The sequence below is a fragment of the Ranitomeya variabilis genome, chromosome 1, assembly GCF_051348905.1.
Source record: "Ranitomeya variabilis isolate aRanVar5 chromosome 1, aRanVar5.hap1, whole genome shotgun sequence".
Taxonomy (NCBI): domain Eukaryota; kingdom Metazoa; phylum Chordata; class Amphibia; order Anura; family Dendrobatidae; genus Ranitomeya; species Ranitomeya variabilis.
The window spans coordinates 602,235,079-602,307,167 of NC_135232.1; the positions used below are offsets into that span (position 1 = coordinate 602,235,079).

Genomic DNA, 72,089 nt, shown 5'->3' on the forward strand with positions numbered 1-72,089 from the left:
CCTCCATATCTCCTCCTATAACCCCCCGATCCACATATCTGTCCCCAGTGCGTTCAAGTGCACCCCATCTGCTAACCAGTAATCTTTTTTCATGGAATCTAGCCCAGCATGGTGTATTGCCACTCCCTCATTCTGCACAACAATTTTGGATACCTCTTTGTTGACTTTAACACAGGCCTTGTTAATCTTTTTCACTGATCGCACCCCCCGCCAATTTTTCCTAGGTACCATGTCAGACCACACCACTCTCATATCCGGGCACGTCAACCCCAGCTGCCTTACATCCTTTTTGATGTTGATAATCAGTCCCTTTCTCGAGCTAGATCCCAAATCATTACCCCTAAGGCTACTTTCACACTAGCGTTTTTTGCAATCCGTCGCAATGCGTCGTTTGGCAGAAAAAACGCATCCTGCAAAAGTGCTTGCAGGATACGTTTTTTCCCCATAGACTAACATTAAGCGACGTATTGTGACGGATTGACACACGTCGCAACCGTCGTGCGACGGTTACGCAGTGTTGTGGCGGACCGTCGGCACAAAAAAACGCTACATGTAACGTTTTTTGCCACCGACGGTCCGCTTTTTCCGACCGCGCATGCGCGGCCGGAACTCCGCCCCCACCTCCCCGCACCTCACAATGGGGCAGCTGATGCGCTGGAAAAATGCATCCGCTGCCCCCGTTGTGCGGCGTATGCAACGCTAGCATTGGTAACCTCGGCCCGACGCACTGCGACGGGCCGAGCCCGACGCTAGTGTGAAAGTAGCCTTACATGTAAGACTACTATATCTGGGACTCCATAGAGGTACACTGCCCGATAAAACTCGTGAAGCACCCACCCCCATGTCAAACCCCTATACCCCAGCCACCTAATCAATATATATATCAGTGAGATATATATATATATATATATATATATATATATATATACACACTGTATATATGTTTTGTCATTGAGACATATATATATATTCTGTATTTATATTTAATTCAGCGCGATATATGTGAAAAGCCAGTAAATCAATTGCCGGCTTCTCATTTCTCCTTCCCAAACCAGACAGGATATGAGACATGGTTTACCACGACTCAATGTAAGTACAGATCACCCAGCTTTTCTTTCAGCACCCGGGGATTACAGGCACGAGCGAGTGCTTTAGCGCAGCTCCTGCCTGTAAATTGATTTAACCCCTTCAGAAGGATTTACATCGTGGGACCTGACAGATCCTCGGATGGTATGTATATTGTGGGTTTATTATTTTGCCAAGCGAGGGTCTGCAGGTGGATTGAGAGAGCAATAAAATATTAAAACAACCGGTGTGTTTATTTCATTAAAATAATTTTTAATAATGTGTGTGTGTGTTTTAACCCTTTCATACACTTGGATTAATAATGGATAGGTGTCATAATTGACGCCTCTCCATTATTAACCTGGCTTAATGTCACCTTACAATAGCAAGGTGGCATTAACCCTTCATTACCCCATATCCCACCGGTACACGGGAGTGGGAAGAGAGTGGCCAAGTGCCAGAATAGGCGCATCTTCCAGATGTACCTTTTCTGGGGTGGCTGGGAGCAGATGTTTGTAGCCAGGGGGGCCAATAACCATGGACCCTCTCTAGGCTATTAATATCTGCCCTCAGTCACTGGCTTTACCATTCTGGCGGAGAAAATTGCGCGGGAGCCCACGCCAATTTTTTCCGCCATTTAACCCTTTATTTTAGCAGCTACAGCAACCAAATTTTGCACATACACACTACTAACATTAGTAGTGTGGAATATGCAAAAAAAAAGGGGATATGAGATGGTTTACTGTATGTAAACCATGTCTCATATCATGTCGGGTGTTGTGAATTTTGATTCTGGGCTCCCCCGGTGGCTACTGGTGGAATTGAACTGGTGTCTTCATCTTCTCTGTTCACCTGTTCCCATCAAGATGTGGGAGTCGCTATATAACCTTGCTGCTCTGTTAGTTGCTTGCCGGTCAACAATGTTATCAGAAGCCTCTCTGTGCTTGTTCCTGCTCCTAGACAACTACTAGATAAGTTGGACTCTTGTCCATGTTTGTTTTTGCATTTTGGTTCCAGTTCACAGCTGTAGTTTCGTTACTGTGTCTGGAAAGCTCTTGTGAACAGGAATTGCCACTCTGGTGTTATGAGTTAATGCCAGAGTTTTAAAGTAATTTCTGGATGGTGTTTTTGATTAGGGTTTTCAGCTGACCATGAAAGTGTCCTTTCTGTCTTCTGCTATGTAGTAAGTGGACCTCAAATTTGCTAAACCTATTTTCATACTACGTTTGTTATTTCATCTTAATTCACCGCCAATACATGTGGGGGGCCTCTGTCTCCTTTTGGGGTATTTCTCTAGAGGTGAGCTAGGACTAATATTTTCCTCTGCTAGCATTATTTAGTCCTCCGGCTGGTGCTGGGCATCTAGAATCATCGTAGGCATGCTACCCGGCCACTGCTAGTTGTGTGTTAGGTTTAGTTCATGGTCAGCTCAGTTCCCATCTTCCAAGAGCTAGTTCCTATATATGCTTATGCTATGATCTCTTGCCATTGAGATCATGACAGTCGGGTTTGGGAAGGAGAAATGAAAAGCCGGCAATTGAATTACCGGCTTTTCACTAACACCGCTGCGTATTTCTCGCAAGTCACACTGCTGGTCCGTGTGGAATCCGTATTTTTCTCGCCCCCATAGACTTTCATTGGCGTATTTTTTGCGCAATACGCTGACAAACGCAGCACGCTGCGATTTTCTACGGCCGTACAAGACCGTATATTAGGGATGCGTAATATACGGCTGATCGGAGCAGCCCCATTGAGAATAACTGTGCCGTTTGTTTGGCGAGTTTTACGGACGTATTTTCTGCGCTCTTACGTCCGTAAAACTCGCTAGTGTGACTCCAGCCTTACAACGTACTCCTTCCATCAAGGATCTCCCATTATACTTTTCCAAGAAAGTGTCCCACACTGCCAGGTCCGCTTTATTATCTTCCGATAACTGCACATAATGATGAAGTGACTTCACACACGCCGATGCGCTCGCTAACCGCCTTGAGAAGACTCTGCCCATAGGCATGACCCGGCATGCAAAGTTCAAACTCCCTAGCAAGGACTGAACCTCTCGCAGCCTCAGTTTTTTAACCCTCAATGACCTGCCTATTTTCGCTTTTAGGGCCCCCAATTTTTCTTCCGGAAGACAACACTCCCATCAAATTTTATCGATCACAATCCCCAAACAGGAAATACACGACGTTGGCCCAACCCTTTTTTCGGGAGCTAACGAGACCCCAAACTCTTTTGCGACCCACTCCAAACTCCTTACAATAGTATCACACACATCCGATTGTGGAGGCCTACGCACCAAAAATCAACTAAGTAGTGGATCAGCGAGCCCAGCCCCATGATGTCTTTTACTACCCACTCAAGGAAGGTGCTAAAGGCCTTAAACAATGAGCACGACAAAGATCATCCCATAGGTAGGCACCTGACCACAAAGTACTCCCCTCCCAATAGCACCCGAGCAAATGACTATCCGGATGTACCGGCAATAACCAAAAAGCTGACTCCACATCGGTTTTGGCCATCAGCGCCCCTCTCCCACATTTTCTCACCCATTTTACTGCCTCATCAAACGATGCGTATAGTACCGAACATAGCTCAGGATCAATGCCATCATTGATGGACTTACCACGTGGGTATGACAGGTGATGGATCATTCGGTACTTGTTCGGTTCCTTCTTCAGAACGATTCCCAAAAGACAAACCACCAAGCCCGGGACGGCTGGGAACTCAAAAGGACCTGCCATTTGACTCATAAGCACCTCTTTTCTTAATTTTTCTTTCACCACACCGGGGTGCTGGTAGGCCGAACTCTGATTCTTTAATTTCATTTGGAACGCCGAGGAGGGGATAATAAACCCGTCTCTGAAGCCCCTGGATAATAAGTCCGCTTTTTGTCTATCCGGGTACCTATTTAGGTAAGGGAGCATCATGTGTAGTTTGACTGGTGTTTGACCCCTGACCATGACTGTCTCCTCCCGCTCTACCACTGTACTTTCTGGGATGCCTATTGGCCCCATGTGATGCTCCACTACAGGTGGAACACAGGTGTCTGAATTTACATCCTGTGCCAAATCTATATTGTCCCCCGTTGAATTGCCAACAGTCCGTGTTTCTGTGTCCCGCCCCGGCTCTGAAAACTTCCTGCCTGACCTCCTGCACTGTACTCTGCTTGGCCGGCATTACCGGCCCCGCCATGAAAGGAATTCCCATATCTGGTGTTCGGGGCCATAATCTTAAGCCACAGGTATGTCTTTTTGGTCCCATCTAATGGATGAGCGAACGGCCTTACGCTGACGAAATTGTTCGTCATAATGCAACCACGCTTGCCTCCCCCCCATAAGCCTTGTAAGCCTCTTCAACAGAGTCCATGTAATGTAGCAAAACAATTGTGAGCAGTTTTCTCCTGTTATGACCTGGCCCGGGGTCTCTTGAGGGACTCCTCCCCCTGCGCTGCTGTGTCCTCACCGGCATGTCCAGGGACAGCCTTTCAGGGGGCCTTGTCCTGGGGGTAGATCTCCTGGGCCTTTCCCCCCCTAAGGCATGTCCCCGGACAGCCCTGCATTTTTAAATTTTTCGACAGGAATCTGGTTAGACAGCCTGTTTTCCGGGGTCCTTTGTGAAGGACTCCGGAAACAAGATGGTACCGCCCATGTATCACGGCTCTCCTGCTCAGCCAGGGGGCCAACACTCTGTTCCCCAGCAGTTTGTGCAGCGGAACCTGTTGCGCCTGCCGTCGCCCCCCCACCTGGAGAACCCAGTCCCTGACGCTCTGCTGTGGATGACTCCGCCAGCTGCTCGGCAAAGCATGCAGCATCCGCCGGCTGGCGCCTGCCCGCCGACCTCCGCCTCTTACTGCTCGCTATGAGGGAACCCTCTGCCTTCCTCCTTTGGGGCCCTGCTCACTCCGGGACCCCGGCCCTAATCCCCCTGCAACCGCCAGCGGGCCCTGGCTGAGACCACCACCACCACCTCCTCCCCCCAGGATACCTTCCGCTATGCTCACCAGCCATCCTGGAGGGTGAGCGCTGGCAGCTGCCTGAAACCTGGCGATGACATCCATGCTTGTAAGGAGAGGGGGCCTGTGTGGTGGGGAGCGTGCTGGGTGACTTGCTGTCCAGACGTCCTTGGTCAAAGAAGGCTTGCCGTATCCTTTTTGTTTCCCCCGACCCCACCTCTGCCTATGTCACTTCCTCTATGACATCCCCCCCCCCTGCTTTCTCCCAATTTCCCCCATTTTGTCACTCCCTCCCTGCCAGTGTCATGACCGCCTACCTCCCACCCTCTGGATCTCATCCGGTGGCTACTTTATCCTTTTGTTTCCGCTCTAGCTGGGTATCTAATTATCTTTTCAGCTTCTCGTGTCCGCAATCCAGCACCCAACTACTACTTCTAAGATCAGTTCAGAAAATCCAGGTGCTACTGCATTTTCAGCTCTGCTGTGTCATGCTAACAAGTTTGTCTCGCCATCCTTATACTGTCCACATTAGTTACTTTACTATTCCTATGTATGACCACATCTCTGAAAGCAAGGTACCAGCTTGCTTATAAATTTCTGCTATTCCTATGTACTACACCTCTGCAAGAAGGATACCAGTTTGCCTAAGATTTTTTCCTATTCTTGTGAGTAACAAGAATAGGAAAATCACACTATCACACTGTACAGTCACAGATGCCCCTATAACACTGCACAGTCAGACTCCCCTATAGCACTGTACAGTCACAGACTCCCCCATAACACTGTACAGTCACAGACTCCCCTATAAGGCTATGTGCACACGATGCGGATTTGCTGCGGATCCGCAGCTGATTTTTCCGCGCAGAAACGCTGCAGATCCGCACTGTGATGTACAGTATAATGTTATTCAATGGGGGGAAAAAAAAAAAAGTTGTGCACATGGTGCGGAAAAATCAGTGCGGAATTGCTGCGGATTTCAAAGAAATGCATGTCACTTCTTTTGTGCGGATCTGCAGCGTTTCTGCACCCCTCCATGTTAAAATTCCACAGTGGAAAAATACGCACAAAATCCGAATAAAAACCGCGACTGCGGATTCTGCCAGGAGATGCGGATTTTGTGCAGAAAATTCTGCACCTCTTTTCCTACGTGTGCACATAGCCTAACACTGTACAGTCACAGACGCCCCTATAACACTGTACAGTCACAGACGCCCCTATAACACTGTACAGTCACAGACGCCCCTATAACAATGTACAGACACAGACGCCCCTATAACACTGTACAGTCACAGACGCCTCTATAACACTGTACAGACACAGACGCCCCTATAACACTGTACAGTCACAGACGCCCCTATAACACTGTACAGTCACAGACGCCCCTATAACACTGTACAGTCACAGACGCCCCTATAACACTGTACAGTCACAGATGTCCCTATAACACTGTACAGTCACAGACGCCCCTATAACACTGTACAGTCACAGACGCCCCTATAACACTGTACAGTCACAGACGCCCCTATAACACTGTACAGTCACAGACGCCCCTATAACACTGTACAGACACAGACGCCCCTATAACACTGTACAGTCACAGACGCCCACATAACACTGTACAGTCACAGACTCCCCTATAACACTGTACAGTCACAGACTCCCCTATAACACTGTACAGTCACAGATGCCCCTATACCACTGTACAGTCACAGACGCCCCTATAACACTGTACAGACGCCCCTATAACACTGTACAGTCACAGATGCCTCTATAACACTGTACAGTCACAGACGCCCACATAACACTGTACAGTCACAGACTCCCCTATAACACTGTACAGTCACAGACGCCCCTATAACACTGTACAGTCACAGACGCCCCTATAACACTGTACAGTCACAGACGCCCCTATAACACTGTACAGTCACAGACGCCCCTATAACACTGTACAGTCACAGACGCCCCTATAACACTGTACAGTCACAGACGCCCCTATAACACTGTACAGTCACAGACGCCCCTATAACACTGTACAGTCACAGACGCCCCTATAACACTGTACAGTCACAGACGCCCCTATAACACTGTACAGTCACAGACGCCCCTATAACACTGTACAGACACAGACGCCCACATAACACTGTACAGTCACAGACACCCACATAACACTGTACAGTCACAGACTCCCCTATAACACTGTACAGACACAGACGCCCCTATAACACTGTACAGTCACAGACGCCCACATAACACTGTACAGTCACAGACTCCCCTATAACACTGTACAGTCACAGACTCCCCTATAACACTGTACAGTCACAGACGCCCCTATACCACTGTACAGTCACAGACGCCCCTATAACACTGTACAGACACAGACGCCCCTATAACACTGTACAGTCACAGATGCCTCTATAACACTGTACAGTCACAGACGCCCACATAACACTGTACAGTCACAGACTCCCCTATAACACTGTACAGTCACAGACGCCCCTATAACACTGTACAGTCACAGACGCCCCTATAACACTGTACAGTCACAGACGCCCCTATAACACTGTACAGTCACAGACGCCCCTATAACACTGTACAGTCACAGACGCCCCTATAACACTGTACAGTCACAGACGCCCCTATAACACTGTACAGTCACAGACGCCCCTATAACACTGTACAGTCACAGACGCCCCTATAACACTGTACAGTCACAGACGCCCCTATAACACTGTACAGACACAGACGCCCACATAACACTGTACAGTCACAGACTCCCCTATAACACTGTACAGTCACAGACTCCCCTATAACACTGTACAGTCACAGACGCCCCTATACCACTGTACAGTCACAGATGCCCCTATAACACTGTACAGTCACAGACGCCCCTATAACACTGTACAGTCACAGACGCCCCTATAACACTGTACAGACACAGACGCCCACATAACACTGTACAGTCACAGACTCCCCTATAACACTGTACAGTCACAGACGCCCCTATAACACTGTACAGTCACAGACGCCCACATAACATACACAGGGAGATTGGCCTTATGGTCACATGACTACTCCCCCATCACGCAGCAGCTGCTCCCATCTGCCGTCCTCTCACTTTTGCGCAGAGCCACGGCCTCACACCGCACAGCTGTCCCCCGTCACCATAGCGACCACACACTCCCAGAGTCCTCTTGTTCTCCACGTTGACCCGCCCTCGGAGCGCGCTGATTTGCTCTTCTCTAAGTGATCGGCGTTTGAGGAGACCAGTCACCTCACACGTCTGAAGGAAAAAAAAAACAGCAGTGCGAGAACGTCATCAGCCAGCGCCGTAAATCTGCGTTCCAGGAGCGGGCGGCATGCTGTAAGGTACATACGGAGCGCAAGTATTGTATGTAACCCCGTGTAACATCACTACATATGCTGTATTGTGACCATTTTATGAAAGCAGCAAATTGAGACTACAAGTGCCAGCATGCTTGTTGATGCTGTCATGTGTCAGTTCGGAGCAACATTATGTTTACATTGTTTTTATATGCTCTCACCTTTCACCGCTGCGGTCAGTGATGGGTTAATATATATTGTATCGTGTTACCGCCTTCTGGTGGGTTATCAAGCAATTTATCTCAGGTGGACAACCCCGGGCCCCCCATCTCCTCTATATAATACCCCCAGGGACCCCATCTCCTCTATATAATACCCCCAGGGACCCCATCTCCTCTATATAATACCCCCAGGGACCCCATCTCCTCTATATAATACCCCCAGGGACCCCATCTCCTCTATATAATACCCCCAGGGACCCCATCTCCTCTATATAATACCCCCAGGGACCCCATCTCCTCTATATAATACCCCCAGGGACCCCATCTCCTCTATATAATACCCCCAGGGACCCCATCTCTATATAATACCCCCAGGGACCCCATCTCCTCTATATAATACCCCCAGGGACCCCATCTCCTCTATATAATACCCCCAGGGACCCCATCTCTATATAATACCCCCAGGGACCCCATCTCCTCTATATAATACCCCCAGGGACCTGCATCTCCTCTATATAATACCCCCAGGGACCCCATCTCCTCTATATAATACACCCAGGGCCCCCCATCTCTATATAATACCCCCAGGGACCCCATCTCCTCTATATAATACCCCCAGGAACCTGCATCTCCTCTATATAATACCCCCAGGGACCCCATCTCTATATAATACCCCCAGGGACCCCATCTCCTCTATATAATACCCCCAGGGACCCCATCTCCTCTATATAATACCCCCAGGGACCCCATCTCCTCTATATAATACCCCCAGGGACCCCATCTCCTCTATATAATACCCCCAGGGACCCCATCTCCTCTATATAATACCCCCAGGGACCCCATCTCCTCTATATAATACCCCCAGGGACCCCATCTCTATATAATACCCCCAGGGACCCCATCTCCTCTATATAATACACCCAGGGCCCCCCATCTCTATATAATACCCCCAGGGACCCCATCTCCTCTATATAATACCCCCAGGGACCTGCATCTCCTCTATATAATACCCCCAGGGACCCCATCTCCTCTATATAATACCCCCAGGGACCCCATCTCCTCTATATAATACCCCCAGGGACCCCATCTCCTCTATATAATACCCCCAGGGACCCCCATCTCCTCTATATAATACCCCCAGGCCCCCCCATCTCTATATAATACCCCCAGGGACCCCATCTCCTCTCTATAATACCCCCAGGGCCCCCCATCTCCTCTAATAATAACCCTGGGCCCCCCATCTTTTCTATATATTACCCCGAGGCCCCCATTTCCTCTATATAATACCCCGGGACCCCCTATCTCTTCTATATAATACAGTAGGGCCCCTCAAACTGGATTGTTCTGCTATTTCCATAAAGAATGAGACTGAAGTGTTGTCATGTTCCCTCTCCAGCGTGGACGTCCATGTTTTACATCGTTCTCATGTGACAACTGTTCATCTCACAGGTTGGGGCTTTATGTTTTTATCCGAGTGGAGCTGAGAAGATGGCGGGACGGGGGAGAGGCGCGGGACGGGGGCAGATGACATTCAATGTTCAGGTCATCGGCATTGGAAGGGGTGAAACGTTGCCTCCACCCACCCTTCAGCCTCCCCCTTTGTTTCCAGTAAGTAATGGGCTACTCTCCTTCTGTGTTAAATGAAAATTCCTGCACTCTTAAATGAGTGTGAAATCCGGCGTTTTGGGCTCGGCGCTGTGAGGCCCGGCGTGTGGAGCTCGGCACTGTGTGGCCCGGCGTTTTGGGCTTGGCGCTGTGAGGCCCGGCGTTTTGGGCTTGGCGTTGTGAGGCCCGGCGTTTTGGGCTCAGCGCTGTGAGGCCCGGCGTTTTGGGCTCGGCGCTGTGAGGCCCGGCATTTTGGGCTCAGCACTGTGAGGCCCGGCGTTTTGGGCTTGGCGCTGTGAGGCCCGGCGTTTTGGGCTCGGCGCTGTGAGGCCCGGCGTTTTGGGCTTGGCGCTGTGAGGCCTGGCGTTTTGGGCTTGGCGCTGTGAGGCCCGGCGTTTTGGGCTCGGCGCTGTGAGGCCCGGCGTTTTGGGCTCGGCGCTGTGAGGCCCGGCGTTTTGGGCTTGGCGCTGTGAGGCCCGGCGTTTTGGGCTTGGCGCTGTGGGGCCCAGCGTTTTGGGCTTGGTGCTGTGAGACCCGGCGTTTTGGGCTCTGCGCTGTGAGGCCCTTCGTTTTGGGCTCTGCGCTGTGAGGCCCGACGTTTTGGGCTTGGCGCTGTGAGGCCCGGCGTTTTGGGCTTGGCGCTGTGAGGCCCGACGTTTTGGGCTCAGCGCTGTGAGGCCCGGCGTTTTGGGCTCTGCGCTGTGAGGCCCTTCGTTTTGGGCTCTGCGCTGTGAGGCCCGACGTTTTGGGCTTGGCGCTGTGAGGCCCGGCGTTTTGGGCTTGGCGCTGTGAGGCCCGACGTTTTGGGCTTGGCGCTGTGAGGCCCGGCGTTTTGGGCTTGGCGCTGTGAGGCCCGGCGTTTTGGGCTTGGCGCTGTGAGGCCCGGCGTTTTGGGCTTGGCGCTGTGAGGCCTGGTGTTGAGCTTTTCATTTTTTGCCAATGTCTTCTGTGCCAGGCCTTAGACTTCAAGCCGGTGCCCCTGCAGACGGGTGAGGAGGTTGAATACATGTTGGCCTTAAAGCAGGAGCTGAGAGGAGCCATGAAGAGCCTCCCCTATTACATCAAACCTGCAGCACCCAAAAAAGGTACCTTATGTCAGTACACTGACAGCAAGCAGAGATATTGAAAACAGTGGGGAATATTTGCAGTGATAAAAGGGAGTGACCATTTATCCACAATATGTGCCCTAAATGTCTGATAGGTGAGGCCCGGCAGCGCACTGCTGCGCATGTGCTGCTCTGTCCATTCATGTCTATGAGAGTTGTGAAGTTCTAATGACTACTCCGATCTAGTATAAAGCAAAAATTGGGCAGTTACACTAGCAACCAATTAGATTTCTCCTTACATTTGCCAAAGGGCCTTTGATAAATGAGAGATAGGATTTGATTGGTTGCTACACAGGCAACTGTTTTACCATTTCTCTGAGTTCAAACTCTCTGGAGGTTTTTTCCTCTGCCCGCGTAACCAATCAAATTTCTCCTTTCATTTTCTGAAAATCTGATTGCTTGAGAGGGCAAACCAATTAGGTGTCTTTTATTCGGACTCCCATGACAGCACTACGAGAGAGGGGATCCGCCCTTCAGGAACAGGAAACCTACAGAGATACAAAAGGGCGGCACCTCTCCCTATGCATCAGTTGGTTTCCTGTTCCTGAAGGGACAGGATCCTACAGATGAAATCTCCGTAATGGATCCCAGGCCGGCCGTCCGAATCTGGTAGCGGGGGGGGTCTCCTACCTCGGCCGGTGCGGATGTCCCTGGAGACGCCACGGTGGTCCTGGCTGGACTGCACGTCAGTGGCGTGTTGCAGCAGGGAGCAGGGTCCGGAGGAATTCCTGATCTCCATTTGGTGCCGGCGTTGGTAAGTATAACTGCCCCCCTTGGTCCATGCGGCGGTGCAGCGGTGTAGTGGGGTAGCGGTGACAGGAGAGCGGCGCCGACCGGAGCGCTGTCGTACATCTCCGGCGTCCTGCACCGCTCTCAGGAGCGTTTCCGGAGTGCTGTGACGCCGGGGGCGGAGTCGGCAGGCGCTTCCGGGTTACTGGATGGCTGCGCATGCGCAGTCTATCCAAGATGGCGGCGCCCATCGATCCTGGACACCGGTTTCCTCACTGACTACCGCTGACCTCCCAGCTGCGGTCTGGTCAGCAGAAACCAATGGGAGGACGCCAGGCAGCCTGCTGACCGGAACTCAGGGGGATTTAAGCAGGTGTCGGATTTAGAGCCCTGCTTTTGGTCACATTTCCATCATGGAGAGTGATGGTGAGCAGCCTCAGCTACTGGAGGTGCGACAGAAGCCCTTGGAGAAGGAGCATGTCAGGAGTGACCAGTCCAGCCGCAAAAGCTCGTCCAAGCAGGGATCGAGAGCTTCGACTGGGAAAGAACCCCCTCGTGTTCCGGTACCTTTCTTGGCGTATGCTGGTAAGTGATCTACGTGAATGTTCACTCAGTGACGCGGGCCCCCTTATACTTTGTCATTCTAGGGGAAGAAAAGTGCAAAGACGAAACATAAGGAGTGCGCCCTATGTGGAATCCCCTTACCAGATTCTTATCCCAAAAAGTTATGTGCCCCCTGTATACAGCAGACGGTGAGGTCTACAGGTGTGGTAGGGGTTAAGGGACATCAGGTCGGATAGATGGTATCACCTTATTGTCCTCCCCTAGGTAGCGGAAGAATCTGCAACTACGGCTAACTTAAAAGAGATGATCCGTATGGAAGTAAGGGAATCCCTGCGGTCTCTATCCCAGGCGGGAAGTTCAAAACCTAAAACTCCCTTAATCTCTGAGTCTTCAGAGGAAGAAAGAGAGGAAGGTTCCTATGGCTCTATTCCCTCTTCCTCGTCATCGGAAGAGGACTCTGGCCGTTTTTGTCTACCGCTGGACCGAGTTGATAAACTAGTTAAATCGGTCAGGGGTACGATGGGCCTGGAAGAGCCAAAAACTCAACCTTCCAGGCAGGAAATAATGTTCAGCGGATTAGACCATAAGAAGCGCAGATCTTTTCCGGTGATAGATAAAGTTCAAGAGTTAATTCTCCGAGAGTGGAAGAAACCGGAGAAAAAAGGCTCGTTACCACCAGCCTTAAAACGCAGGTATCCCTTTGAGGATGCAGCCGTTGATACCTGGGACAAGGCCCCTAAGCTAGATGCTGCGGTGGCGAAAGCATCCAAAAAAGCCGCATTACCCTTTGAGGATATGGGGTCCCTTAAAGATCCGCTTGATAGGAAGGCAGACACCTTCCTTAAAGGTACCTGGGAGATGGCGGCCGGATCTCTGAGACCAGCGGTGGCCGCAACGTGTACAGGAAGATCCTTAATGGTCTGGCTGAATCAGTTGGAGTCACAACTTAAAGGGAACCTATCACCCCGTTTTTTTCGGTATGAGATAAAAATACTGTTAAATATGGCCTGAGCTGTGCATTACAATAGTGTAGTTTGTGGACCCCGATTCCCCACCTATGCTGCCGAAATACGTTACCAAAGTAGTCATTTTCGCCTGTCAATCAGGCTGGTCAGGTCGGATGGGCGTGGCTTCTTCCCCCAGATATTGCGTAGTTTTCCGTTGGTGGCGTAGTGGTGTGCGCATGTCCAACGTCCCCAATCCTGCACGGGGGGGTGAAAATAGCAGCGATGTCCGTTATTCCATTGGTGGTCGGTGGGCGCGGCCATCTTCCTTTGGCCGCGCGTGCGCAGAAGCGGCGCTCTGCTGGCCGCGGCTTCAGGAAAATGGCCGCCGCGATCTCCATCTGCGCACGCGCGGCATCCCGCGGCCATTTTCCTGAAGCCGCGGCCAGCAGAGCGCCGCTTCTGCGCACGCGCGGCCAAAGGAAGATGGCCGCGCCCACCGACCACCAATGGAATAACGGACATCGCTGCTATTTTCACCCCCCCGTGCAGGATTGGGGACCTTGGACATGCGCACACCACTACGCCACCAACGGAAAACTACGCAATATCTGGGGGAAGAAGCCACGCCCATCCGACCTGACCAGCCTGATTGACAGGCGAAAATGACTACTTTGGTAACGTATTTCGGCAGCATAGGTGGGGAATCGGGGTCCACAAACTACACTATTGTAATGCACAGCTCAGGCCCTATTTAACAGTATTTTTATCTCATACCGAAAAAAACGGGGTGATAGGTTCCCTTTAAGGAAGGTGCGTCCAGGAATACAATCCTGAATGCGCTCCCAGTAATTCAAGATGCTGCGGCCTTCCTGTCGGACGCTTCATTGGATTCTGTCAGAATGGCGGCCAGAGCAGCAGGTCTTTCCAACGCGGCTCGTAGAGCCTTATGGTTAAAATGTTGGTCCGGTGACATCCAATCAAGATCCAAGCTCTGCGCTATCCCATGTAAAGGGGAATATCTCTTCGGACCAACTCTGGATGACTTGCTTGAGAAAGCAGGAGATGATAAGAAGAAGTTCCCTAATCTGGCATCAGCATCTTACCGTCGCCCCTTCAACAGAAGGAGGTTTGGTCGCGGAAGGAAACGCGCGTCCTCACCCTCTAGAGATAATTTCAGATGGGAGGATAGACGCAAGAGAGGTACGGGCTATATGTTCCGCCGTTCCTCAAAAGAACGTAAAAAGTCAGACCAATGACTAGCAATCCCTGTGGGAGGGAGATTGGCAGCCTTCTCTTCCGCATGGTCTGACATCACTAATAGTGACTGGGTCCGAGGCATTATATCAGACGGTCTGAGACTGGAGTTTGACCATTGGCCTCGTGATAAATTTAAATTAACCCCCTTACGTTCCTCCTCTATTGAACAGACAGCTTTGGAAGCTGAAGTCATCAATTTATGTCTTAAAAAAGTGCTGATTGAGATCCCAGATTCAGAAAGAGGAAAAGGGTTCTACTCTCCTCTTTTTCTGATTCAAAAACCAGATAAGTCATTTAGGACCATCATTAATCTTAAATCTCTTAATGAATTCATGGTTAATAAAACCTTCAAAATGGAGTCTATCAGTACTACAATAAAGATGTTGTTCAAACACTGCTTTATGGTAGTTGTAGATCTTAAGGACGCATACTATCATGTACCTATCCATGAGAACTTCCAGAGGTTCCTGAGGGTGGCGGTGTCTATAGAGGGAATTGTTCGTCATTTTCAATATCGAGCCCTTCCCTTCGGCATTTCTGCAGCTCCTAGGGTATTTACTAAGGTAGTCGCTGAGGTTATGGCATATTTGCGAGAATCCGATATCCTCATAATACCTTATCTGGATGATTTCCTTATTGTGGGGAATTCAGCAGATCATTGCCTTCCGCAAGCAAAGACGGCCATAGCCAAACTAGAACATCTGGGCTGGATTATAAATTATGACAAATCCCGTTTACAGCCCCTAAAAATTCAAAGATTCCTTGGACTGTTATTAAATTAAGAGACCCAACAATGCTGTCTGCCGCCTGATAAATTACTCCACATTCAACAACAGGTGTTAAAGGCGATCAATAAACCATCCATGACCCTTAGACAGGCTATGTCACTGTTAGGATCCCTAACTTCGTGCATTCCTGTTGTCCGTTGGGCCCAATTCCATACCAGACCTTTGCAGTTTGAGGTTCTGGACAATGATAGAGCCTTACAGGGATCCTTGCAGGGTCAGGTGACGTTAAGTCCAGTAGTACTTACATCTCTCAGATGGTGGCTAGTAGAAGACAATCTGTCGGCAGGAGTTCCCTGGGTGACCCATGTGACTCGTGTAATAACAACTGACGCCAGCCCTACGGGATGGGGGGCACACATGGGTGACATCGTAGTTCAAGGGCTATGGGACCCTCAAACGTCAGCTTCTTCCAATCAGAGAGAGTTAATGGCTATCGAACTAGCAGTTAAAAAACTCCTCGTGTATCTACAGGGTCACCATGTCAAGATCCTCTCCGACAACCAGGTGGCAGTAGCCTACGTAAACCACCAGGGTGGAACACACTCCGAATCTCTGATGGAGGTAGCGGACCGCCTTCTCCAGACAGCAGAGAGCAATTTACTATCTTTAACTGCTCTACATTTAAGAGGGAAAGAAAACATAAAAGCGGACTTTCTAAGCCGCAACACCTTAAAACAAGGGGAATGGTCCCTGAACAAAGACATCTTCGGTCAGATTGTCCGCATGTGGGGTCATCCAGACGTGGACCTGTTTGCCACCAGGGACAACAGAAAAACAAAAAAATTCTGTTCTCTGAATCCCAGGGAGAATCCGTTGGCAGTGGACGCCTTCCTGATCAAATGGGACTTCCGATTGGCTTATGCGTTTCCCCCGCTGGGCCTATTACCTCTTGTGGTCAGGAAAATAAGGGAGGACCGAGCAAGGGTCATACTGGTCGCCCCTTTCTGGCCCAAGAGAGCTTGGTTCGCGTGGCTCAGGACCATGTCGGTGGAAGACCCCTGGGTACTTCCGGACATTCCCAATTTACTCCATCAAGGTCCGATCACCCATCCGCAGGTGAAGGGGCTCCATTTGACGGCATGGTGTTTGAGAGGTCATTATTAAAAAACAGAGGTTTTTCCCCAAACTTAATTGATACCCTTATGAAGAGTAGAAAAAATATAACAACAAAGATCTACTCTAGAACCTGGAGGAAGTTCTTGGCCTCTTCAGATTTCAGAATTGAAGAAGGGTTACCAATTAACCAAATTTTAGAATTCCTGCAGAAGGGGTTAGAGCTAAACCTATCTACGAGTACGCTAAAAGTACAAGTCTCAGCCCTGGGGGCCCTGTTTTCTTGTAACATTGCTAATAATTATTGGGTATCAAGGTTTATAAAAGCTTCTAGTAGAGCTAGACCTATACACAAGAACAGGTCGGTACCTTGGGATCTCAACCTAGTCCTGTCAGCCTTGACTAGAGAACCGTTTGAGCCCTTACATTCAGCTTCAGTTAAATTATTGTCCCTCAAGACAGCATTCTTGGTAGCGATAACATCTGCTCGTAGAGTAGGGGACATACAAGCGCTCTCTAGACTCTCCCCATATACAGAGTTTCTACAGGACAGAGTAGTCCTAAAACCGGACCCCGCCTATTTGCCAAAAGTCGCCTCACATTTTCACAGATCACAGGAGATAGAACTACTCCATACATTAGATGTTAGGAGATGCCTGTTAGAATATATCACGGTCACTAACGCTTGGAAGAGAGAGGATGCGTTATTTTTATCCTTCCAAGGTCCTAGGAAAGGGCTTAGAGTTTCGAAGTACACACTAGCGAAGTGGATTAGGGAGGCTATCTCTCTGGCTTATACTGCAGGTGGAGGTCCGGCTCCGCAGAATCTGAGGGCGCATTCCACCAGGGCCATGGCTACATCCTGGGCGGAAAGATCTGGAGTATCAATCGACCAGATATGTAAGGCAGCTACGTGGTCATCCTCTTCCACCTTTTTCAAGCACTATCGGTTGGACTTGGGGTGCTCCTCTGATCTCACCTTCGGGTTAAGGGTGCTTCAAGCTATAGTCCCTCCCTAAGGTAGTGTTACATCTCTGTAAATCTCTCGTAGTGCTGTCATGGGAGTCCGAATAAAGCATTAAGCTACTTACAGGTAGCGGCATTTTTCAGAGGCCCATGACAGCACCCTTAGTTCCCTCCCTATTCACGTGGGGGTTGCACTTCCTATAATGTACATAATGAGATATATATAGATCTCACGTGTGGTATTTTTATTGGTTTAGTTTTGTATATAAACTGTATATAATATTTATGTGCTACTAACCGCGGTAGTCCTCTCAGGCTCTAATATACAACTGATGCATAGGGAGAGGTGCCGCCCTTTTGTATCTCTGTAGGTTTCCTGTTCCTGAAGGGCGGATCCCCTCTCTCGTAGTGCTGTCATGGGCCTCCGAAAAATGCCGCTACCCGTAAGTAGCTTAATGCTTTTTCATTTGAAAAAAAGCCTACGAGAAAAGAGAGGTGGAATCTGATTGGTTGCCGTGGGTAACTCCTGAAACTGTGTTTTGTTTTGTTTTTGTCGTTTGTTTTGTTGTTACTTGTGAGGTAAATGTCCTCCAGCCGACCATAAACTGCCGGATTATCAGACTGTCCAGATAACTGGATGGTTGCACATGTAAATTATGTAGATAGTGTGCTGTTTGGTGGCAGTGAGGCCTCCTTCGGTGCCTAGCAGGGGAGATTAATTATCTGGAGTCCATCTGTCACATAGTGAGGTAACTGGCATCGTCCGTGTGCGGCGCTATAAATAAAGCTGCTTTGTGTATGTTTGACACCTGCCCACAGGCTCCGGCACTTGTGATTGGTCAGTCACCGCTTCTCTTGCCTCTCATCTTCTCTCCTCAGATGTGGAGCGGTACTCCGACAAGTATCAGACGTCTGGACCAGTGGACAACGCCATCGACTGGCACCCTGGTAAGGCAGCGCTGAGGATGGGGTCTTCCCGGGGACACCGCCACCTGCAGGCCTCTCTCTGTCTGGGGATGGCGCCACCTGCAGGCCTTTCTGTCTGGGGATGGCGCCACCCGCAGGCCTCTCTTTCTGTCTGGGGATGTCGCCACCTGCAGGCCTCTTTCTCTCTGGGGATGTCGCCACCCGCAGGCCTCTCTCTCTGTTTGGGGATGGCGCCACCCGCAGGCCTCTCTCTCTGGGGATGGCGCCACATGCAGGCCTCTTTCTCTCTGGGGATGTCGCCACCCGCAGGCCTCTCTCTCTGTTTGGGGATGGCGCCACCCGCAGGCCTCTCTCTGGGGATGGCGCCACATGCAGGCCTCTTTCTCTCTGGGGATGTCGCCACCCGCAGGCCTCTCTCTCTGGGGATGGCGCTACCCGCAGGCCTCTCTTTCTGTCTGGGGATGTCGCCACCCGTAGGCCTCTTTTTCTGTCTGGAGATGGCGCCACCCGCAGGCCCCTCTCTCTGTCTGGGGATGGTGCCACACGCAGGCCTCTTTCTCTCTGGGGATGTCGCCACCCGCAGGCCTCTCTCTCTGTTTGGGGATGGCGCCACCCGCAGGCCTCTCTCTCTGGGGATGGCGCCACATGCAGGCCTCTTTTTCTGTCTGGAGATGGCGCCAACTGCAGGCCCCTCTCTCTGTCTGGGGATGGCGCCACCCGCAGACCTCTCTCTCTGGGGATGTCGCCACCCGTAGGCCTCTCTTTCTGTCTGGGGATGGTGCCACCCGCAGGCCCCTCTCTCTGTCTGGGGATGGCGCCACCCGCAGGCCTCTCTCTCTGTCTGGGGATGTCGCCACCCGTAGGCCTCTCTTTCTGTCTGGGGATGGTGCCACCCGCAGGCCCCTTTCTCTGTCTGGGGATGGCTCCACCCGCAGGCCTCTCTCTCTGTCTGGGGATGGTGCCACACGCAGGCCTCTTTCTCTCTGGGGATGGCTCCACCCGCAGGCCTCTCTCTCTGTCTGGGGATGGTGCCACACGCAGGCCTCTTTCTCTCTGGGGATGGCTCCACCCGCAGGCCTCTCTCTCTGTCTGGGGATGTCGCCACCTGCAGGCCTCTCTCTCTGTCTGGGGATGTCGCCACCCGCAGGCCTCTCTCTCTGTCTGGGGATGGCGCCACACGCAGGCCTCTCTGTCTGGGGATGGCGCCACACGCAGGCCTCTCTCTGTCTGGGGATGGCGCCACACGCAGGCCTCTCTCTCTGTCTGGGGATGGCGCCACCCGCAGGCCTCTCTCTGTCTGGGGATGGCGCCACACACAGGCCTCTCTTTCTCTCTGGGGATGTTGCCAACCACAGGCCTCTCTGTTTTGGGATGTTGCCACCCGCAGGCCTCTCTCTACCTGTAGGGCTCTCTTTCTCTCTGGGGATGGTGCCACCTGCAGGCATGCCTTACAAATGATTCCAACCAGCGGTCCTCCATTCATACTACCCATGTGAATAGTGAAGTTCTATCCAGCAGACTCCCATGACTAGCACCATGGAGGGGCCCCATATTTCCTTCCATAGAACTCCCAGGAATACACAAAAGATGTGCCGATTCAGAAATTGGACATCTACTTTTATGTCCATTTCTTTTCTAGACTGGAATCTTCTTCCCCGAGAGCTGAAGATCAAAGTCCGGAAGATCCAGAAGGAGAGTAAGTGATAAACCATCACCCCATCTTAAATACAAGGCCAAGGTCCAAAAGGGCGGCTCCCTGCCATATGGGACAATCCTCCACTTTGGATCCCTTTGCACATCTCCATGCAGAGATTTGCGGAGTCTCTAGGTCTACAAATAGCTTGAAATGGCTGATAACAGAGAGTACTGGCTGGCATTCAGCTGCACAGGAGCTACAGTATCCATTATAACCAATAGAAACTCTAGTGTGAGTTTGTCCCCCTCTGGTGGCACATTCTGGTATGACAGATTTACCGGTGGTCAGGTTATTATTGCTCATAATCGGTCTCCCTTTGTGCTTTTTCCGCAGAGACCACCATCATTCTTCCAAAACATAAGCAGAGGGTTCCGCTGGATAAAGAAGAAATCATTAAAAAGTTGGAGGTAGGCTGATAATCGCTGCCACATACAAAAATTGCTGAACCACAACTGTCTTCCACAGCAGCACAGAGTATGTCAGCAGAGAGATGTGCTGATCCTACCGGAGGCAGTGACCTACTAGTGATTAGTGAGAGCAATGGTATGATAAAGGAGTATATATAGATAGTGGAAGGAGCTGTCTGCCACAGTAGCAAAGAGGATGTCAGGAAGGGAGTGTGTGTGTGTATGTATGTATATATAGAGTTGTGTGAAAAAGTGTTTGCCCCCTTCCTGATTTCCTATTCTTTTGCATGTTTGTCACACTTAAATGTTTTAGGTCACCAACCAAATGTAAATGTTAGACAAAGATAACACAAGTAATCACAAAATGCAGTTTTCTAAATGAAAGTTTTTATTATTAAGGGAAAAAGAAATCCAAACCTATAGGGCCCTGTGTGAAAAAGTGATTACCCCCTAAACCTAATAACTGGTTGGGCCACCCTTAGCAGCAACAACTGCAATCAAGTGTTTGCGATAACTGGCAATGCGTCTTTTGCAACATTCTGGAGCAATTTTGGACACTCATCTTTGCAGAATTGTTGTAATTCAGCCACATTGGAGGGCTTCTTAGCTAGAGATGAGCGAATTTGCTCGGGGCCCCTCTTAGGATATGTGTCCACGTTCAGGATTGCCTCAGGATTTGGTCAGGATTTTATGCAGGTAAAATCCTGACCAAATCTGCACCTGAGGTCACTGGCAGGTCACCTGCGTTGTTCATGCGTTGTTTGCGCATTGTAAGGACATGCTGCATTCTTAAAAGACGCGCCGCATGTCCGTTTCCGCGGGCCTGCCACATGCGTCTTTTAATGCATAGTGGAGACGGGATTTCATGAAATCCCCTCCACTATGCTGTAACATCTGGACGCTGCGTGTTTGATGCTGTGGCTCAACGCAGCGTCAAACACGCAGCGTTTCCTGAACGTGCAAATATACCCTTATTCAGCAAGCTATAGCGCTTTCCGAATAAGCTGCAGAGGAAACCCGGCTTCCTGGATTATGCCGGCCAACCAGCTGATTAACGCTGCAGCTGCATGTGTCACGGCTGTGTGACAGCGACGACACATGCATGGAGAGCACAATAAATAGTGACACATGCAGCTGCGGCACTGATCAGCCGGCACAATCCAGGAAGCCGGGTTCCCTCTGCAGCTTATTCGGCAAGCGCTATAGCTTGCCGAATAAGAGGGAACCCGAGCAAATTCACTCATCTCTACTCTTAGCATGTGATAAACCACAGTTAAAACATAAATAAAGTTGGGGGGGTGGCAATCACTTTTTCACGCAGGGACCTGTAGGTTTGGATTTCTTTTACCCTTAATAATAAAAACCTTCATTTAAAAACTGCATTTTGTGATTACTTGTGCTTTCTTTGTCTAATATTTAAATTTGTGTGGTGATCTGAAAAATATGTGTGACAAACATGCAAAAGAATAGGAAATCAGGAAGGGGGCAAACACTTTTTCACACAACTGTGTGTGTATGTGTGTGTGTACATACATATATATTCCCTGGACGTGAACGGCAGAGAAAAATTGATGAAAGTCTGGATGGTGGATTTGACATTTCAATGAATTAAATTAAAATCTGTGGCATGAGACACAGGAGGTCCCCACTGCTGACACAGAGACATGAGAAAGCTAGACTGCAGTTTGCCAAAATGGACATGAGTAAGCCAAAATCCTTCTGGGAAAGCATCTTGTAGACAAATGAGACTAAGATGGAGCTTTCTGCTAAAGCACATCATTCTACTGTTTACCGAAAACTGAGGCGTATAAAGAAAAGAACACAGAACCTACAGTCAAATATGGTGGAGGTACAAAGATGTTTTGTGGTTGTGTTGCTGCCTCTGGCACTGGGTGCCTAGACCGTGTGCGAGACATCATGAAATGTGAAGATTACCAAAGGATTTTGGGTCACAATATAGTGCCCAGTGTCAGAAAGCTGGGTTTGCGTTCTAGGCTCCTGCAGGACAATGACCCCAAACATACTTCAAGAATCATCCAGAAATGGATGGTAACAAGCGCTAGAGAGATCTGAAGTGACCAGAAATTAGTCTGAATCTAAATCCTATTAAACACATGTGGAGAGATCTTAACCCCTTTGTGACATTAGATGTACTATCCCGTCGAGGTGGGGTGGGCCCATATGACCACCGACTGGATAGTACGTCATATGCGATCGGCTGCGCTCACGGGGGGGGGGGGGGGAGCGCGGCCGATCGCAGCTGGGTGTCAGCTGATTATCACAGCTGGGTGTCAGCTGATTATCACAGCTGACATCTAGCACTATGTGCCAGAAGCGGTCACGGACCGCCCTTGGCACATTAACCCCCGGGACACTGCGATCAAACATGGGGTGCGTGACGCACATGCAGTGTGATCGCTTTGCTCCGAGGGTGTCTTACCTCCTTCTCCCTGCAGGCCCCGGATCCAAAATGGCCGTGGGGCTGCTTCCGGGTCCTGCAGGGAGGTGGCTTGCAAGCGCCTGCTCAGAGCAGGCGCTATTAAGCCAGTAGCACTGCCTGTCAGATCGCTGATCTGACACAGTGCTGTGCAAAGTGTCAGATCAGCAATCTGACACTATATTGTGATGTCCCCCCCTGGGGCAATGTAAAAAAAAAAAAAATTCCTAAATAAAGAAAAAAAAAATATTGTTCCAATAAATACACTTCTTTATCTAAATAAAAAAAATAAAATAAAATAAAAGTACACATATTTAGTATCGCCGCGTCCGTAACGACCCGACCTATAAAACTGTCCCACTAGTTAATCCCTTCAGTGAACACCGTCACAAAAAAAAAAAACGAGGCAAAAAACAACGCTTTTTTACCCTTCACCACGACAGCACCCACTGGAGAGATAGGGATCCACCCCAAGGAACAGGAAACCTACAGAAGAATAAAAGGGGCGGTCCGCCTCTTCTCCTCAGTTTAGGTTTCTTGTTCCTAGGGGACAGGTTCTCTGGATTCTCACAGAAGATCATACCTGGGCCAGGGCATTCGCCTGTTCTTTCTCTGCGGGAACGGCAGGGGATGCGGTCCAGATGCAGCATCGGGGGAGTTTCCGTTAGACGGCTCCCCCTCGTCTGTCGGGCACAGTGATGACTGGATCTGGGAGAGGCCACCCGGTCTCATTGGGGAGCTCTGCGGGACGAGGAGTGCCGGCTGAAAGATGGTTCCGGGACGCCGGCATACGGGGGTCCGGGTGTCCGCCGCACGGTCTCCAGCAGCAGCTGAGACGCCGCTCCATAGTGCTGGCCGAGGTAGGAACGCGGCCGCGAATCGCGCAGATCGGCGCAATCATAGGACTTCCGGGGCATACAGCGCAGCGGTGGTGGAAAGCGCGGTTCGCGCATGCGCAGTGCAACGCGAAAAAATAAAATCCGGATCTCATGCTTTAAAAAGGGGGATGGTTGCGGGCACACAGGCGATGCAACATGTCATCCCCAGGCAAGACGGTGGACCCAGCAGGGGATTCAGCCAGCAGGAGGTCCTCAGACGTCAGCCCTAAGAGTGATGCCGCAGAATCAAGGTCCAGAACGGCGTTTCGGCCACCTGATCCGGTACCAAAGAGCTTCACTGGGTGAGTTTTAAACTCTCTACCTATTAAGCTGACATTCTTTTCTACAATATTCTTCCCCCCCAGGCCAAAAAGAAACAAAAATCCAAACATAAACAGTGTGCGTTATGTGATCAACCTCTCCCAGATTCCTACCCTGAAAATCTCTGCAAGCAGTGTATCAGTGAAACCATGCAGGGTCCATCTATGTCCGTTACGGATATAGGGGCCATAATCAGGGAAGAATTACAAGCCATCACCCAAGCCAACGTACCCCTTAAGAAAACTAGTAAAGAATAAATAGCGTCCATCTCTGAATCCGATGATGATCACATAATCAACTCGGACTCCTCACACGCATCATCCTCATCTTCATCACCATCAGATATTGAAGGTCGGTCTTGTTTTCCCCTTGATGGGGTAGACAACTTAGTAAAATCAATCAGAAACACAATAGATTGTGAGGATACAAAGGATGACCAGACGACTCAAGATATCATATTTGCGGGGTTAGCGGAGAGAAAAAGGAGAGCTTTCCCAGTAATCCCTGCAGTTAAAACATTGATAAGGAGAGAATGGGAAAAACAGGACCAGAGAGGTTTTCTCCCGTCAGCCTCCAAAAGGAAATACCCCTTTAGTGATGATGAACTTATATCATGGACTAAAATCCCTAAAGTGGAAGCAGCGGTCGCCTCCACTTCAAAACAATCCGCCTTACCAGTTGAGGATACAGGCCTACTTTCTGATCCTCTAGACTGGAAAGCTTAATTGTCATTAAAAAGATCATGGGAAGCTTCCACAGGTATATTTAAGCCGGCAATTGCCAGTACATGTACTGCTAGATCCATGCTTGTCTGGATTGATCAGTTAGATCAACAGATTGAACAAAGAGTCTCTAGACAGAAATTGCGGGATGCTATACCATTGATTAGAGGGGCGGCAGCCTTCATGGCTGATGCATCAGCTGACTCTCTACGCCTTGCAGCAAGATTAGCGGGTCTATTAAATAATGCCAGACGAGCCTTGCGGATGAAGAGTTGGAAGGGGGATACACAGTCGAAAACCAAAATCTTTGCTATCCCATGTGAGGGTGAGTTTCTCTTTGGGAAAGCTCTGGATGATATCCTCAAAAAAGCAAAAGAAAGGAAAATGGCCTTCCCTGACACCTCAATTCCTTTCTATAGGAAGACTTTCAGGAGGAGACCATTTGGGAAAAGGAGACAAAATGAAAGACCAACGCGGTGGGCCACAAAAGAAGAAAAACAGAGGGGCACTATGTTTAAAGGACCTACCTTCCGCAGAGACAATAAATGTTAAAACACCGGTCACCCCAGTAGGTGGTAGGCTAAAATTATTCCTCCCTCAATGGTAAAAAATAACATAAAATCCGTGGATTCTAAATATCATCAAAGAAGGAATTACGATAGAATTCCTCCAAATTCGCCACGATTCATTCAGACAACACTACGACAGTGGCTTACTTAAACAAACAAGGGGGTACTCGATCAGACGCTCTAATGTCTTCCGCAGAGAACATCTTGAACCTGGCCGAAAAACATCTGTTGTCTCTCTCTGCCCTCCACATCAAGGGAGAGAACAATCAACAGGCGGACTTCCTAAGTCGACACACTCTACATCAGGGAGAATGTTGCCTAAATCCTCGCATTTTTCACAAGATAAAATTATTATGGGGCCATCCTCAAATAGACCTGTTTGCTACGAGACAAAACAGACAAGTACAGAAATTTGCTCCCGCACAGACCACCCTAACATTCTAGATGCTCTTCAAATACCCTGGCAATTCAATCTAGCATATGCCTTCCCTCCGATAATTCTACTTCCTCAACTCATACGGAAAATCAGAGAGGCGCAGGCCAGGATAATATTAATAGCACCATTTTGGCCCAAGAGACCGTGGTTCTCGTGCCTGCAATCAATGTCAGTGACAGACCCATGGGTCCTTCCCTCAATCCCAGACCTACTCTCAGGGACCTTTCTTCCACCCCCAAGTGGACAGCCTCCACTTGACGGCCTGAAATTTGAAAGGCAGATACTAAATTCTAGAGGTTTTTCAAAAGGTCTAATCGATACACTCCTGCTTAGCAGGAAACCATCTACTACAAAGATCTATGCCAAAATATGGAAAAAATTTCTTCAGTTCCATACAAGTTCCGACCCCGCAGAAATTCCAATAAGACCTATCTTAGAATTCCTACAAAAAGGGAAAGAGTTAGGTCTTTCTGTTAATACACTAAAAGTCCAAGTATCCGCTCTAGGCGCCCTCTATGGCCATAATGTTGCAGGGAATAAATGGGTGTCCCGTTTCATCACGGCCTGTGAACGACTTACTCCTGTCCACATACCTAGAGTATCTCCTTGGGATTTAAACCTAATCCTAGACTCTCTAACAGAACCTCCGTTTGAGCCTACAGATACAGCGTCTCTAAAACACCTATCGTTAAAAACGGCCTTCTTAGTAGCACTAACATCGGCTAGAAGGGTCAGCGACATTCAGGCCCTATCAATAGATCCACCTTTCCGTCTAACATTTCAGGACAGACTAATTTTAAAACCAGACCCCTTATACCTCCCTAAGGTAGCAGCAAAATTCCATAGATCACAAGAGATACATCGTCCCACTTTGTTTAAAGACCCCTCCACTCCTGAAGAACCAAAGTTTCACACTCTAGACGTCAGGAGAGTAGTTTTACAATACATTGAAAGAACTAGTAGTTGGAGGTAGTGTAGGGTTCTGTTCATATCCTTTCAGGGTAAAAAGAAGGGGTATGGAGTCACAAGAGCCACATTTTCCCGGTGGATTAGAGACGCTATCCTGCTGGCCTACTCCATGAAAAATAAGGAACATCCGGACGGCATTAAAGCACATTCCACCAGAGTTATGGCATCTTCCTGGGCCGAAAGGGGAAACGTTCCAATTGAGGACATATGTAAGGCGGCAACGTGGTTGGCTCCTTCTACCTTCTATAACCACTATAGGCTTGATCTTTCATCAATTTCTGACCTACACTTTGGCAGGACTATCCTCAGCATGGTGGTCCCCCCAGGTGTTGGTCTCTGGAAATCTCTCCAGTGGGTGCTGTCGTGGTGAAGGGTAAAAAGCCAGATTACTTACCGGTAATGCTCTTTTAATGAGTCCTCGACAGCACCCAGTCACATCCCTCCCTAATAAGTAATAGATACCAATTGAATTACTTCCTTTGTAGAGTAAATAAGTTTAAATATATATTGTAAATATTTGGCCTAAGGCTATGTGCACACGTTGCGGTTTTTACCGCGGAACCGTAGCGATGAGGGAAGTAAGCGGATCATGTGCAGATGGTACCCGGGGTGGAGGAGAAGAGACTCTCCTCCAGGCTGCATATGCAGCATCAATAGTAGGAGTAAACCCGCAGCGGAAACCGCAAGACAAACCGTGATAAATCTGCAGGGATAACCACAGCAGTTTTGCCCTGCAGATTTATCAAATCCGCTGCGGGAGAACCCGCAGAGGACCCTCCCTACGTGTGCACATAGCCTAATACTGGCGGTCCTCCGGGTACTCTGAAAACTAAATTAAGGAGGAGAGGTGTTGTGAACTCTGTTTTCAGGCTCCCTCTTGTGGTCACAGGTGGTATTGTGTGAGTTTTGTTTTGGGCTCCCCTGGTGGCTTTGTTTGTTATCCTGCGGGTCTGTGGCTGATCAGCTGCCTCGTTATGCACTAGGGAGGTTCCTATTTAGCTCTGCTTTTCCTCCACTTGTTGCCGGCTGTCGATGTATTCAGTGCTATTCTGATTTCCCCTGATTATCTTCGTTTTCAGTCTCTTCTGGAGAAGCTAAGTTTCTGTTTGATTATTTTTTGCTCATCAGTCTGCAATATGATTTCTGTGTATGATGAGTTTAGTTCAGCTTGCTAATATGTGAGTTCTTGCTGCTGTAAGCTCTGGGGTACGGAGTTGCTTCCCCCGCACCGTTAGTTGGTGCGGGGGCTCGAGCAATCTCTGCGTGGATATTTTGCTTAGGGTTTTCTATTGACCGCACAGCTCCCTTCCTATTTTCTGCTATCTAGTGTTAGCGGGCCTCATTTGCTAAATCTATTTCATCTCTGCGTTTGTGCTTTCCCCTTAACTCACCGTTAATATTTGTGGGGGGCTTTTCTATATCTTTGGGGTCATTTCTCTGAGGCAAGTAAGGACTTTACTTTCCCTCTAGGAATAGGTAGTTTCTCAGGCCGTGAAGAGACGTCTAGGATTTTCAGGTAACGTTCCACGGCTGCCTATAGTTGTTTGCGGATAGGATCAGGTTGCGGTCAATCCAGATACCACTTCCCCAGAGCTGGTCGTCGGTTTAGTTACTTAGCTAGTCTACTTGCGATCCTTGCCACTAGGATCATAACAGTACAGCCGGCCCATAAAGTGTTAATTGCATGGCAGAAGCAGGAGAAGAGAAGCCTTGAGGAATTTTTTTTTTTTTTTTGCTGCCGTGTGTCTAGCTGTTGTGTGTCTAGCTTCTCTCCTCCTCTTAATCTTGGTGTGGCTCTGAGTTCAGCTGCTGACATGGATATCCAGAGTTGGGCCTCCAGTGTAGATCATCTTGCTGCAAGGGTACAAAGTATTCAGGATTTTGTTGTTCACAGTCCTATGTCAGAGCCTAGAATACCTATTCCGGAGTTGTTTTCTGGAGATAGATCTAGGTTCCTGAATTTTAAGAACAATTGCAAATTGTTTCTTTCTTTGAAACCTCGTTCCTCTGGTGATTCCGTTCAGCAAGTTAAGATTATTATTTCTTTCTTGCGCGGCGACCCTCAAGATTGGGCCTTTGCATTGGCGCCAGGGGATCCTGCATTGCTCAGTGTGGATGCGTTTTTTCTGGCCCTTGGATTGCTCTATGAGGAACCTAATCTTGAGAACCAGGCTGAAAAAGCTTTGTTGGCCCTCTCTCAGGGGCAAGATGAAGCAGAGGTGTATTGCCAGAAATTTCGTAAATGGTCGGTGCTTACTCAATGGAATGAGTGTGCCCTGGCTGCAAATTTCAGAAAGGGTCTTTCTGAAGCCATTAAGAATGTCATGGTGGGGTTCCCTACGCCTGCAGGTCTGAATGAGTCAATGACTCTGGCCATTCAGATTGATCGGCGTTTGCGGGAGTGCAAACCTGCGCACCATTTGGCGGTGTCTTCTGAACAGACACCTGAGTCTATGCAATGTGATAGAATTCTGACCAGAAGTGAACGGCAAAATTATAGACGGCAAAATGGGTTGTGCTTTTATTGTGGTTTGAAGGACAAGACGAGCACTCTCGCTAATGGTGGTGCAGACTGTACATGGAGGGATGCTCCAGACTGTAGTTATATCACAACAGTCGCACTCAAAAAATTCTCAAAGATTTGTTTAGACTGAAAAAAACGTAGTTTTCTTTATTACAAACACCAAAATAAAGTATCACCGCAGTGTTTCAAGGTAGGTAACGTTTCGACCCGCAGGGTCTTTTTCAAACCTTTAGGCTGTAGGAGCAGAGTGGAGGGCAAAGGTCCCTGGATAGGTGCAGGGGTCCCGTTTGGGGCTAAGGCAGCGGAGGTACTGGTGTCTGCGGTGGTGGTGTGGTGGTGGTGGTCTTTTATTGTGGTGACTCGGCTCATGTTATCTCAGCATGCTCTGAGCGCACAAAAAAGATTGATAAATCTGTCACCATCGGTACTTTACAGCCTAAGTTCATTTTGTCTGTTACCCTGATTTGTTCCCTGTCATCTTACCCGGTTATGGCTTTTGTAGATTCAGGTGCTGCCCTGAGCCTGATGGATTTGTCATTTGCCCGGCGCTGTGGTTTTGTTTTGGAGCCTTTAAAATTCCCTATTCCACTAAGGGGTGTTGATGCTACACCATTGGCTATGAATAAACCTCAGTACTGGACGCAAGTGACCATGTGCATGACTCCTGTTCATCAGGAGGTGATTCGCTTTCTTGTTCTGCATAATTTGCATGATGTTGTCGTGTTGGGTCTACCATGGTTGCAGACTCATAATCCAGTCCTGGATTGGAAAGCAATGTCTGTGTCAAGTTGGGGTTGCCAGGGAATTCATGGCGACGCTCCTGTGGTGTCAATTGCTTCATCCACTCCTTCTGAAGTCCCTGCGTTTTTGTCGGACTACCAGGATGTATTTGATGAGCCCAAACTCAGTTCTGTACCTCCTCATAGGGATTGTGATTGTGCTATAAATTTGATTCCTTGTAGTAAGTTTCCTAAGGGACGACTTTTCAATTTGTCAGTGCCGGAGCATGCTGCTATGCGGAGTTATATAAAGGAGTCTTTGGAGAAAGGACTTATTCGCCCCTCCTCCTCCCCTCTGGGTGCGGGATTCTTTTTTGTGGCTAAGAAGGATGGTTCCCTGAGACCTTGTATTGATTATCGCCTTCTAAATAAAATCACGGTCAAATTTCAGTATCCTTTGCCATTGTTATCTGATCTGTTTGCTCGCATTAGGGGGTCTAGTTGGTTCACCAAGATAGATCTTCGTGGTGCGTATAACCTTGTGCGTATTAAGCAGGGTGATGAATGGAAAACTGCATTTAATACGCCCGAAGGCCATTTCGAGTACTTGGTGATGCCTTTTGGACTTTCTAACGCTCCTTCTGTCTTTCAGTCCTTTATGCACGACATCTTCTGCGAGTATCTGGATAAATTTATGATTGTGTATCTGGATGATATTCTGTTTTTTTCTGATGATTGGGAGTCCCATGTTAAGCAGGTCAGGATGGTGTTTCAGGTCCTGCGTGCCAATGCTTTATTTGTGAAGGGCTCAAAATGTCTTTTTGGAGTCCAGAAGGTTTCTTTTTTGGGTTTCATTTTTTCCCCTTCTACTATTGAGATGAACCCAGTCAAGGTTCAGGCTATTCATGACTGGACTCAGCCTACATCTGTTAAGAGTCTTCAGAAGTTCTTGGGTTTTGCTAATTTTTACCGTCGCTTCATCGCTAATTTTTCTGGTGTTGTTAAGCATTTGACGGATTTGACCAAGAAGGGTTCTGATGTTACTAATTGGTCTCCTGCGGCTGTGGAGGCCTTTCGGGAGCTGAAGCGCCGGTTTTCCTCGGCTCCGGTCTTATGTCAGCCAGATGTCTCTCTTCCTTTCCAGGTCGAGGTTGATGCTTTTGAGATTGGAGCGGGGGCTGTTTTGTCGCAGAGAAGCTCTGATGGCTCTGTGATGAAGCCATGTGCTTTCTTTTCAAGAAAGTTTTCGCCTGCCGAGCGGAATTATGATGTCGGTAATCGGGAGTTGTTGGTTATGAAGTGGGCATTTGAGGAGTGGCGACATTGGCTCGAGGGAGCTAAGCATCGTGTGGTGGTCTTGACTGATCACAAAAATCTGATTTATCTCGAGTCGGCCAAGCGGCTGAATCCTAGACAGGCTCGTTGGTCGTTGTTTTTCTCTCGTTTTGATTTCGTGGTCTCGTACCTGCCTGGTTCGAAGAATGTGAAGGCTGATGCTCTTTCTAGGAGTTTTGTGCCTGACTCTCCTGGAGATTCTGAGCCGGCTGGTATCCTCAAAGAAGGGGTGATTTTGTCTGCCATCTCCCCAGATTTGCGACGAGTGCTGCAGGAGTTTCAGGTGGATAGACCTGACCGTTGTCCACCGGAGAGACTGTTTGTCCCAGATAGATGGACCAACAGAGTTATTTCCGAGGTTCATTCTTCGGTGTTGGCAGGCCATCCTGGAATATTTGGTACCAGAGATTTGGTGGCCAGGTCCTTTTGGTGGCCTTCCTTGTCGCGGGATGTGCGTTCCTTTGTGCAGTCTTGTGGAATTTGTGCTCGGGCTAAGCCTTGCTGTTCTCGTGCCAGTGGTTTGCTGTTACCTTTGCCTGTCCCGAAGAGGCCTTGGACGCACATTTCCATGGATTTTATTTCAGATCTCCCTGTCTCTCAGAGAATTTCTGTCATCTGGGTGGTGTGTGATCGTTTTTCTAAGATGGTCCATTTGGTGCCCTTGCCTAAGTTGCCTTCCTCCTCCGAGTTGGTTCCGCTGTTTTTTCAAAATGTGGTTCGTTTGCACGGGATCCCTGAGAATATTGTTTCCGACAGAGGATCCCAGTTTGTGTCTAGATTTTGGCGGACCTTTTGTGCTAAGATGGGCATTGATTTGTCTTTTTCGTCGGCCTTCCATCCTCAGACGAATGGCCAGACCGAGCGAACTAATCAGACCTTGGAAACCTATTTAAGATGTTTTGTTTCTGCTGATCAAGGACGACTGGGTGGCTTTTTTGCCATTGGCCGAATTTGCCCTTAATAATCGGGTTAGTTCTGCTACTTTGGTTTTGCCTTTTTTTTGTAATTCGGGGTTTCATCCTCGTTTTTCCTCGGGTCAGGTGGAGCCTTCTGACTGTCCTGGAGTGGATCTTGTGGTGGATAGGTTGCATCAGATTTGGGATCATGTGGTGGACAATTTGAAGCTGTCACAAGAGAAGGCTCAGCGCTTTGCCAACCGCCGTCGCTGTGTGGGTCCCCGACTTCGCGTTGGGGACTTGGTGTGGTTGTCTTCTCGCTTTGTTCCTATGAAGGTCTCCTCTCCCAAGTTCAAGCCTCGATTTATCGGTCCTTATAAGATTTTGGAAGTCCTTAACCCTGTGTCATTTCGTTTGGACCTCCCAGCATCGTTTGCTATTCATAATGTGTTCCATCGGTCGTTGTTGCGGAGGTATGTGGTGCCTGTGGTTCCTTCGGTTGAGCCTCCTGCCCCTGTGCTGGTTGAGGGAGAATTGGAATACGTGGTGGAGAAGATCTTGGATTCTCGTATTTCTAGACGGAGGCTTCAGTATTTGGTTAAGTGGAAGGGCTATGGTCAGGAGGATAATTCCTGGGTTGTCGCCTCTGATGTTCATGCGGCTGATTTGGTTCGTGCCTTCCATGTGGCTCACCCTGATCGCCCTGGGGGTTTTTGATGAGGGTTCGGTGACCCCTCCTCAAGGGGGGGGTACTGTTGTGAACTCTGTTTTCGGGCTCCCTCTTGTGGTCACAGGTGGTATTGTGTGAGTTTTGTTTTGGGCTCCCCCTGGTGGCTTTGTTTGTTATCCTGCGGGTCTGTGGCTGATCAGCTGCCTCGTTATGCACTAGGGAGGTTCCTGTTTAGCTCTGCTTTTCCTCCACTTGTTGCCGGCTGTCGATGTATTCAGTGCTATTCTGATTTCCCCTGATTATCTTCGTTTTCAGTCTCTTCTGGAGAAGCTAAGTTTCTGTTTGATTATTTTTTGCTCATCAGTCTGCAATATGATTTCTGTGTATGATGAGTTTAGTTCAGCTTGCTAATATGTGAGTTCTTGCTGCTGTAAGCTCTGGGGTACGGAGTTGCTTCCCCCGCACCGTTAGTTGGTGCGGGGGCTCGAGCAATCTCTGCGTGGATATTTTGCTTAGGGTTTTCTATTGACCGCACAGCTCCCTTCCTATTTTCTGCTATCTAGTGTTAGCGGGCCTCATTTGCTAAATCTATTTCATCTCTGCGTTTGTGCTTTCCCCTTAACTCACCGTTAATATTTGTGGGGGGCTTTTCTATATCTTTGGGGTCATTTCTCTGAGGCAAGTAAGGACTTTACTTTCCCTCTAGGAATAGGTAGTTTCTCAGGCCGTGAAGAGACGTCTAGGGTTTTCAGGTAACGTTCCACGGCTACCTATAGTTGTTTGCGGATAGGATCAGGTTGCGGTCAATCCAGATACCACTTCCCCAGAGCTGGTCGTCGGTTTAGTTACTTAGCTAGTCTACTTGCGATCCTTGTCACTAGGATCATAACAGAGAGGCGGACCACCCCTTTTATTCTTCTGTAGGTTTCCTGATCCCTTTCTCTCCAGTGGGTGCTATCGTGGACTCATTAAAAGAGCATTACCGGTAAGTAATCCGGCTTATTATCATACCGCTGAACAAAAAGTGGAATAGCAAGCGATCAGAAAAAGGATATAAATATCCATGGTACCGCTGAAAATGTCATCTCCTGCAAAAAAAGAGCCGCCATACAGCATCATCTGCGAAAAAATAAAAAAGTTCTAGTCCTCAGAATAAAGCGATGCAAAAGTAATTTATTTTTTATATAAAATAGTTTTCATCGTATAAAAGCTCCAAAGCATAAAAAAATGATATAAATGAGGTATCGCTGTAATCGTACTGATCCGAAAAATAAAACTGCTTTATCAATTTTACCAAAACGCGGAACGGTATAAACGCCCCTCCCCCAAAAGAAATACATGAATAGCTGGTTTTTGGTCATTCTGCCTCACAAAAATCGGAATAAAAAGCGATCAAAATATGTCAAGTGCCCGAAAATGGTTCCAGTAAAAACGTCAACTCGTCCCACAAAAAACAAGACCTCACTTGACTCTGTGGACCAAAATATGGAAAAATTATAGCTCTCAAAATGTGGAGACGCAAAAACTATTTTTTGCAATAAAAAGCGTCTTTTAGTGTGTGACAGCTGCCAATCATAAAAATCCGCTAAAAAACCCGCTATAAAAGTAAATCAAACCCCCCTTCATCACCCCCTTAGTTAGGGAAAAGTAATAAAATTTAAAAAATGTATTTATTTCTATTTTCTCATTAGGGTTAGGGTTGGGGCTAAAGTTAGGGTTAGGGGTTGGATTATATTTACGGTTGGGATTAGGGTTAGGAGTGTGGTTAGTGTTATGGTTTGGATTAGGGTTAGGGATGTGTTTGGATTAGGGTTTCAGTTAGATTTGGGGGTTTTCCACTGTTTAGGCACATCAGGAGCTCTCCAAACACGACATGGCATCCGATCTCAATTCCAGCCAATTCTGCGTTGAAAAAGTAAAACCGTGCTCCTTCCCTTCCGACCTCTCCCGCGCGCCCAAACAGGAGTTTACCCCAACATATGGGGTATCAGCGTACCAGGACACATTGGACAACAACTTTTGGGGTCCAATTTCTCCCGTTACCCTTGGGAAAATACAAAACTGGGGGCTAAAATATAATTTTTGTGGAAAAAAAAAAAGAATTTTTATTTTCATGGCTCTGCATTATAAACTTCTGTGAAGCACTTGGTGGGTCAAAGTGCTTACCAAACATCTAGATAAGTTCCTTAGGGGGTCTACTTTCCAAAACGGTGTCACTTGTGAGGGGTTTCAATGTTTAGGCACATCAGGGGCTCTCCAAACGCGACATGGCGTCCTATCTCAATTCCAGTCAATTTTGCATTGAAAGGTCAAACGGCGCTCCTTCCCTTCCGCGCTCTGCCATGCGCCCAAACTGTGGTTTAACCCCACATATGGGGTATCAGCGTACTCAGGACAAATTGCACAACAACTTTTGGGGTCCAATTTCTCCTGTTACCTTTGGTAAAATAAAACAAATTGGAGCTGAAGTAAAAATTTTGTGAAAAAAATAAATAAAAATTAAATGTAAATTTTTTTTAAACATTCCAAAAATTCCTGTGAAACACCTGAAGGGTTAATAATCTTCTTGAATGTGGTTTTGAGCACCTTGAGGGGTGCAGTTTTTAGAACGGTGTCACACTTGGGTATTTTCTATCATATAGACCCCTCAAAGTGACTTCAAATGTGATGTAGTCCCTAAAAAAAAATGGTGTTGTAAAAATGAGAAATTGCTGGTCAACTTTTAATCCTTATAACTCCCTAACAAAAATAAAATTTTGGTTCCAAAATTGTGCTGATGTAAAGTAGACATGTGGGAAATGTTACTTATAGTGTTGAGCATTCCGATACCGCAAATATCGGGTATCGGACGATTTTCGTGGTATCGGAATTCCGATACTGAGTTCCGATACTTTCTCAATATCGGATACCGGAATCGGAAGTTCCCATAATGCAAATAGCCAGTTTCATTTAATTCAGCCAATGAGGAATCATTAGAAGTGTGGGCACATCCTGTTCTGCATGTTAGGCATGTTACTACTAGCATGGCTGTGATTGGCTGCTGAAATCATGTCATGATGCACTATAAAAGTCGCCGCCGATATTTTGGGTTCACTCTGCTGTGAATTCAGTTAGGGACAGGACGCTGTGTTCTGACTGAGAGGGCCAGTTTGAGATAGCGATTTGCTTCATTGTGCTTTACCCAGGCTAATTTAGCAACCGCTGTGTGAGAACCTTGTTTTTGCCTTGCAGCGCTGTTCACGGCTGTCTGCAAGGTCTCTGTGTGTGTGTGAGTGCAGCTCACTCTGTAGTCTGTTCTGCAGCCACAGCCGGTTGTAGACAGCTCCGTGTGCGTCACTGCCTCATACTGTTCCATTGTCCTTTTTTCAATTAGTGCTGCCTGCTGCACATTTTGTCCAGATTTAGCCTATTAGTGGGTTTCCATCCGTATCCTGCTAGATTGTGGGAAAACACTATATGGGATTACCTAGAGGAGCTTTTTTAGACCTTGCAGCGCCGTTCACGGCTGCAAGGTCTCTGTGTGAGTGCAGCTCACTCTGTAGTCTGTTCTGCGAAAAAACAAAAAATAAATTAAGTTCACCAAACACTCCACTTTACAGTTGTGTAGGCCACATCAGCTCATATTAAAGTCTAGTCCACACTTTATAAAATTAGTGTTTCATATACCTGTTAGCTGTTCAGGAATAAGCACACTAAGCCCTTAGTACTTTTCTGCCTATGTTTATCAGTCTACCAAGATGAAGAAGGCAGGGAGTAAGGCACGTGGGCGTTGAGGTGGAGCAGGGAGAGGACGTGGGGATTCTGTGCCTGCTGCGGGCACTGGTGACTCATCATCCCCCAGTTTTAGCAGGGAACAGTCCTTCATGCGCAGCTTTGTAGGAGCTCGCCGTACCCCACTGCTGCGGGACGAACAAATTGAAGCCTTTGTCGGATGGATGGTAGCTAACGCATCGACTTCAATTAGTGCCACATCCTCTCAGGCACAGAGCACTGAAGAGCGCCTATCTGTCTCTTCACCACCTGCCAAATTGCCCAGGCAGTCAGAGAGCCCAGGACAGGAGCCATCTCTACTTCTGTTCTCTGAATCTCTTGGATGGAAAGAGGGGGCCAGCCAAGCAGCATTCGTGAAATGGAAGAAGCGGCAGTATGCAGTGATGCCCAACAGCTTTGTCTCTCTGAATCTGAAGAGGCGGGTGGGCCAGGGCATCCGGTCAGCACACCTCACTACCTCACTGCATCTGATGATGAGACTCAGGTGCCACTTTCTGGTGCGTACTGTGCTGCCGAGACTACCCAGGAGAAGCAGTTTTTGGAAGAGAGTAGTGTAGATGATGAGGTCCTTGACCCATCATGGCTTGAGGTACAGGAAGGTGGTGGGAGCAGCTCTGAGGAAGAGATTCCCCGAACGGCCCAAAGAGGGAGGGGGAAGACTGCGTTGCCTGTAGCCTGCACTTCGGCACCCATTAGGAGCATGCCTCTTCCAAAAGCCAAAACGGGTGCTCCCAAGACTTGCAGTGCCTGGTCCTTTTTGACACAGTTGCAGATGACATTTGCTTTGTCAAATGCAAGCTATGTCATCAGAAAGTCAAAAGAGGGAAAAGTCTCAGCGACCTCAATACCTCAAATATGTGGAAACGTGCGGACCAAGCACGCGGTGGAGTTACAAAAACACACTGAAGACCTAGGCCAACCTACAGCGGTACCTACCACCCCTTCAGCTCGTTTTGTAGCCTCTTCCTCCAGCTCACACACAGCTGGTTCGGCTTCCTCACAGGATCACCATGGAAGAACCTCTGGCACAGTTGTCCAGAGACCCAGTGTAATTCCACCCACAGCACCACGTTCCCTGTCATCTTCACACTCCCAGCCCAGTCTACAGCCATCGGTCGCACAGGCATGGGAGAAAAGGCGGCCATTCTCGGCAAACCACCTCCGAGCACAGGCTCTGAATGCTGGCATTGCCAAACTACTGTCCCTTGAAATGCTGTCATTCAGGCTGGTGGAGACTGACACCTTCCGTAACTTGATGGCATTGGCAGTCCCACAATACAACGTGCCCAGCCGCTTTTATTTCAGCAGGCAAGCCATCCCTGCCCTGCAAAAGCATGTGGAGGGAAACATTAAACATGCGCTACTAAACGCTATTAGTAGCAAGGTCCACCTCACCACCGATGCGTGGACCAGTCACCATGGACAGGGGTGATACCTTTCCCTCACTGCCCATTGCGTAAATGTTGTGGAGCCGGGTACAGATCGTGCGAGTGGCGCAGGACGTGTTCTGCCAACTCCAAGGATTGCAGTAATCCAGTCTGTACGCATTGACTCGTCCTCATACACAAGTTCCTCAGAATCATCGCTGCAAGAGCCGTCACAGTCCACCTCCACATGGACCCGTGAACGCTTACCTGTTACAACCGATATGAGCACAGCCGTGGCCAAACGTCAACAGGCCGTACTGAAATTAATTTCTTTGGGGAATCGAAGCCACACAGCGCAGGAGCTCTGGAATGCCATCAAGCAGGAGAGCGACGTGTGGTTTGTGCCAGCGAATCTCCAGCCAGGCATGGTAGTGTGTGACAATGGCCGAAATCTGGTGGCAGCTCTGGGCCTAGGCAACCTCACTCACATCCCATGTCTGGCACATGTGCTCAACTTGGTTGTGCAGAGTTTTTTGAGGGACTATCCGAATCTTGATGCACTGCTGCAAACTTTTATAGATAACAACTACAGGAATGCCTGTCACAAATAAGAATATGATGATGAAGAAGATGAAGAAGTAGAATATGAAGAAGAATAGTAGTTGAATAAAAAGAATACGAAGAATGTAAAAAAAAGAATAATAGGAAGAAGATGAATAAGGTGAAGGAGAAGTTGATGAAAAAGATGCTGCTGCTGAGAATGATGAAGAAGAAAGTGTGGAAGAAGTAAAAAAGGTGAACAGCATGGAAGTAGCGAAACATAAATGTCTGAGTAAATATAAAAAATCTTAACATAGTCAATATCTTTGTAACTCCGAACGTCTTAAAAAAAAAAAATAATTCCTGCTAATCCATTTGATTGGGCTAAACCTCTATGCCTTTAATGTCTCCGCCACCTCCCCCAATACATCCTACATTATTCTTAGTTGTTTTCCTTCATGTAGAATTAACCTATAAGGAAAGAAAAGGTTTATTTTAATTCCGATATTTTTGTCCCATTGACTTGCATTGGTTTCCTGTATCGGTATCGGCGATCCAATCCGATACCGAAATTTTCGAATATCGGAAGGTATCGCTCAACACTAGTTACTTATTAAGTATTTTGTGTGACATATCTCTGTGATTTAAGGGCATAAAAATTCAAAGTTGGAAAATTGCGAAATTTTCAAATTTTTTGCCCAAATTCCATTTTTTTTCACAAAAAGAAGAGTGCTCCAAAATTCCAGCTGAGAGGTGTAAGAAGCTTGTAGATGGTTATAGGAAGCGATTGATTGCAGTTATTTATTCCAAAGGGTGTGCAACCAAATATTAAGGTGACAAGTGACAACAATCTTGTCCGGTACATTTGGGGGTTTTGTGTGAAATTATGTCAAATGTGTCTTTTTTGTTTTCCTTTGTGTGTGTGTGTGTGTGTGTGTGTGTGTGTGTTATTCCAATACACGCAAAGGGAATAAACATGTGACAATAATTTTCTGGGAGAAATACTTTATTTTCTGAAAAAATGTCAAGGGTGCCAACACTATCGGCCATGAGTGTAGATATCAGAAGCTGTCTACCACAGCAGCACAGAGTATGTCAGGAGGGGAGTATGTATACAGTAGATGGTGGAAGGAGCCGTGTAGCACAGCAGCACAGAGTATGTCAGACCATTCTCCCCATGAGCCTGCCGTCTGCACCCCTGGCATCAGTACAGAGAAGAGCTGCGCCCGTCTCCTGATCCTATACTGCTGCGGGGAGCGTGGGAGCAATGATGGGGGAATTAGCAGCAGCATTTTCGCTGTCACTCTCCCCCAGTGCCTCCCCTCCTCCAGCAGCCATGATCGCTGCGCTACCAGACAAGTCATCAGACAATACAGGTAATTGTAGCTGCCAGACAGCGCTGCTTCCAGCCGCCATCACTGTCTGTGCTGACAGGGGGAGCTGACTCGCCCAGACGACAGATTTATACACAAGGGAAGAGTCCTTTAATCTGCCATCATACTCGTGCCAGTGATCCCCCACCAGTCTCTACTTCATATGACATCCACACATGGACATGCAACCACTGCAGCAAATCACTGACTGAGGCGGGTCAGCATTGTGGCCACCTTCACTCGCACCATGTACAGATGTAGCAGGTTTGTCACATAACTGCTGGGACTTCTATTCCACCCAGCTGAGAGTAGTAGTTCCCAGTTACTGATGGAGATTCTTTACTTTCAGAATCTGGAGAAGAAGGAAGAGGAGGTTAGCTCCGAGGAGGAGGAAGAGAAGAAGGAGGAGGAAGAGGAAAAGGAGGAAGAGGAGGAGTATGACGAAGAGGAGCATGAGGAGGTAAGACTGGGCAGATATAATGATGACAGAACACTCTGCTGTTTCCACCCATTGACACCCATCAAAGTTGTAATATAGCCTGACTGCTGTAATACTGAGTATGTTATATAAACATATAAGCTACACTAGGATTTTTAGCACCGATCAGTGGGGTCCGCGTGCAAAGATACCGTATATACTCGAGTATAAGCAGAGATTTTCAGCCCACTTTTTTGGGCTGAAATTGCCCCTCTCAGCTTATACTCGAGTCATACCCAGAGGTCAGCAGGGGAGGGGGAGCGGCAGCTGTCTAATAATACTCACCTGCTCCTGGCGCTGTCCCTGCCATCCCTGGTTCCCGGGTGCCGGCAGCTTCTTCCTGTATTGAGCGTTCACATGGTACCGCTCATTACAGTAATGAATATGGACCCGAAACCACTCCCATAGGGGTGGAGCCGCATATTCATTACTGTAACGAGTGGTACCATGTGACCGCTCACTACAGGAAGAAGCTGCCGGCGTCGGGGAACAGATGTGCAGGGACCGCGCCAGGAGCAGGTGAGTGTGACTAGGGCAGTGCGCTATATTCACCTGTCCCCCGTTCCACCGTCGGCGCCGCTCCATCCTCTGCGGTGACGCTCAGGTCAGAGGGCGCGATGACGCGATTAGTGTGCGCCGCCCTCTGCCTGAACGTCAGTGAAGAGGACGGGGAAGACACAGCGACAGTGGAACGGGGAGCAGGTGAATATAGCAAGTGCCGGGGGCCTGAGATGTGAGTATGTGATTTTTTTTTATTTTTTTTTTAATCGCAGCAGCAGCATATGGGGCAAATATCTGTATGGAGCATCTTATGGGGCCATGTGCAGCATTATATGGGGCAAATATCTGTATGGGGCCATGTGCAGCATTATATGGGGCAAATATCTGTATGGAGCATCTTATGGGGCCATGTGCAGTGTTATATGGGGCAAATATCTGTATGGAGCATCTTATGGGGCCATGTGCAGCATTATATGGGGCAAATATCTGTATGGAGCATCTTATGGGGCCATGTGCAGTGTTATATGGGGCAAATATCTGTATGGAGCATCTTATGGGGCCATGTGCAGTGTTATATGGGGCAAATATCTGTATGGAGCATCTTATGGGGCCATGTGCAGCATTATATGGGGCAAATATCTGTATGGAGCATCTTATGGGGCCATGTGCAGCATTATATGGGGCAAATATCTGTATGGAGCATCTTATGGGGCCATGTGCAGTGTTATATGGGGCAAATATCTGTATGGAGCATCTTATGGGGCCATGTGCAGTGTTATATGGGGCAAATATCTGTATGGAGCATCTTATGGGGCCATGTGCAGCATTATATGGGGCAAATATCTGTATGGAGCATCTTATGGGGCCATGTGCAGCGTTATATGGGGCAAATATCTGTATGGAGCATCTTATGGGGCCATGTGCAGTGTTATATGGGGCAAATATCTGTATGGAGCATCTTATGGGGCCATGTGCAGTGTTATATGGGGCAAATATCTGTATGGAGCATCTTATGGGGCCATGTGCAGTGTTATATGGGGCAAATATCTGTATGGAGCATCTTATGGGGCCATGTGCAGCATTATATGGGGCAAATATCTGTATGGAGCATCTTATGGGGCCATGTGCAGTGTTATATGGGGCAAATATCTGTATGGAGCATCTTATGGGGCCATGTGCAGTGTTATATGGGGCAAATATCTGTATGGAGCATCTTATGGGGCCATGTGCAGCGTTATATGGGGCAAATATCTGTATGGAGCATCTTATGGGGCCATGTGCAGCATTATATGGGGCAAATATCTGTATGGAGCATCTTATGGGGCCATGTGCAGTGTTATATGGGGCAAATATCTGTATGGAGCATCTTATGGGGCCATGTGCAGTGTTATATGGGGCAAATATCTGTATGGAGCATCTTATGGGGCCATGTGCAGCATTATATGGGGCAAATATCTGTATGGAGCATCTTATGGGGCCATGTGCAGCATTATATGGGGCAAATATCTGTATGGAGCATCTTATGGGGCCATGTGCAGCATTATATGGGGCAAATATCTGTATGGAGCATCTTATGGGGCCATGTGCAGTGTTATATGGGGCAAATATCTGTATGGAGCATCTTTTGGAGTCATAATCAACATTTGTGCAGCATTATATGGGGCATATTTTAATATGGAGCATCTTATGGGACCATCATGAACTGTATGGAGCATTATTTTGCTCCTGTATGGAGCGTATTTTGTATGGAGCATCTTATGGGGCTCCTGATTCAATATGGATATTCAAAAACACTTAACCTATTGATATCTCAATTAATTTTACTTTTATTGGTATCTATTTTTATTTTTGAAATTTACCAGTAGCTGCTGCATTTCCCACCCTAGGCTTATACTCAAGTCATTTAAGTTTTCCCAGTGTTTTGTGGCAAAATTAGGGGGTCGGCTTATACTCTGGTCAGCTTACACTCGGGCATATACGGTAATTGCTGAAAGCGATCACTGATCAAAATCAATCTAACCTCAGACGTATCATTGCAGGAGACAGATTACATCATGTCCTATTTTGACAACGGTGAAGAGTTCGGGGGCGACAGCGACGATAATATGGATGAAGCCACGTACTGAAGTCCCATATTTGAGTGGAGTGCCTCCATATCCTCTGGACAATTTTAAAATACTTTTTATGCATTTTACCTTTTTTTAAAAAAAAAATATATATATTTTAGCTTTTTAATCTGTTTGAAAAAAAAAAAAGCACATAATCCTTGATCGCCACTACAGCCAGGCATTCTCCCTGCAGTGGCCTCTAGTGGGGAAATGTAGTATTACATGGCAGCCATTCATATATAGGGATTACTCGAGCCCTCCAATATGGCAGATATTCGTACAGGAACAATCGTCTAATGGGGCTTTAAATAGATTTTATTTTCAAGAAACCTTGTCTTCAAGCGGATGAGTTAAAAACTAAAGCTAAAAATAATAATACAATAATTATATGTTTAAAAATATTTGATTTTGCCATGTACGTAAAATTCAGACAGGAAAATAAAAAAAATTATGGCTAAAAGAGGAAGGGAAGGAAAAAAAAATGTTGCAGTGGGAGGTTAAAAAAAGTCTTAAACGTGTGTGTTAATATAATATTATCCAGCAGGTGGCGCCATACTCAATGGGATAACAATGCTGATTGTTATTTATGGCAGGTGAGGTTTCAGATACAGATTGTGCCTAGCTTCAGGTTATGTTCAGACCCTGTATATAAGTGCATTGACCGCCATTTTTAAGCAATTTTTTTATGAGGGCGCAGTGACAAGCACCCCTGTACCTGTGGCCATCCTTTACCTTACATATGTCTGTTATCAGCAGTGTAATGATCCTTGGGCCCTCTGGGTGTCACTGTCCTCTTTATATAAATCATATGGTTCTCTGTCTTGGAAAACCAGTGTTGCAAGTGAATGGATGATGGCGTGTGACCACCTCAACATCATCATCTCCTGCAAAAGCGTAGCAGTTCAGCCAAGCTTTACCTATTTGTCTATATAAATAAAAGTATATATGACTGCACATATCTATTTACAGGAATTGTTTAGTAGTCTGTCTCCCAGTCATCCAGATATTCTATTAATCTGTCTTGTAATTTATGCATACATATTTGCTAACATTTTACTAGTTCTTTATGCCCATACAGTTACCTTTTATGTGGGATGTGTTCTTTTGTAAGCTTGCTTTTATAGTTGTTAGCCCTTAAAGGTTACCAGTCTCTTGCCATAAATATATTATGTTATTACCTGTTGTAAAAGCTGCAATTCTCCTGAATCCGGGGAGGTCTCTCTTTTGTTCCTGCACCTCTCTGTTCCTGAGATATGGCCCCCTCTTTCCTGTATTTAAATCTGGTCCGGTTATCTGAGTGGGCGTCGTTCTCTTCTGTGGGTGTGTTTTTGTATACCACAATCACTTGAGTTAAAAGCCTAGATTTATATACAGAGAAGAGGGGACCATATCTGAGGAATAGAGCGGCGCAGGAACAAAAGAAAACATGGCCAGATTCAAGAGAACAGCGACTTTTACATAGGTAATATTCTATTATTATTATTTATTATTATACAGTCATGTATTCCATGGCGCTTTACATGTGAGGAGGGGTATACATAATAAAAGATAAGTACAATAATCTTAATCAATACAAGTCACGACTGGTACAGGAGGAGGGAGGACCCTGTCTGCGAGGGCTCACAATCTACAGGGGATGGGTGAGGATACAGTAGGTGAGAGGAGAGCTGGTCATGTAGCAGTTTGGTAGTTACTGCAGGTTGTAGGCTTGTCGGAAGAGGTAGGTCTTCAGGTTCTTTTTGAAGGCTTTCACGGTAGGCGAGAGTCTGATATGTTGGGGTAGAGCGTTCCAGAGTAGGGGGGATGCATGGGAGAAATCTTGTATGCGATTGTTAGAAAGGGAGATAAGAGGGGAGTAGATAAGGAGATCTTGTGAGGATCGGAGGTTGTGAGCTGGTAAGGGGGACTAGGTCACAAATGTATGGAGGAGACAAGTTGTGGATGGCTTTGTATGCCATGGTTAGGGTTTTGAACTGGAGTCTCTGGGTAATGGGGAGCCAGTGCAGGGATTGACAGAGTGGAGAGGCCGGGTAATAGCGGGGGGACAGGTGGATTAGTCGGGCAGCAGAGTTTAGAATTGATTGGAGGGGTGCGAGAGTGTTAGAAGGGAGGCCACAAAGTAGGAGGTTGCAGTAGTCAAGGTGGGAGATGATGAGGGCATGCACTAGGGTTTTTGCAGATTCTTGGCTGAGGAATGTACGGATCCGGGAAATATTTTTGGCTTGACGTCAGCAGGAATTTGAAAATAGCGGACAGACATTGTGGGATTTTGGTTAGTTGAAAGGTGATATCTGGTCCAGAGATGTAGATCTGTGTGTCATCAGCACAGAGGTGATACTGCAAGCCGTGAGATTTTATGAGCTGTCCCAAGCCGAAGGTGTAAATGGAGAAGAGCAGGGACCCTAGGACTGAACCTTGCGGGACTCCTACAGATAGGGGGCGAGGTGAGGAAGTGGTGTGGGAGTTGGAGACGCTGAATGTCCGATCTGTTAGGTATGATGAGATCCAGGATAGGGCCAAGTCTGTGATGCCAAAAGATGAGACAGTCTGTAGTAATAGGGAGTGGTCCACTGTGTCAAAGGCAGAGGACAGGTCCAGGAGGAGGAGGACAGAGTAGTGTCGCTTGGCTTTGGCAGCCACTGGTGACTTTAGTAAGGGCAGTTTCAGTGGTGTGATGCGGTCAGAAACCAGATTGTAAGTGGTCGAACAGGGACAAGGAAGAGAGGGGGAGGATGGTTCGAAATGAACATGTTTCAGTAGTTTTGAGGCATAGGGAGAAGTGACATGGGGCGAGATAGCTAGATGCAGAGGATGAGACAAGAGAGGGTTTTTTGAGGATGGGTGTGATTAAGGCATGTTTGAAGCGTGACAGGAAAACACCAGTTGTTAGTCATAGGTTGAAGAGATGGGTTAGGGTTGGGATAAAGACTGGTGAGGTGTGGGATGGGATCAGGTCAAATTCACAGGTGGTGAGATGTGATCTTGAGAGTGGTGGAGAAGTTGGTTTTGGAGGAGGAGAGCTGAGTAGTTAGGAAGAGGGGTTGAAGGCCAAAGCTTTCTCTGATGTCATCAATCTTCTGCTTGAAGAATGAGGCAAACTCTTCATCTGAGATGAGTGGATTGGGAAGAGGTACTGGGAAACGGAGGAGAGAATTGAAAGTGTTGAATAGCTGTGTAGGGTCGTGAGACAGGGAGGAGATCAGAAGTAGGTTTGTTCTGTGGCGAGTGTGGCCTTGAAAGTGGTGAGGGACTGTTTGAATGCGATAAAGTGCTCTTTGGAGTGGGATCTTTACCATCTCCGCTCAGCAACTCTGGTAGCCCGTCTCAGTTCTTTGGTCAGGCTGGTGTGCCACAGTTGTCGGTTGATTTTGCGAGCTTTGGTATGTGTGAGAGCTGCAACTATTGTGGTATATAAAGCGGCACCTGCATTGTGTAGGGAACTTATGTCTGTAAGAGGGAAAAGGGATTAAGAGACTAAGTGTGGAACGAGGTGCTTAAGATTTATGCGAGGGTGTGCAAGTTTGTGGGGTTGGGATTGTGGACATGGAGAGGAAAAGGAAGAGAATGTGAGTAGGTTGTGGTCAGAAAAAGGGAGAGGTGAGTTAGAGAGGTTAGATAGGGAGCAGAGGCAGGTGAAGATGAGGTCCAGTGTGAAGCCATCTTTGTGAGTGGCTGCAGAAGACCATTGAGCGAGGCCGAAGGAGAAAGCGAGAGATAGAAGTTTAGTGACAGCTGAGAGTGAAGTGTCAATGGAAATGTTGAAGTCACCCGTGATAATAGTGAGGATGTCAGGGGACAGGAAATGAAGTAGCCAGGTGGTGGCTGGTCCTGGGGGGCGGTAAATGACAGCCAGATGGAGGGGGAGTAGATGCGCACAGAGTGCACCTCAAAGGAAGGGAGGGTAACAGAGGGTGGCAATGGGATTGGGGTGAAAGAGCAGTTATCTGACAGGAGAAAACCCAACTCCTCCACCATGCTTGCTGCTGGGGTGGGGTGTGTGGGGAAGGTGGAATCCACCATACGAGAGAGCAGCAGGAGAGGCTGTGTCAGAGGGGGTGAGCCAGGTTTCGGTAATAGCGAAGAAGGAAAGTTTGTTAGTAATTAAAAATAGTCATCTATGTAGGAAAGTTTGTTGCAGACAGAGTGAGCGTTCTATAGTGCTCCTGTTAGTGGGACTGGGGAAGCGGGGGCTGGGCGAATGGGTATAAGGTTAGACAGATTTACGCTGCAGACTATGACTATATATGTTTATACACAGTGACAGGTCCCCTTTAAAGGGCAATAACTATAGAAACAAGCTTACATTTGTTTTACCATCGCTCAGGGACCAATCAGACAAGAGATCTGGGCAGATGCTACCAGCCAGATGTTCTGGAGCTTCTAGGAATGCTATGGCTCATGTCCAGATCCCTAGATAGATATGGATCCGGATGCTGCATCACCTGACAATGGAGGTTTACTCAGGTAATCTGACCGCAGAGGGAACGTCTTGTACTCCAGGCTGGAGAAAAACATGCACGTCTGATAGCACTCCGCTCACAATGCAAATGCCACAGAGCGGGTGGCTGTGCCAGAAGGGCGGGCAGCGAGCCAGAAACCATGGAAAATAAGAAGGCAGTCAATGTACAGCGGCCTCACACCTGATCCCCCTTCATTGTACTGTAAAAGGGGGCTCCAGGCTACACAGCCAGACCGCTGTTATAGGGGGCTCCAGACTACACTTCCAGGCTGCTGTTATAGGGGGCTCCAGACAGCACATCCACACTGTTATTATAGGGGGCTCCAGGCTACACAGCCAGCCTGCTGTTATAGGGGGATCCAGACCGCTGTTATAAGGGAATCCAAACTGCTGTTATAGGGGGATCCAGGTTACACATTCAACCTGCTGTTATAGGGGGCTCCAGACTACATATCCAGACCTCTTATAGGGGGATCCAGGCTACACATCCAGACTGCTGTTATAGGGGGATCCAGACTACGCATTCTGACCGCTGTTATAGGGGGCTCCAGACTGCTGTTATAGGGGGATCCAGACCGCTGTTATAGGGGGTTCCAGACTACACACCCAGGCTACTGTTATAGGGGGGCTCCAGACTATACATCCAGACTGCTGTTACAGGGGGCTCCAGCCTACACATCCAGGCTGCTGTTACAGGGGGCTCCAGACTACATATCCAGAGCGCTGTTATAGGGGGCTCCAGACTACATATCCAGAGCGCTGTTATAGGGGGCTCCAGACTACACATCCAGACTGCTGTTATAAGGGGGCTCCAGACTACACATCCAGACTGCTGTTATAAGGGGGCTCCAGACTTCACACCCACACTGCTGTTACAGGGGGGCTCCAGACTACATATCTAGGCGACTGTTATAGGGGGCTCCAGACTACCCAACCAAACCACTGTTATACGGGGCTCCAAACTACACATCCAGACTGCTGTTTCAGGGGGCTCCAGACTACACATCCAGACTGCTGTTATAGGGGGCTCCAGACTGCTGTTACAAGGAGCTCTAGACTCCATATCCAGATTGCTGTTATAGGGGGGTTCCAGACTGCTGTTACAGAGGGCTCCAGACTGCTGGTATAGAGGGGCTCAAGACCACACATCCAGACTGCTGTTATAGGGGGCTCCAGACTGCTGTTTATAGGGAGCTCCACACTAGATATCCAGGCTGCTGTTATAGGGGGCACCAGACCTCATATCCAGACTGCTGTTATAAGGGGCTCCAGACAACACTCAGATTGCTGTTATAGGTGGGCTCCAGACTGAAGGTATGGGTGGGCTCCAGACTACACCCAGACTGCTGATATAGGGGAAAACCAGACTTGTTATAGGGGGCTCCAGATTACACACAGACTGCTCTTATTGGGGGCTCCAGACTTGTTAGTTCCAGACTACACATACAGACTAGACTACTGTTATAGGGGGCTCCAGAGTACACATCCAGACTGCTGTTATAGGGGGCTTTTTCTTGCATCCCTATTAATCTGCGGTCACAGTAGGACTTCTCATCTGAATAAACACTTTCCCTTTTGGGATGTGTTGGAAATCACGTAGTATATGTTATCATTAGGCTGCGCGATAGGAGACACATGTTGTATCATGTGCCTGGAGATATGTAATGACACCATACACCACTCTCCGGCATTCTGCTATGCAGACATGTTTGTCTTCTGTATATGGGATGGGAAAAAGGAGAGGAGATATTGTTTCTTGGAAAAAGGGTTGATAAGATGTCATGGAAGATTGGAGTTAATGTCAAGGCCGAGAAACACAAACGTGCCTGTATATATTTACAGACACATGTATACACACACGCCTAATATCAAAGAGCATTTAAAGGGGTTGTCTGGGCTTTCTGTATAATTTGTGTGTGTACCTAGGATGCAGAATGCTGACCGTGTAATATACTCCCTACCAGCATTGTGCATGGTGTCCTAGATAACACACCTAATCTGGTGAGCAGCTGTCTCCTGGTTCTGGAGGAGCTGCTCACTCACCAACTAGAGTCTTCCTGCCTGGCAGGGACTGGTCCTAACTAGAGATGAGAGACCCTTTCAAGGCTTGGTTCGGCAAACGTCCCGATGTTCGCTGAACCGTTCGTTGAGCGTACGCGAACCCAATTGAATTCAATGGGAGGCAAAGCCAAACGCATTGACAACACTTTCAGGGGGAGCCAAAACAGCTAAAATTTGGGGAAGATACCAGGAAGATTGGCATCAATTTTCCTACGCTGTCACCTTCCCTGCCCATCTATTCAATGCCCCACAGTGCCTTAGTTGATTTTTTTAGAGGGTCGTATCAGTTCTGTAATCGTCGTTTACTGTCTGATTGTTAACAATCAGGATTTTCGGTGTACATATATAAAACATAATGTTTAGATACAAACTTTTTCTACAGTGCCCCAGCCGAGGCCTTGTTGTGTCTGTCCTGTGATAGGAAGTGTGTGGGAGGGTAATGTAATGAACATTGTGTGCTCAGGATGTATAGGACGTGGCAACTCCTATAGCCCATCAGCCCCTCCTCTGCATGTACAGACCCAAGTCATGATCTAGAAAGAGCCGGATCTCGCTGCACGAACACATCTTCCCCACCTGTGTTGTTTTGGAAGAATTTAAAATGTGCAACACGTATTGTCTACATACTACGAGGAGCTCGTGATCACATCTGCTCAATGTTAATATATAGGATTCTATTTAAAGCACGTTTTCCCTTAAAATATTATGACCACCGTTACTACATCCATGGGGATTGCTACTCAGTTTTGCAAGGATCCTCTTAAAGGATCCAGAGAATTGAGGAACCCCAAAGCAAAACTAAGGAAGCCGCCCCCACCTTCAAATGCTGGATGACACTACTGCACCCCTAGCCTCATGGAAAGAAGGTCTTGTGCTTGATGGTGCCTATATAATTATTGGCATACTTGACAATTTTTTTTGTCATTGTCTGTAACCGCACCCACTTTTTTACAAGATTCACCAAAAATAGGGTTCACTTCTTTTTTACTTAATGTATAGTCTAGCCGTGTGACTGCTGTTATAGGTGTAATTTATTGTAATGGTAGAGTCACATTTAATAAAAGCAAGAAATGGAGGCAATGACATAAACTTTCAATACATTAAATATAACATGGCCTTGCCCCCAAGGAGCAACACCAAGAGATGCAGGCCTCTGGATAATCATGTGCATAATGGATAGCAACAGCATAACATTTAATAAAATTGGGAATACTAAATACCACATCAGCTTACAATACACAAAATACAATATGGCCATGCCCCCTAGGAGCAGTCACCAACAGTTGCAAGTCTCCTGTGAATCTAGTCTTATAAGTTTAATCCATCAAAACATAAGAATTACATTAAGTGCTATCCTCCAAGGAAATTGGATCCCACTGTGATTGGCAAAATCAAATCTACTTTCTCAGATGGAGAGAAAATGGTTGTGGGAGCCTAGTCTTGAAAAGAGCAATTAATAAAGACTACATCGACTCGCACTGTAAGAAATATAATAGGGCCCAGCCCCTGAGGAGCAATCACCAACACATGCTGGCCTTTCATGAATGGAGAGTACTAATGGACATGATGGAGAGTACTGTTATGTGTCTACTCTTATAAATGTAATCTACCTGAAAAGTTGAGTTAAGCTTAATAAAAATGTAATTAAAAAGTAAATGTTATTGAGATGTAAAATAGGAAGGCGATGCAGAAAGAGAGCTTTGAAAGTTATAAAATATTGTTGCTTCTTGTGTTTATGGGACAGTAGAAATACATTAGAGCATTATGTTCGTCGTGACTGGGGACAGAGAAACATCTATGCTCCAGGTAGAGACAATGTTCAGCATAATCCTTTAGTTGCTCCAACAAAAATCTTTCTTCCTCCACTACATATAAAGTTGGGATCGATTAAAAACTTTGTGAAAGCCATGGCAAAGACAAATTCACCTGGGTTCCAGTACATTTCACAGAAATTCTCTAGCATTTCACCAGCAAAACTGAAGGAACGTGTATTTGTTGGTCCTCAGATCAGAGAGCTTATGAGAGATGATGTGTTTGAAGGAACTCTAAATGATAAGGAATTGGGATCTTGGAAAAGCTTCAAGGGGATCTGTGAAAACTTCTTAGGAAAACAAAAATCTCCAGAATATGTTGAAGGTGTTGAGGAACTGCTAAATGCATACCAATCTTGGGGATGTAAGCGATGAACAAGGCGAGCGGTTCCACCAGAACATTAAAGTAATGGAACACCGCTACCAGGGTTTTTGGAATGACTCAATGATGGCAGATTACTGTTGGATGTTATATGGGGTCAACTCTGAAAAATCATATCAACGACAGTCTAATGTCAAGCACTTTTAAGTTCTCATATTTTGGTTTCTATTTTGCATGCAAAATTATTTTGGTTCAATAAAAATAGTTTTGTAAGGTGAAGCATTTTTTTCTGATATGTAGATTTTTGGTTTTCTTAACCCCTTACTTGCCATAGGACATACTATTACGCCGATGGCAGTATCCCCTGCTTTGATGTGGGCCCACCTCAAAGCCGGTACACGTCAGCTGTTCTGAACATTCCAAAAGTTAAAAAAAATGTTTAAAAATATGAAAAAAATTTAAAAAAATATAAAAGTTCAAATCACCCCCCCTTTCGCTCCATTCAAAATAAAACAATAAAAAAAAATCAAACCTACACATATTTGGTATTGCCGCTTTCAGAATCGCCCGATCTATCAATAAAAAAAGGATTAACCTGATCTCTAAACAGTGTAGCAATAAAAGTCAAAACGCCAAAATTACGTTTTTTTGGTCGCCGCGACATTGTATTAAAATGCAATAACGGGCAATCAAAAGATTGTATCTGCACCAAAATGGTATCATTAAGAACATCAGCTTGGCACGCAAAAAATAAGCCCTCATCCAACCCGAGATTATGAAAAATGGTGATGCTACGGGTATCGGAAAATGGCACAATTTTTATTTTTTTAGCTAAGTTTTGAATTTTTTTTCACCACTTAGATAAAAAATAACCTAGACATGTTTGGTGTCTTTGAACTCGTAATGACCTGGAGAATCACAATGGCAGGTCAGTTTTAGGCCACGTTCACACGCTGCGGGTTCCTCTGCGGGTTAATCCCGCAGCGGAATTGAAAATCTGCAGGGCAAAACCGCTGCGGTTATCCCTGCAGATTTATCGCGGTTTGTTCCGCGGTTTCCGCTGCGGGATTACTGCTGTACTATTGATGCTGCATATGCAGCAATATGCAGCATCAATAGTAATGTAAAAAATAATAAAAATTGGCTATACTCACCCTCTGATGTCGCGATCTCCCCGGCACTGCAAGCGGCTGTGCCGACAAGGACCTTCGTGACGTCACGGTCATGTGACCGCGGCGTCATCACGGTCATGTGACCGCGACGTCACCACAGGTCCTGTTCGGCACAGCAACTGAGACCGGACGCCGCGGGCAGCGCTGAGAGGTGAGTATAGCATGATTTTTTATTTTAATTCTTTTTTTTTACACCCAAATATGGTACCCAGGGCCTGGAGGAGAGTCTCCTCTCCTCCACCCCGGGTACCATCGGCACATTATCCGCTTAACTTCCTGCAACGTGGGCACAGCCCCATGCGGGAAGTTAGCGGTTCAATGCATTTCTATGGGTGCAGAATCGCTGCGATTCTGCACCAAGAAGTGACATGGTCCTTCTTTTTTTCTGCAGAAAATCCGCGCGGATTTTCCACAGAAAAAAAGGATCGTCGGCACAGCGGGTTTTGTTTTCCATTAGGTTACATTGTACTGTAACCTACATGGAAAAAGGATGCGGACCCGCAGCTGCAAAACAGCTGCGGGTCCGCAGCAAAACCCGCAGCGTGTGAACATATTATAGAATAAAGAGAAAATGGTGGAGTCAACTCGAATTTATAGAATGTAATAAAATACAACTTTTATTTAGACAATATTAAAAACAGTACAAACAATGAAAGATCAAATGTGTTCAGGAAAAAGCAGTAACAGGCCAGGTGCGCACAAATATGTTGCTATTGGTGAGGCATGAGCTTGTCACAATGATAAGTAATGCAGACAGGTAGTACTGTGGAATACAAGGCTCAGCGGCAGAGGCATATAGGGAGACTAATTTAGTGTGACTCTAACTGGTGCAGAGCCGACATTGTAATAAAGCCTCACTAAGACATGAAATAGGGGAAAAGTACGGCAGAGCTTACCACAGTGTGCACAATAATGAGTAATACAGACAAATAATGCTGTGGGATATCAGGCTCAGCGACAGAGGCATATAGGGAAACTATTTTAGTGTGACTCTGACCAGTGCAGAGCCGACATTGTAATGAAGCCTCACAAAGACATGAAATAAGGGGAAAGTGCGGCAGAGCTTACCACAATGTGCGCAGCAGACCTGTATGCGATGGTGGATGACCCGACGCGCGTTTCGTGTCCACGCTGGACACTTCCTCAAGGGGTATATTCTGCACATATGGGCAAGGACCTTAAATTGCCATGGCGACACATCACGTGATGTGTTTTACACCAATCGCGTTGCGGTAGTAATGGCGCATGCGCAGTGTAAGTCCCGGATGTCGGCACAGCAACAAGGCGTCTGGAGTCACAGCGCATGCGCGAGCAAGCGAAGGAAACCATGGAGACGCCCGCTGTCATGCCGAGCTCGGGGACAGCACCGCGGATGCGCACAACCGCCTGTGGATTTGGAGACATGTGACATATACAGCAAGTAAGATATTGACAGCATCACTATAGGCAGCACAATACATAGCATATTAGTTACGTGTCAAAGAAACAAAGACAAAGTCACATTATGAGCGTAAAGCACAAAGCATCTGTGTCTGGCCATAATATTAGTAGGTGCTTAAAAATGACACAAATATAAAAGATGTCAACAACGCTGTATGGGCTCCATGATACGATGATGAAATGATGAAGGAAGTACGGCATGAGGTTCTTGGCCATATTAAACAATCACTGAATGAAAATAAAAAATAAAATTAAAAACATAAGAACAAGAAAAACGCATTTAACACCATCTAAAGAAAAAATATATATAGGGTAATATTAGAGCACAAAGAAAAGAGCAGGATAATGATGTGGAACAAAACTACAGAAATGGGGCAAAAGTAAGAGATTCGTTAAGACCTTTAGGGGCCAGTGTATCAAGAACTACGATCCATCTGGATTCTTTTTGAGCTAGGATTTTTTTAGAATTTCCACCGCGAATCCCAAGATGGATAGCTTCAATCCCTCTAACTTTAAATGATGTTGGGTCACATTTATGATAAACTTTAAAGTGACGAGGGATGGATTTAAGTTCAGAAAGATCGACCGCTGTCTTGGCCGCGCAAATGTCCCGCACGTGCTCACGTACTCTGATTCTGAGTTCTCTCGAAGTGAGGCCAACGTATATCATGGAGCAGCCACATGTAGCGTAGTAAATTACATTGGTACTGCCACATGATATACGCTGTCGTATTGTATATTGCTTAGAACCGTCTGATGATTGAAATGTAGAGCACCGCAGGACATTCGCGCAGGCAAGACAGTGGCCGCAGGAAAAACAGCCCACTATCGGTTCTCTGTTACTAAAAGGATTAACAATTTTTGGGACGTAGTGGCTGTTAACGAGTAAATCATTAAGGTTTTTAGATCGTCTTGATGTCATGGAGGGAAAATCGCCAATGGATGGGCCCAGGGAGGGTTCAGCGCCCAAAACAGCCCAATGTTTTGTTAAAATGTCACGCATATTCTTCCATTCGTGATTGTACGTTGCAATAAAGCGGATCTTTTGATTATCTTTTTCTTTTTTCATCATATTTTCTCTAGGATACAGCAAGTCTCTCCGTGGGGTTCTTTTCGCTCTGCTGTAACCCTTCCTTATACATCTGTTGCTATAACCACGATTAGAAAAACGGATTTTAAGGTCTGCTGCTTGTTTCTCAAACCGGTCGTTGGTGGAGCAGATTCTCTTCATCCTGAGGAACTGTCCAACCGGAACGGCGCTAATGGTGGAAGGGTTATGGGATGAACTAGCATGCATAAGTGAATTAACTGATGTCGGCTTTCTGTACACATCAGTTTGCACCAATCTATTGGCATCGACTGAGAGTGAAATGTCCAGAAAGTTGACAGTAACAGTATCAAAAGTATACATGAGTTTGATGTTAAGTCTATTGTCGTTCAGAGTCGCCATGAAATCCCCGAGCTCCCGCACCGTCCCGTCCCACAAAAACATCACATCGTCAATATAACGGAGCCAGCACAGCACATGGGAGGCGGCCTGCGCGCCCCCGTCGCCAAAAACGGATCTCTCCCAGTGACCTAGGAAGAGATTAGCATACGAAGGCGCACAGGCCGCGCCCATGGCCGTGCCACGCCTCTGCAGGTAAAATTGATCTTTAAAGACGAAAAAGTTGTGGGTAAGGACAAAGTGCAGAAGCTCGAGGATAAGTTCCACCATTGCGCCGTCCAGGTCGGAAGTCCCCAGAAAGAACCGAATCGCATCTAATTTGTTGTCGTGGTTAATGCAGGTGTATAAGGATTCTACATCCGCTGTTACTAGAATAGTATTTTCGTCCACAAGGATGCCATCAACGCGTGCCAGGACGTGTGAACATAGCCTTAGCATTTAGTGAATGTGATTAAAAAAAAAAAAACAACTGGAATTGCACTTTTTTTTTACAATTTCACCACACTTGGAATTTTTTTTCCCATTTTCTAGTACACGACATGGAAAAACCAATGATGTCGTCCAAAAGTAAAAATCGTCCCGCAAATAAGCCCTCACATGGCCATATTGACCGAAAATTAAAAAAGTTATGGCTCTGGGAAGGAGGGGAGCGAAAAACGAAAATGCAAAACCGAAAAAAGCTTTGGCGGTTAAGGGGTTAATGACGCCACTATATTTCCTATACTTTATAGTAAGGATGCTGTTCCATGGAAACTATACGCGCTACAGAAAAACTATATACATTTTTTTGAATCGGGACAAAAAGATGATTCAGAAAAGTACAAAGTCACTTCCAATGATTACAAAAAAATATTTTTGGTAGACCTGTGAATCAGATGATGGCTTCCTCTCAGTCATGTCCAGGGAGCCACTCCCTACTCACCTGTACAGCAGGGTACACACGGCACACATTCCCACCATGGGCTAACACCAGGCAAAGCATTGTCTGGCAACCGGGAGACACAGCGTCACATGTCTGGAAGCTTGGTGTCCCGTGTTCTCGCATCGCTCACATGAGGCACCGCCGTGTGCAGTCACATCACTCAAGTGCGCAATAGGTCCGACCCCTGGTGGAGCAGTCTGGAAACCAGAGGTGGACAAATGCATCCACGGCAGGTATTCCTAACAATATAGGTCTTTTCATTTCGTGCTGATAATGGGGTGTGGCTCACATGTTAATTATGCAGAGCAGCCCAAAGACACGCCCACGAGGATCCTATCAGCAAATTTGTTCTAAATATAAAGGCCCATATCTCTTAAACTGTATGGCTGATTTTAAAGAAACAAAGAACAGAATACTCATTAGAGCACCAAGAATAAAATAACAGCAACTGGCCACATTTCACTTAGTCTTTAAAGGGATTGTCCACACAGTCTAACTTCTTTCTGTATACTTTTGTGCGTCTCTATTATTATTACTACATTTCCCTTATAAATAATGCTAGCCTCCAGCTCCACATCAAGTAATCAGTCTAGATGGCCATCCCCTTTAAATGTCCATAAAACATGGCTGCCACTGATGCCAATCCCCAATGTGTTCTTGGTACATGATACAACCACAATTCACTATGGAATTTTCTAGCCTCCTCAGTGTTACGCATGTGTCTGCAGGCCGCCATAATACCTCGTGGCTTTGTTTTGTCACTGTGGACTATCGGTCAAGGCCAGGGCAGGAGCCATGTTTTGATAACTGAAGGAAAATAAACAGCGTCTGAAGGGAAAGGAAAAGCGAAAGAAAGTGCAGCTCCTCTCCTGACACAAAGCTTCGCCCTGAGGTAACCTCACACTCCAGAGACACAACTGGTTCCACTTTCCTTATCAATTCATTCTATAATGTTTCCATGGTAACATTTACAAAACAATACAGAAAGCAATAACCGTAATCTGGAGTCAGAGGTAATTATTACTCCGGTTCAAAGGGGCAAGACTTTTACGACATATTGTGCCAATTAATTATTCTTTCCCGTCATGGCCATTTTTTTTTCTATTTCACTTTAATGTTTTCTTTCCCCTCTTCCATTTCAGAGTATATGGACTGTTTTGATCGCTTCTGGCATTTTGATGATCTCTTTCTTGGTAGCATAAAGGTAACAACGAAGGGCACCTTCAATAGGCCCCCACCAAATGTGTTGGTGGGAGTATGTTGGGTCATGGACCACAGAGATCACACCCTTTAAATACCACTGCTTAGTCCTGCTCAAACAGCTGCAGGTTTGTTGCAATGTATCAGTCTAATCATTATACTGTATCTATGTCTTGAAACCCATGAGACTCCCTTGGATCCCACCCAGCAGGATGTTCCTGTTTACAGCTCTCAGCGCCGGACATGAACTTTTCTTCTAACTTCTAATTTTTCCTGAAAAGGAAAGAAGTTTTATGGCCATTGAGGGAAAACAGAAAATGAAAGAAAGCTCAGTCTTGGATTTATAGTTTTAGGACTATTTTAATTGCAAGATATGCACGCATCATTAGCCATGACAAAGGCAGGAAGGTCAGAGGGGCAAGGACAGTTTCTGAGAAAGGTGGAGAGGCTCTTTAGCTGTACTGGAATATTAACTGTCAGAGTGCCTCAGCCCTGTGTTTGATACAGTATCTCCACAGTGCCCAACAGAGGGGCAGCCACAGTGCCCCCATAATAACAGTGATATCCACAGTGCCCCCATAATAACAGTGACCGCTTACAATCTGGCTTCCGGTCACACCATTCCACTGAAACTGCCCTAACTAAGGTCACCAACGACCTCTTAACCGCCAAGAGCAAGCGACACTACTCTGTTCTCCTCCTCCTCGACCTGTCGGCTGCCTTTGACACAGTGGACCATTCCCTATTATTACAGATCCTCTCATCCCTTGGCATCACAGACTTGGCCCTATCCTGGATCTCATCATACCTAATAGACCGGACATTCAGCGTCTCCCACTCACACACCACCTCCTCACCTCGCCCCCTATCTGTCGGAGTCCCACAAGGTTCAGTTCTTGGGCCCCTGCTCTTCTCCATTTACACCTTTGGCCTGGGACAGCTCATAGAATCTCATGGCTTTCAGTATCACCTCTATGCTGATGACACACAGATCTACATCTCTGGACCAGATATCACCTCCCTACTAACCAGAATCCCTCAATGTCTGTCCACTATCTCATCCTTCTTCTCCGCTAGATTTCTGAAACTTAACATGGACAAAACAGAACTCATCATCTTTCCCCCATCTCACGCGACCCCCCCAACGAACCTAACCATTACAGTAAATGGCTGCCCACTCTCCCCAGTCCCACAAGCTCGCTGCCTCGGGGTAATCCTTGACGCTGATCTCTCCTTCAAACCACATATCCAAGCCCTTTCCACTTCTTGCCGACTTCAACTCAAAAATATTTCACGAATCCGTTCATTCCTCAACCAAGAATCTGCAAAAACCCTAGTCCATGCCCTCATCATCTCTCGCCTTGACTACTGCAACCTCCTGCTCTGTGGCCTCCCCTCGAACACTCTCGCACCCCTCCAATCTATTCTAAACTCTGCTGCCAGACTAATCCACCTGACCGCCGCTATTCCCCTGCCTCTCGCCTCTGTCAATCCCTTCACTGGCTCCCCATTGCCCAGAGACTCCAGTACAAAACCCTAACCATGACGTACAAAGCCATCCACAACCTGTCTCCTCCATACATCTGTGACCTTGTTTCCCGGTACTTACCTACACGCAACCTCCGATCCTCACAAGATCTCCTTCTCTACTCCCCTCTTATCTCCTCTTCCCACAATCGCATACAAGATTTCTCTCGCGTATCACCCCTACTCTGGAACCCTCTACCACAACACATCAGACTCTCGCCTACCATCGAAATCTTCAAAAAGAACCTGAAGAGCCACCTCTTCCGACAAGCTTACAACCTGCAGTAACCACCGATCAACCAAACCGCTGTATGACCAGCTCTATCCTCACCTACTGTATCCTCACCCATCCCTTGTAGATTGTGAGCCTTCGCGGGCAGGGTCCTCTCTCCTCCTGTACCAGTTATGACTTGTATTGTTTAAGATTATTGTACTTGTTTTTATTATGTATACCCCTCCTCACATGTAAAGCGCCATGGAATAAATGGCGCTATAACAATAAATAATAATAATAATATCCACGGTGCTCCATAATAACAGTGACATCCACAGTGCCCCCATAATACAGTGATATCCACAGTGTCCCCATAATTACAGTGATATCGACAGTGCCCCCATAACAGTGATATCCACGGTGCCCCCATAATAACAGTGACATCCACAGTGCCCCCATAATAACAGTGACATCCACAGTGCCCCGATAATAACAGTGATATCCACAGTGCCCCATAATAACAGTGATATCCACAGTGCCCCCATAATAACAGTGATATTCACAGTGCCCCCATACTAACAGTGATATCCACAGTGCCCCCATAATAACAGTGATATTCACAGTGCCCCCATACTAACAGTGATATCCACAGTGCCCCCATAATAACAGTGATATTCACAGTGCCCCATAATAATAGTCATATTATTATTTATTTATATAGCACCATTGATTCCATGGTGCTGTACATGAGAAGGGGTTACATACAAGTTACAGATATCACTTACAGTAAACTAACAATGACAGACTGATACAAAGGGGCGAGGACCCTGCCCTTGCGGGCTTACATTCTACAGGATTATGGGGAAGGAGACAGTAGGTTGGGGGTTGCAGGAGCTCCGGTGTTGGTGAGGCGGTAGCTTCGATAGTGATGAGGCGGCAGCGGTGTCAGTGCACGCTGTAGGCTTTCCTGAAGAGATGAGTTTTCAGGTTCCGTCTGAAGGATCCGACTGTGGTTGATAGTCGGATGTGTTGGGGCAGAGAGTTCCAGAGGATGGGGGATATTCGGGAGAAGTCTTGGAGGCGATTGGATGAGGAGCAAATAAGTGTGGAGGAGAGAAGGAGGTCTTGGGAGGACCGGAGATTACGTGAGGGAAGATATCGGGAGATTAGTTTAGAGATATATGGAGGAGACAGGTTATGGATGGCTTTGTAGGTCAGTATTAGTAATTTGAACTGGATACCCTGAGGGAATGGGAGCCAGTGAAGAGATTTGCAGAGAGGGGAAGCGGAGGAGTAGCGAGGAGAGAGATGGATTAGTCGGGCAGCAGAGTTAAGGATGGACTGGAGATGTGCAAGGGTGTTAGCAGGGAGGCCACAGAAAAGGATGTTGCAGTAGTCAAGGCGGGAGATGATGAGGGCATGCACAAGCATTTTAGTAGATTGAGGGTTGAGGGAAGGACGCATTCTGGAGATATTTTTGAGCTGGAGGCGACAGGAGGTGGAAAGAGCTTGGATGTGCGGTTTGAAGGACAGGGCAGAGTCGAAGGTTACTCCGAGGCAGCGGACTTCGGGTACGGGGGAAAGCATGATGTCATTGATTGCGATAGATAGGTCAGGTAAGATTTGTGGGATGGAGGAAAGATGATGAGTTCAGATTTGTCCACATTGAGTTTGAGGAAGCGAGAGGAGAAGAAGGAGGATATGGCTGATAGGCACTCTGGGATTCTGGACAGCAGAGAGGTGACGTCTGGGCCAGAGAGGTAGATCTGAGTGTCATCAGCATAGAGGTGGTACTGGAATCCATGGGACTTTATGAGTTGTCTCAAGCCAAGTGTATAGAGTGAGAAGAGTAGGGGTCCTAGAACAGAGTCTTGGGGGACTCCAACAGAGAGAGGGTTGGATGAGGAGGTAGTGTGGGAGTGGGAGACGCTGAATGTGCGGTTGGAAAGGTACGAGGCGATCCAGGATAGGGCGAGGTCTTTGATGCCAAAGGAGGAGAGGATCTGTAGTAGGAGGCAGTGGTCAACTGTGTCGAAAGCAGAGGACAGGCCTAGAAGGAGGAGTACAGAGTATTGTCCAGTAGCTTTGGCGGTAAGTAGGTCGTTAGTGATTTTGGTCAGGGCAGTCTCAGTTGAGTGATGGGGGCGGAAACCAGGTTGTAGATTGTCGAACAACAAGTTAGATGAGAAGTGGGAGGAGAGTTCAGCATGGACGTGCTGCTCCAGGAGTTTGGAAGCGAATGGGAGCAGCGATATTGGGCGATAGCTGGACATAGCAGTTGGATCGAGGGTTGGCTTTTTAAGGATAGGCGGGATTGTGGCATGTTTGAATGCAGAGGGGAAGGTGCCAGAAGTTAGTGATAGGTTGAAGAGGTGGGTTAGGGATGGGATAAGTGTGGTGGTGAGGTTGGGGAGGAGGTGGGATGGGATGGGGTCGAGCGCACAGGTGGTGAGGTGCGATTTGGAGAGGAGACAATTAAGCCGCCCTTCAGTGATGTTGGATAGGTAGGTTATGGGGTTTGGGCATTGGTCTGGTATACAAAGGGGTTGTGGTGGTTGAACAATAAAGACTTGCCTTGTCTGGTCGATCTTATTTTGAAAGTGTGTGGCAAAGTCCTCAGCAGAGATGAGGGAGGTTGGAGGGGGCAGTGGGGGGCAGAGGAGGGAGTTAAAGGTTTTGAATAACTGTTTGGGGTTGTAGGATAGGGAAGATATGAGGGTTGTGAAGTAGGCCTGTTTAGCAGAGGTGAGTGCAGATTTAAAAGCGAGTGTTGCTTGTTTGAATACAGTGAAGTCATCTTGCGAGTGTGTTTTCTTCCAACGCCGCTCCGCAACCCTGGACACTTGCCGGAGCTTTTTAGTGGTGTTATTGTGCCAAGGTTGTCTATTGATACATCGCACTCTGCCATGGACGAGAGGGGCAACCGTGTCAATAGCTGATGCGAGAGTGGCATTGTAGAAAGCAGTAGCAGTGTCTGTGTCGTGGAGTGAGGATATGGATGCCAGTGGTAGGATGGAGTCAGAGAGTGTGTGGGTGTCTAGGTATGCAAGGTTTCTGCGTGGGTGAGCATGTTGCTGGACATGGATGACCGGTGAGGAAGACAGGGATGAGAAGGTGAGCAGATGGTGGTCGGATAGAGGGAGAGGGGAGGTGGTGAAGTTAGATAGAGAGCAGAGACGGGTGAATACCAGGTCTAGTGTATGCCCGTCCATGTGGGTGGCTGCGGAGGACCATTGAGTAAGTCCAAAGGATGAGGTAAGGGACAGAAGTTTGGAGGCTGTTGACTGAAGGGTATCAATGGGGATGTTGAAGTCACCCATGATGATGGTGGGAATGTCAGCAGAGAGAAAGTGAAGAAGCCAGGTGGAGAATTGGTCAATAAAGGCAGTGGCAGGGCCCGGAGGTCGGTATATGACGGCCACTTGGAGGTTGGAGGGAGAGTAGATGCGGACAGAATGGACTTCAAAAGAGGGGAGAATAAGGGAGGGGAGAGGCGGGATTGGGTTAAAGGTGCAGTTTGAAGAAAGGAGAAGACCCACTCCTCCACCATGTTTGTTGCCGGGTCGAGGGGTGTGGGTGAAGTGGAGGCCTCCGTAACACAGCGCAGCAGGGGAGGCGGTGTCAGAGAGTGTTAGCCATGTTTCTGTGAGGCCAAGGAAGGCAAGATTGCGGGAGAGAAAAAGGTCGTGAATCACATGAAGCTTATTGCAGATTGAGTGGGCATTCCAGAGTGCTCCAGAGAGAGGGAGCAGGGGGGTGGGCATCAGGGGCACGGGTTTTATGTTGGAAAGATTGCGGTAGTTCATGTTGGATAGGGAGTGATAGGAGGGAGTAGTAATGGGAGGTATGAGATGTGGTGGTCCAGGGATGGGAGATATGTCTCCAGCAGTGAGAAGTAGAGAGAGAGCAGGTGGGAGAAAGAGTGGCCGACTTGTTTTATGTGTTCTTAGTGCCTCAGTGCCCCATAATAACAGTAATATCCACAGTGCCGCCATAATAACAATGATATCCAGAGTGCCCCCATAATAACAGTGACATCCACAGTGTCCCCGTAATAATAGTGATATCCACAGTGCCCCCATAATAACAGTGATATCCACAGTGCCCCATAATAGCAGTGATATCCACAGTGCCGCCATAATAACAATGATATCCACAGTGCCCCATAATAACAGTGATATCCACAGTGCTCCCATAGTAACAGTGATATCCACAGTGCTCCCATAATAACAGTGATATCCACAGTGCCCCCATAATAACAGTGATATCCACAGTGCCCCCATAATATCAGTGACATCCACAGTGCCCCCATAATTCCAGTGACATCAACTATGCCCCCATAACCTTACACAGGGTTACACTCTGGTGAGTCGGTTCTTTGGTGGCTCCTGGATGGTCTCAATCATACTGTATCAGGAATCCCCATAATAGATCTGGTCCTTTATGAAAGTTCTGAAATGTTTCCTACCGTTATAAATCCAGATCATAGTTCTTGGCGGACAGTATTGCTGAATAAGGAGAAAAAGTGAGATTGATCTCACAATATATCTGTACAGCATAATTCTGATAATTTCTGACTGCCTGCAGCCATCACTACGTGGAGTTCACTGCCCATACAGTTATACAGCCCCCTCAAGGGGAAGTTTACTGTATGTAGAGTTATATGGTCATCACTAGGGGGAGCTCACTGTATGTAGAGTTATACAGCCACCACTAGGAGGAGTTTACTGTAGAGATATTATCACGATGTGACATGACCCAACGGGGGGGTTCGGTCAGCGGACGGTGCAGCACACTAACAATGGGATGGAAATGGAGAGAGGAAGGCCCTACTGATAAGAAAATGGAGGATGGTCACCATCTGAGCTCAAACCTGAGCCTGTCCCTGCACTCCCCTAACACCCTAAGCGGGTTTTTCCCCCCGACACCATCACGAACCTTGTCCATCGCTGTGACCTAATACTACCCTGGCTAGTGCACTGGCCGGCAAGGGGCGTTAGCCTCACCACAGCAGATAATACCACACAGGGGACAATGACAAGCATGAAAGGGACAGGGTAAAAACACAACAGCTTCAACTTCCTTAGCTGCAGCGCCTCGCACAGCAGAATAAAGTCCCCAGGATCACGATCTAACAAAACCAGCTGATACAGTGCAGCAGCCAGCAAGCTCTTTCCTCCAGGCTTGGTCACTGTAGATTGCTCTATCACCGACAGTCAGCTGATGCATCAGGTGACCATTTAAAGGATGGTGGGAGTGGTCACCACCTACATCAGCTGACCTAGCCACACTGCGGTTACATCTCATTGCCAGGGAAGAAAAACTGATATTAACCCCTTCTGGTGCTGAAAGGAAAAAGCTATATTTAAAACAGAGTGAAACCAGAGCTGCCACAAATCCAAATATGGATCGTGACCAGGGACTGGCCCAGCGTAGAACTGGAAGATTCTCCGGTGGGCCCAGGCTCTGACACCTGCTGGCATACTGGCCAGCAGCTGCCTAGGGCACCCACTGCTCCAGGGGCCCCCAGCCAGCGGCATGTCACTAATAGCGGCACACCAAGCAGCTATGGAGCCCCTGAGTCAAGGGGGCCTGCCCGATGCCAGCGGAGCAGCAGCTGGAGACAGGAGCCTGTCCCTGCTGCTAAAGAGAAATTAATATTCACGCTTCCCCACACCCCCATGAGCGTGGAGAGGAGTGAACATTACTTTCACCTTAATAGCGGGAAGTGTTAGCCGCAGGCTAAGGCTAACACTACCCGCATGTAAAGCTGGTGCGGCTGCATTGGGCCCCTGCAGGGTGGCTAACCCTGACGGCAATCAGTGGGCAGCGGAGCGGAGCTGCAGGGATCCAATGGCGTCCTGCTTCCTGCACGGAACTTCCAGCCTGATTCAGCGCGGCTGGATGGCGTCATCATTCAGCATGCAGCTGTTTCAGACAGAAAGCTGCCAGCGAGGAAAATGCTTCCGGGACATGGTGCAGCTGTGGGGAATGTGCGGAGAGGTGAGTGGTGCTGCATGTCTGTCAGCGTGTGTGTGTGTATGCAGTGCGGTGCTGTGTGTGTATTGGAGATCTGTGTATTGGAGACTGGCAATGATGTGGGTGATGGAGAGTGCAGTGGTGTGGGAGAAGGCAATGTTGGTTGTGGAAAGGACGATGGGGTGGTGGGGGAAGCAATGATGGAGGTGTTAAAATGGGCAATGATGGAGGTGGTCAAATGGGCAATGATGGGGTGGTGGGGGAGAAAATAATGATAAGTGTGGTCAGGGGCGTAACTACCACGGTCGCAGCGGTCACCGCTGCGACCGGGCCTGGTGGGTCAGGGGCCCGGCACGTCAGAGGCACCCCACACCATGTTACAGTGCAGGAGATTCCTCCCGCATGGCAACAGTCAGAGACGTATCTAGGCGGAGGGGGGCACAGTCGGGCAGCCTAATGCGGCGGTCCGCAGTGTCTCCCCGGCGACTGCATTCTGCCTCCCCGGACTGGGAGTCAGCTGTTCTCTGTGGCACAGAGAAGCTGCAGCGCGCCGACTCCCAGTGTTCAATCGCACTCGTATCTTACAGACACGTGTACAATTGAAGCACTGTCTGCCGGGTCAGAGCGACGCAAGCAGTGTGATCATGTCATGTAATCACACTGCTGTCGTCACTCACCAGAGCCGCAGATCGGTGGTAAGTGCTCCACTGCGTAGAGCTGAAGACAACGGAGATAGGAGGGGGGTATTTACTGCTCGCAGGGGTATTTCATTCCCTCATTCCCTGGGGGTGTGTTTACTGTTTATGCATATTTACTGTGTGGGGCTATTTAGTTTGTGTATGTTGTATTTAATGGATGTGGGTGGGGTTAACTGGGAGGGGGTGCATTTACTGTGTGTTGTATTTAGTGTATGGGGGTATTTACTGTGTGTGTTTATGAGGGGGTATTTACTGTGTGTGTGTGGGTATTTACTATGTGGGGGGTATTTACTGTGTGTGTATGAGAGCTATTTACTGTGTGTGTGGATATTTACTGTGTGTGTGAAGGGGGTATTTACTGTAACGGGCAGAAGGAGATTTACTGTGATGGGGGTATTTAGTATAGCGGGGCTGGGTGAGATTTTGTGTAACGGGGTATGATTTGAGGACACAAATTTGGGGAGCAAAGGAATGGACAGGTGCAGACACAATATGGGGAGTGGGAGAATTTTGAAGACAATATGAGGAGGAAGGTATGAGATGGGGATGGGTGCAGACAAAGTATGGTGAGTGGTGGTATGGGTGTGGATACAGTATGAGGAGCGAGGGAAAAATGTATGAGGACACAGTATGGGAAGTGAGGGTGATGAGATGGGTGCAGATACAATATGGGAAGTCGGAGGGATGTGTGAGGAGGCAGTATGGAAAGTGAAAAGGTAAATGTGTGAGGAGGGAGAAGAAAACGTTCAAGGAGACAGTATAGTGGGAAAAAGAGTGTGTGGGCACAGAATAGAGACTGAGTAGTGTGGGGGGTGTAGCATGGGGAACAGTGTAAGGGCATAGCCAGGAGGCAACAATATACCAAGAAGGGGGAGTGTGATAAGGGGTCACAGTAAGGCCCCCTACACACGTTCAGGAATTCATGCAGAAAATTCCTGTGAAAATCCGAACATTTCTGCCGGATTTCCGCATGAAAACCGCATGAGTTTTTTAGCGCGTTTTTTGCGCGGTTTTGACGCGTTTTTTCCCGGACATTTCCCAATGCATTAGACAGTGGGAAAACCGCGAAAAAAACGCAAAATTAATGAGCATGTTCATTATTTTTCCACAATGCGTTTTTCATGCGGAAAAACGCACATCATGTGCACAGAAATTGTGGATTTCATTAAATTAAATGATGGGATGCTTAATGTATGCAGATTATTTGCTGTTTTATAGCATTTTTATAGCACAAAAACGCTAAAAAAACGCAAATAATCTGCAACGTGTGCACATAGCCTTAAGTGACTGGGCCCTTTAGGGGTGACTCAGTGTGAGAGAACAGCGTGAAGTATGGAAAGGAGGGGGCAGTGTGGAGAGCATGTACCATAAGGCCGGCGTCACACTAGGGAGAAATGCGGACGAGTGAGAGGCGCAAAAACAACGCATTGCACACGGACCAATGTCTCTCTATGGGGCAGCTTATATCAGCCGTATATTTCTCGGCCGTATTTTACTAGCTGAGAAAATCGCAGCATGCTGTGATTCTCAGCGTATTCCTCCAAAAACACGCCAATGAAAGTCTATGGAGGGCAAGAAAACTACGGATTACACACAACATCTGCCTTGCGAGAAATACGCATCGGTGTCCTATAGAAAAGCCGGTAATTCAGTGCGGTGTACAGTAAAATCACACTGACAGGTTAGAATAGAATAGATAAAATAAATGTATACACATAGAATAGGTATATATACAGTACAGACCAAAAGTTTGGACACACCTCATTTAAAGATTTTTCTGTATTTTCATAACTATGAAAATTGTACATTCACACTGAAGGCATCAAAACTATGAATTAACACATGTGGAATTATATACTTAACAAAAAAGTGTGAAACAACTGAAAATATGTCCTATATTCTAGGTTCTTAAAAGTAGAACCTATTGAATGTTATTCAATAGGTGTCTTTTCATTTGCGATTTTTTTCTCAGCCGAAATCGGACTGAGAAAAAAATCGCAGCATGCTGCGTATTGCTGCGATTCTCGGACGAGACTCGCCAATGCAAGTCAATGGGTGCGAGAAAAAAATCGCACAGCACTCGCACCATGCGAGTTCTGTCCGATTTTTACGCACCGGTGTCCTTTGAAAAGCAGGTAATTCAGCGCGGTGTACAGTAAAATCACACTGACAGGTTAGAATAGACTAGATATATACACATAGAATAGGTATATATACATATATATATGTCAGTGAGACACCTATATATGTATATTTATATTTAACTAGATGGCAGCCCGATTCTAAAGAATCGGGAGTCTAGAATCCATATATACTTTATTTATTCAAATGTAAGAATAATTTGGTGGGCGGGGACCCTCGGCCTCCGATTTGGTTGGCGGGGCCCCACGGCCTCCGATTTGGTGGGCGGGGTCCCTCTGCCTCCGATTTGGTGGGCGGGGCCTCTCGGCCTCCGATGTGGTGGTCGGGGCCCCTCGGCCTCCGCTTTGGTGGGCGGGGCCGGGCCCCTCGGCCTCCGCTTTGGTGGGCGGGGCCGCTCGGCCTTCGATTTGTTGGGCGGGGCTCCTCAGCCTCCGATTTGGTTGGCGGGGCCCCTCGGCCTCCGATTTGGTTGGCGGGGCCCCTTATCCTCCGATTTGGTGGGCGGGGACTCTCGGCCTCCGATTTGGTGGGTGGGGACCCTCGGCCTCCGATTTGGTGGGCGGGGCCCCTCGGCCTCCGATTTGGTTGGCGGGGCCCCTTGGCCTCCGATTTGGTGGGCGGGGACCCTCGGCCTCCGATTTGGTGGGCGGGGACCCTCGGCCTCCGATTTGGTGGGCGGGGCCCCTCGGCCTCCGATTTGGTTGGTGGGGCCCCTCGGCCTCCGATTTGGTGGGCGGGGACCCTCGGCCTCCGATTTGGTGGGCGGGGACCCTCGGCCTCCAATTTGGTGGGCGGGAACCCTCGGCCTCCGATTTGGTGGGCGGGGACCCTCGGCCTCCGATTTGGTGGGCGGGGACCCTCGGCCTCCGATTTGGTGGGCGGGGCCCCTCAGCCTCCGATGTGGTGGGCGGGGCCCCTCGGCCTCCGATTTGGATGGTGTGGACCCTCGGCCTCTGATTTGGTGGGCGGGGACCCTCGGCCTCCGATTTGGTTGGCGGGGTCCCTCTGCCTCCGATTTGGTGTGCGGGGACCCTCGGCCTCCGCTTTCGTGGGCGGGGCCCCTCGACCTTCGATTTGGTGGGCGGGGCTCCTCGGCCTCCGATTTGGTTGGTGGGGCCCCTCGGCCTCCAATTTGGTGGGCGGGGACCCTCGGCCTCCGATTTGGTGGGCGGGGACCCTCGGCCTCCGATTTGGTGGGCGGGGACCCTCGGCCTCCGCTTTGGTGGGTGGGGCCCGTCGGCCTCCGATTTGGTGGGCGGGGCCCCTCGGCCTCCGATTTGGATGGTGTGGACCCTCGGCCTCTGATTTGGTGGGCGGGGACCCTCGGCCTCCGATTTGGTGGGCGGGGACCCTCGGCCTCCGATGTGGTGGGCGGGGCCCCTCGGCCTCCGATTTGGAGGGCGGGGACCCCCGGCCTCCGATTTGGTGGGCGGGGCCCCTCGGCCTCCGATTTGGTGGGCGGGGACCCTCGGCCTCCGATTTGGTGGGCGGGGACCCTCGGCCTCCGATTTGGTAGGCGGGGCCCCTCGGCCTCCGATTTGGTGGGCGGGGACCCTCGGCCTCCAATTTGGTGGGCGGGGACCCTCGGCCTCCGATTTGGTGGGCGGGGACCCTCGGCCTCCGATTTGGTGGGCGGGGACCCTCGGCCTCCGATTTGGTGGGCGGGGACCCTCGGCCTCCGATGTGGTGGGCGGGGCTCCTCGGCCTCCGATTTGGTTGGCGGGGCCCCTCGGCCTCCGATTTGGTTGGCGGGGCCCCTCGGCCTCCGATTTGGTGTGTGCTCTGCCTGGGGCCCCTGTGCTCTGCCTGGGGCCCCATATGCTGCCTGGGGCCCCTGTCCTCTGCCCGGGCCCCTGTGCTCTGCCTGGGGCCCCTGTGCTCTGCCTGGGGCCCCATATGCTGCCTGGGGCCCCTGTGCTCTGCCTGGGGCCCCTGTGCTCTGCCTGGGGCCCCATAAGCTGCCTGGGGCCCCTGTGCTCTGCCTGGGACCACTGTGCTCTGCCTGGGGCCCCATATGCTGCCTGGGGCCCCTGTGCTCTGCCTGGGGCCACTGTGCTCTGCCTGGGGCCCCATATGCTGCCTGGGGCCACTGTGCTCTGCCTGGGGCCCCATATGCTGCCTGGGGCCCCTGTGCTCTGCCTGGGGCCCCATATGCTGCCTGGGGCCCCTGTGCTCTGCCTGGGGCCCCTGTGCTCTGCCTGGGGCCCCATGTTCTGCCTGGGGCCCCTGTGCTCTGCCTGGGGCCACTGTGCTCTGCCTGGGGCCCCATATGCTGCCTGGGGCCCCTGTGCTCTGCCTGGGGCCCCATGTTCTGCCTGGGGCCCCTGTGCGCTTCCTGGGGCCACTGTGCTCTGCCTGGGGCCCCATATGCTGCCTGGGGCCCCTGTGCTCTGCCTGGGGCCCCATATGCTGCCTGGGGCCCCTGTGCTCTGCCTGGGGCCACTGTGCTCTGCCTGGGGCCCCATAGGCTGCCTGGGGCCCCTGTGCTCTGCCTGGGACCACTGTGCTCTGCCTGGGGCCCCATATGCTGCCTGGGGCCCCTGTGCTCTGCCGGGGCCACTGTGCTCTGCCTGGGGCCCCATATGCTGCCTGGGGCCCCTGTGCTCTGCCTGGGTGTAGGACACTGGTGACGTCACTTATCTCCGGACATTGGCTCCGGACATTAGCTCCGGACATTAGCTCCGGACATTATCTCCGGACATTAGCTCCGGACAAAGCCACGGAAGTTGGCACAAATTGCAGGAAGTAGTATTCTAGGCAATTATATATTAGATGCAGCGCTAGATAGCTTAAAAGCCTCTAATTCAATTGCCGGCTTTTTCCTTCTCCTTCACAAACCCGACAGGATATGAGACATGGTTTACATACAGTAAGCCATCTCATATCCCCATTTTTTTTGCATATTCCACACTACTAATGTTAATAGTGTGTATGTGCAAAATTTGGCCGCTGTAGCTGCTCAAATAAAGGGTTAAATGGCGGAAAAAATTGGCTCACTGACATGTATATATGTATATATACACATTCTATGTGCATATATCTACTCTATTCTAACCTGTCAGTGTGATTTTACTGTACACGGCGCTGAATTGCCGGCTTTTCAAAGGACACTGGTGCGTAAAAATCGGACAGCAATACGGATGTCATACTGATGTCATACGGATGATGCGATTAAAAATCGCATTGCACTCGCATTGCACTCGCATGACACTCGCATGACAATCGCATACGCTACATCCGTTTTTTCGGTCCAGATTACGGACCGATTTGTCTCTCGCCAGTGGAAATGAGCTCTTTGGCAGATATTTTTATTCAGGAGCACATTATAATGACATTGCTATCTTTAAGGGCATCATGTGGGGAGGTGCTGCACAAGACCGGAGATGGAAGTCTGCAGAGACGGCTGTGGATGAGAAAACCCATGGAGTCTGGACAAGATGACGAAGATAAGAAAGAGAACGACTCCAGAGATGACGT

General features: G+C 48.2%; 1 protein-coding gene across 2 annotated transcripts; it reads left to right on the forward strand.

Annotated features, from left to right (window-relative positions):
- Positions 1-8,166: 8,166 nt before the first annotated feature.
- Positions 8,167-52,150, forward strand: POLR3GL (RNA polymerase III subunit GL). Of its 2 annotated transcripts, none has more exons than XM_077259137.1 (8): positions 8,167-8,383; positions 10,009-10,167; positions 11,120-11,249; positions 18,454-18,522; positions 20,141-20,197; positions 20,531-20,604; positions 40,481-40,591; positions 43,150-52,150. In XM_077259137.1, exons 2-8 carry the CDS (start codon positions 10,048-10,050, stop codon positions 43,234-43,236), a joined length of 648 nt encoding a protein of 215 aa, XP_077115252.1. In that variant the 5' UTR covers positions 8,167-8,383; positions 10,009-10,047; the 3' UTR covers positions 43,237-52,150. The 2 variants fall into 2 exon arrangements, with proteins under 2 accessions (XP_077115252.1, XP_077115244.1); XM_077259129.1 differs by having other exon boundaries at positions 8,309-8,405.
- The last annotated feature ends 19,939 nt before the right edge of the window (positions 52,151-72,089 follow it).

What these genes read in the sequence shown, in the direction of transcription:
- POLR3GL (XM_077259137.1), top strand. Translation starts at nt 10,048, where the DNA reads ATGGCGGGACGGGGGAGAGGCGCGGGACGGGGGCAGATGACATTCAAT. An exon ending in AGCCTCCCCCTTTGTTTCCA is followed by an intron (nt 10,168 to 11,119) that starts GTAAGTAATGGG and finishes CTTCTGTGCCAG; the next exon opens with GCCTTAGACTTCAAGCCGGT. An exon ending in CCGGAAGATCCAGAAGGAGA is followed by an intron (nt 20,198 to 20,530) that starts GTAAGTGATAAA and finishes CTTTTTCCGCAG; the next exon opens with AGACCACCATCATTCTTCCA.